General features: G+C 35.1%; 2 protein-coding genes, 2 long non-coding RNA genes and 1 pseudogene across 6 annotated transcripts; 4 read left to right on the top strand and 1 right to left on the bottom strand.

The window, feature by feature from the left end:
* Positions 1-2,560: 2,560 nt before the first annotated feature.
* LOC148781914 (ABC transporter C family member 8 pseudogene) lies at positions 2,561-3,558 on the top strand (annotated as a pseudogene).
* Positions 3,559-3,602: 44 nt separating this feature from the next.
* Positions 3,603-7,968, top strand: LOC18443567 (uncharacterized). 3 transcript variants are annotated; one of them, XR_016055827.1, is made up of 5 exons: positions 3,603-4,136; positions 4,280-5,158; positions 5,830-5,893; positions 6,129-6,225; positions 7,602-7,968. It is a non-coding gene; the product is annotated as an uncharacterized LOC18443567 (long non-coding RNA). The 3 variants fall into 3 exon arrangements; XR_016055828.1 differs by lacking the exon at positions 7,602-7,968 and having other exon boundaries at positions 3,606-4,136; positions 4,280-4,617; positions 4,851-5,158; positions 6,129-6,591; XR_016055829.1 differs by lacking the exon at positions 7,602-7,968 and having other exon boundaries at positions 3,618-4,136; positions 4,851-5,158; positions 6,129-6,591.
* A 12,755-nt stretch (positions 7,969-20,723) lies between these two features.
* On the top strand, positions 20,724-22,610 carry LOC105421359 (pentatricopeptide repeat-containing protein At2g15690, mitochondrial-like). Its single transcript, XM_011628487.3, has one exon. It carries the CDS (start codon positions 20,754-20,756, stop codon positions 22,200-22,202), a length of 1,449 nt encoding a protein of 482 aa, XP_011626789.2. The 5' UTR covers positions 20,724-20,753; the 3' UTR covers positions 22,203-22,610.
* A 5,591-nt stretch (positions 22,611-28,201) lies between these two features.
* On the top strand, positions 28,202-31,604 carry LOC148781913 (uncharacterized). The gene is made up of 2 exons (XR_016055826.1): positions 28,202-29,043; positions 29,168-31,604. It is a non-coding gene; the product is annotated as an uncharacterized LOC148781913 (long non-coding RNA).
* Positions 31,605-46,289: 14,685 nt separating this feature from the next.
* On the bottom strand, positions 46,290-47,110 carry PYL2 (PYR1-like 2). Its single transcript, XM_006853752.4, has one exon. It carries the CDS (start codon positions 47,102-47,104, stop codon positions 46,421-46,423), a length of 684 nt encoding a protein of 227 aa, XP_006853814.3. The 5' UTR covers positions 47,105-47,110; the 3' UTR covers positions 46,290-46,420.
* Positions 47,111-62,408: the final 15,298 nt, after the last annotated feature.

Here is a 62,408-nt window from a genome sequence, read left to right as displayed (position 1 = left end):
ATTTTTAGATTGAAGTCAAAGCGTTAGAAAGCTCAAATTTGAAATGAGAATGATCATCTAGTGATTGTTAGGTGATTTCCAAAGTTTCAAAAGGAAAAAAATCTCCAAGGCAAGTCTTTAGACCGAGGGAGTAAATGTAGACTTTGCTTCTGAGGCAGCATAGTGTATGTGCCCAAAACCATGCATATGGTAGTGCTTCTCGTGCTGTTCTATCTGTGTATGTGATAAAGTAAAAATTGTATATCTGTGTTTAAGAGAGGGAAAATTATACGTACCCTCTAAATTGAATTTTCCAGGCATACTTGTTCTCTTCAAAAATAAATATTTTTTATATCACACTATTAATCCAACACTAAATATTTTAACATCTACCCCCAAGAAAATTGGCTTTATGGACAAAAATACCTTCATTTTAGCTCACATTTCTCACCTTCTAAATACAGAATCCAGTTCGACATAAAAGTGTCGGACTGACACAATTTCAATATAAGCCGAATGCATTTTGCACTGGACCGGTAGAATTTAAAAATCCAGAGCCGGTTTAGGCATATTTTATATCAGAATGATATTTCATGTCAGAATTCGTTCCAAAATATTTTGTGTCAGACTAGTAGATATTGGGCGTCACATTTTAGAAACATAGGTTGAAACAAAGGGTAAGGGTAAGGGTAAGGGTAAGGCTGGGGGTGGGGGTGGGGGTGGGGGTGGGGGTACAAAAATTAAATAGTATTGCGGTTAGTTGGTTAGGGGTGGGAGTACGAAAATTAAATAGAATTGCGGTTAGTTGGGTAGTATCAAAAGTATTTGAGGGTATGTACAATTTTTCCTTATCTCTTCTCGTTTGGCTCTAAACCTGATGCTCTTGGCGAAAAGACGTACAATTGCAGTCTTGGAACTGGTTTCATGGCCTATAAACTTGTTGCTTCTGATTTGTGCTTCAAAGCTCGTCACACACTTTCTTTCTAATAAAACAGGAGACCAGAGCTTATCACTATCTCTACGGAGCAAAACGGGCCAAAAAGAAACAAACCCAAGTGGTGGAATTGGCTTCTCAAGCCGGCTAACATTTTCTTGGGTCGATCCTCTATTACGTGTAGGCTACTCGAAACCTTTAGCTCTTGAAGATGTTCCCTCTCTAGAATCAGAAGATGAAGCGACCAACATCGAGAGTCTGTGCACCATAGGAGGGACTGACCTTGTAAACACACCCACCCAAAAACCAATAAAAAGAAAAACCCATTTTATTATTTTATTATTTTTTTGTTTTCTAATAATTTTCGGGATAGCTGATTCGGACCTATCTAGATTGGCAATCTGGCAGTCCGACACGGATCTTTGGGGTGGATGATTCACCCCACTCATTCGGGTTTCAAACAATAATGGTTTCATTATCTTGAATTAGCTTATTAGTAAAAATAATGAGCTCCAATAGATATTAAATTCACCATTTGGCTGTTTCCCTCTACAGAATTGAATTACTGACTTTGTTTTTTGTGTAAAATTGTAGGTTGAGGTTATGGATCTGTTGTTTATGTTGCTCAAACAGCTTGGATACAAAGTGGGACTATTCGCGATAATATACTCTATGGGAAGCCAATGAATAAGACCAGTTATGAGAATGCCATAAGAGTCTGTGCTTTGGATAAGGATCTTGAAAATTTTGATCATAGTGACCTCCCAGAGATTGGAGAGAGAGGACTCAACTTGAGTGGGGGTCAGAAACAAAGGATTCAGCTTGCCAGAGCAGTGTATAACGATGCTGATATCTACCTTCTTGATGATCCTTTCAGTGCAGTCGATGCCCACACAGCGGCCATCCTTTTCAACGTAAGAAAACCAGTTCCCTCAGCGACAAGTATTCCTTTATTTTTTATTTGGTGGAGTCATTGGGTTTATAATGATCCATACATGTGCTTCTTTTCATTAAAAAACTTTTGCAATCAGGTACAAATAATGATCATATCATATCAAACTGGTGAAATATAACATAATTGATGAACTATATGCTCATAGACGTAGTCCATTAGGCTGATAACCATCAAGTGAATTGATAAATGCTTATAGAGAGAATGAGACCGAACAAAACAGGACATGATACCAATTGTGATTCCAACTCTCTCTCTATAGCTGTATCATTTCATTGGATGGTGATTACCCCCAATGGATTAGGGCCTTCTGTAGTTATTGCATTATAGAGTACAATCTTCTTCACTTTTATATATTACATGTGATAGAATTCTTATGTCACATAAGCTACTGCAGGATTGTGTCAAAAAGGCCTTGGAAAAGAAAACTGTGATTCTCGTGACACACCAAGTCGAGCTCCTGGCAGAAGATGATGAAATTATGGTAATCTTTCTTCTCTTATCACTCTAATTTTACTAGTAAATGTTTTCAAGATTTTGCTTACTGTAATTCAATAAAATGCAATACTAAGTATCATCAAGATTCTGCCAAATGCACTTTCATGAATTACACTTATTAGCAAGTCTCTCCCATAATCTATGATTAGAATTTCATCAGTTAACATTTACTATTGCATTCGAGACTTTCCTAAGTTATGATATCATTGCTTAAGTTTACTATTAAGTTTGTTCTAGGCGTTGTCAACTTTGAATATCAAAAACTGCATTTACTAGTAATTCTATTCCAAGCTCTGCAAGTATACTTTATATTGATTTTCAAACTGCCGTAAGGTTTTGGAAGGTGGAAAAATTACACAGTCAGGAAGCTACAATGATCTCCTGAGGACAGGGATGGAATTCGGACGGCTTGTAAATGCTCATCAAGAAGCCATGACAGCCTTGGAAAATCCAAATAAACAAGGTTTGCTTGAAACACATAAGCAAGGATTAGACTCACCCAATAGCTTCCCATTTCCAAGAGGAAAAAGTGAAGTGGAAATTGAAACAAATGCTTGCTCACCTATCCAACTAACCAATGAAGAAGAGAAGGAGATTGGAGATGTGGGGTGGAAGCCTTATATGGATTATATAATATTGCTGAGGGTTCTCTTCTTATTTTTCTTGCTAAAGTGGTTTTCTTCTATTCAGTGTCCATAGCAACTTACTGGCTGGCAGTAGCTGTTATTCTTCCCCAGATTACAAATGTAATTTTAACTGGAGTATACACTGGGCTGTCCATTTTGAGCATAGTCTTTGTTTACTTCAGAGCTTTGTTCATAACTCATCTAGGACTGCGGGCCTCAAAGGCCTTTTTCACTGGTTTCATGGACTCAGTGTTTCAAGCTCCCATGCTATTCTTTGACTCCACAGCTATCGGGAGGATTTTAACACGGGTAAGGAGTCTTGTCAGTTGTTGTTTTGTGTGTGTGCGCCTTTTGATTTTGTGATTTAATGGAATCTCTTTGACTTTGAAGGCATCGTCTGACATGGGCTTGTTAGACTTTGACATACCATATGCCATTAATTTCTGTATGTGCCCTTTGCTTGATCTGATATTGATACTTATCATAATGTGTATTGTGACATGGAAAGTTCTGGTAGTGGTTATTCCTGTCATGTTACTTACATAGTGTCTTCAAGTAATCTCTCTCTCTCTCTCTCACCTTGCTTTCCTCTTTTCTTTTTGTGAGCAGGTATCTTGGATTTTTAATGTTTTTCTTATTTTTTTATTTTTCAAGGGCTTTTGGCCCTGTACAGTACTCGGGTCTGCTTGGACTCACAGGAATAACTCGCCTCGGGCCAAGGCCGAGTACCTGGCCTTAGGCGAGTTTCGAAACACTGCTCGTCAGTTTATGAATTGCAAAATTTGACTCGTACATCGCTAAGTTTTTTATTTTGCAAAATCTATAGTAAGCATTTTATTTTTGCTTATGAAGAGATACCACCTGTCATCTGCAAGAGAACTAGTAAGGCTTAATGGTTCAACAAAGGCACCTGTTGTGAACTATGCAGCAGAGACGTCTTTGGGTGTGGTTACAATAAGGGCTTTTTCAGTCATGGAAAGGTTCATCCACCAAAATCTGAAGCTTATAGATACTGATGCAAGAGTCTTTTTTTATACAAATGCTGCCATGGAGTGGTTGCTTTTAAGAGTGGAACTACTATAAAATGTCATTGTATTCCCTGCCACAATTCTCCTTGTTTCACTCCCGAAGGGTTCCATAACTCCTGGTATGCTCTCTAATATGTGATATATTTCTACATTTTCATGCTTCTTGTGGTGAATTAGGAGGTGGCTTGCATTTTACTTTTGTATAGATGATATTTTGGCTTTCATTTAGGACCATGAACTGTTGGTAGGCTTGTTTGTACAGGAGTTGCAGGCCTTTATCTCTAAAGCAACTACATCATCTCAGTTGAGCGTCTAAAGCAATTCATGAACCTTCCTTTGGAACCAGCAGCAATTGTAGATGATCACAGGCCACCACATTCGTGGCCTGTCAAAGGGAGAATAGACTTGCAGGACCTCAACGTGATGAAAACCTTTGCAAAGTCCTGTATTAACCGCATTCCTAATCAAAATCGTTTTTTTTGCTCAAATTCTTGTGATGTGCATTGGCTGTTGCTTACTCTCATATCCTGGCTCGCTTTGCCAAAGATAAACTCGTTTCACTAAAAATCTTTTCAATGATCAATATTTCTTGTAAACATTGTAAGTATTTTTCTTTTTTTTTTTTAATTCCTTTTATGGCCGCTCATTAGTACATGACTAGTATTCTCTGCCATCTTCTAGCTTCCTTTGTTAAGGTAGCAATATTTCTGATTTAAACTTGTAAACAGCATAAACATGGGAAATTTTGATACAGGGAACCACCATTATGTTTCTCTGTTGCTATCCATGTTCTGATAATTATGTTATGTATTCATTTATCTACTTTCTCACAGATAAAGTATCGACTTGATTCTCCACTAGTTCTTAAAGGGATTACATGCACATTTGAGGCTGGAAAAAGAGTGGAAGTGGTCGGAAGAACAGGTAGCGGAAAAACAACACTGCTAAGCGCCCTATTTCGTCTGGTTGAGCAGGCAAGTGGGAAGATCCTTATAGATGGACTGGACATATTCTCCATTGGTCTTAGGGATCTAAGAAATAAGCTTAGCATTATACCCCAAGAGCAAACTCTTTTCAAGGGTACTATAAGGAGTAACTTGGACCCTCTAGGCGTATACAGCGACCATGAGATATGGAGAAGGTGAGTTTAAAGATCTCTAAAACCAGCTGATCTTAGATACCAATCCCGTTCTGGGAAAAGATATCAATATCGTATTCAAGGTGTTCCATAAAATAGAAGAGCATAATTTTTTAGTATAATATTTATGCAATTGTGTTGCGTATTAATAAAATGAATAGAAATCCCAGACCTTCGGTGGTTCAATGTACAGAACCATGATCAGACTCAAGCTTGCAAACTTACACTCGCATTTACATATCAATCTCCGAACTAAAATTTTAAAATCTTAGGCATTGCCAAAGTAATGTACCTTGTATACGTCTCCAAGCTGCTCTTTCACTCTACACACATATCTAACGTGACACACACAAACACACTGAGGCTGAAAACACATGCCCGCACACACACATACACATGGGTTACTAGTATCCCAGTCAACAATCACTGGAGATCCTCAGAGGTCATTTCGGAAAGGATTATCTCGACTCAGAGGATGTATTTCTATACAGTATTAACTGATGAATTTGAATTCATACTATTGTAGGAGTGAGTACAATCCGCACCAAAATATGGCTGATTTCCTCTTTTTCAGGATATATTTATCTGTGTGCCAACATGAAGTGTTCGTTTAGTAGTTAATTGTAGATGGTTGAACTTATCATGTGTAACTCTACTGCTATGATTTGTTTCAGGCCATCGAGAAGTGCCAACTGAAGACCACCATCCAGGGCCTCCCAAACTTACTCGATTCAACTGGTACACTAATTCTTCTTATGGGATCATGTGGTCTTTTTTTTTAGCTAGAGAAATGCTAAGACCTTGGATTTTAGATTTACCCTTTAGGTCCTTTGCTTTTGATATTGATAGTGAGCGATGAAGGAGGGAGTGCTGGTCAGAGGCAGCTCCTCTCCTTCTAAAAAAGAATAAGATATTAGTTCTTGATGAGGCAACTGCATCCACTGATTCTGCCACTGATTTTGTTCTCCAAAAGGTCATAAGAAAGGAATTCTCAAACTGTACGGTGATAACAGTGGCGCATAGGGTCCCTACAGTCACTGATAGTGATCTCGCCATGGTTCTTTCTTATGGTATGCTCTCAGGATTCTTTTCTGTATATTCACACATCTTCACACACATAGACAGATAGATACATATCAATATTGGTTTAACATGCTTTTAATTGAGTGAAGTATTCTGACCTCTACTAAAGATTTAGATGGCAACTACCATTCCCCGTTCATGCCAATCAAATTTTGTTAATCTACATTGGAAAGTCTAAAACAACACATAAAGCTTGATGAGTAAGCCCTTGGCCTACGTGGTAAGGGTGGCAGAGCCACATTTTGGCATCAAGGTTCCATTCCTAACCTGTTAACATGTCACAAAAAAAAAAGAAAAAAAAAAAGAAGGAAAGCCCGTTAACATGTCACCAACAAAAAAAAATGAAAGAAAAATCATAAAGCCTGGATATTAAGCTGATCCACATTTATTGTGTGTACACCAGGCCTAAGCAGACACTTCAACACAAAAATTATTTGTCAATCAGATGAGTTATTGGAAGTTACAAGATATAAACTTATGAGAATCAGCTTATTTAATGTGCTAGCAATCAGATATAAGTTGCAAGTAATCAGCTATAACATGTTGATCTCCATGTATTATATTACTTTTGAGAGTGGGCACCACAAATTATGAAACAGCGCTATGTCCTATAGGTCACCCCAAAGTGGTTCATTCATGAAAACTGTATGGTCATGGTTCAGTTGGCTTGGCCTGTTCCCCAATTCGCACCTGTTTTCTAGTTAGTTTCTGGGAAGAAACTGTTTTTTACTTGAGCATTCAATTTGATCCATACTATGTTGAATTGCCCAGCCTCATCCAGTTTTTATAACATTAATTTGTTATCATAGTAATGTTATTAGAAAAATATAGGCCACTCCCCATTTTATTCAAGGGACACATTTTATTGATTTCTTTGTTACTCTTTTTGAGGTGAATTTCTTGCAAGAAAATGAGTCAAATTATGACAGCAACATAAAGTTCTAATCTATAATTCATTTGCAACATACCCAAAAAAGTGTCTAAATTTGGCTGGACATAGAGAGTTGGTCAAATTTAATGGAAATTCATTTAAATTTTGGGCCTCAAATATCTCTACCGAACTTGGAGGCCAAATGATTGGTAGGGGCTTTCCCCCTTCCCACAATACAACCTACAACTATTTTCCAAAATTTGAAATCTTGAACTTTCTTTCAAAGTTATGATTATGTTTAATGTAAGTAGATTGATTAGCTCAAACAAGATAGGGCAGTTTTATTATTTTCATTTTTCTTTTATTTTTATCCTTTTTCTTTTATTTTTAATTTTTGGTGTTGCTATTTGCATAAAACTGTTATGCTTGGTTAATAAGGACGACATAAACCCAGGTTTTTATAACTGAGTTTTGCATGACTTGCGTTGACAGGTAAGCTCTTGGAATATGATAACCCGTCTGGACTCATGGAAACCAACTCTTCCTTTGCCAAGCTTGTGGATGAATACTGGGCCAACTGTAATACAACCACCCATTAGAGAGAGAGAGAGAGAATGGGTTTGTTTAGCATTTACACTGATAGTATAATGTAGAGAGCACTTAGCATGGCTCACTTACCTCAAATCGTCACCTTTATTAATTGTAATTCAAATACAGATCAATAGGACGTTCTCTCTCCAAATTTTGATATATTTTCAGTTGCTCATGGACGATATATATGTTTTGCAATCTAAGTGCCAGTTTGGATGTACCCAAAATTACAATATTTTCAAATGACAAGAAAAAAAAGATTAAAGTAGAAGGTAAGAACCGTTTGGATAACCTCATAAAAATGTCTAGCTCTTTAAAAAAGAGCTCACTTTACCCCAAAACAACGAGCCGAAAATATTCTAGTAAGACTCAAATATTTTTTTCTTGAGTCGTGTTTCTCTTAAAACTTTACCCGCTCGCGCCTCTCTGTCTAACCCTCACGCTCTTCCCTCTCCTCCCTACTTTTCTCTCGTATCCTTCTTGCTTTACCCTTTTTCTCCTCCCTTATTCATGTCTCTCTCTTTCTATTCACGCTTAGTAGGATTTTTCTCTCTAGAAACAGTGGCTCAGGCCCTCCCTTCATCTCTCAAAGACAGCCAAACTCCGTCTTTCTTCCTCATCTCAGAAGATTGCATATGGGACTTATTTTACAAAATATTATTTTGTAATCTTTCTCCTCCTTGATTTATGTCTCTCTCTAACCTGTTTCTATTCATAGGATTTTTCTCTCTAGAAACAGTGGCTCAGACCCTCCCATCATCTCTCAAAGACAGCCAAACTCCGCCTTTCTTCCTCAAAAATCTCAGAAGACTGCATATGGGACTTATTTTACAAAATATTATTTTTACAAAATAATGCATGCGCCTCTGGTTTTTATCTTCTTTGAATAGCAGGCTAGGCCCTCAACCCTAGCTTTGGCCACTTCCTCTCTCTATGAAAAGACAGCAGCTGAGTTTTCCCTTTCACTCTCCTAAAACCTCAGCAAATAGAGGCCAATAAATACTTAGTTTGATTTTTATTAAGTTTATTTATTTTAAACAATTTTCGTATTGTTGCGGATTTTTTTACCTGTACAATAAATACTTAAGCAAGTCAATTCGGACTTGCCTAAGTTACTCGGCTCGGAAAGGAGCCAAGTTCATGAATATTGGAGTATGTATACTCCAAAATATTAGTACTATAAGGAGTTAAAGAGAGACTTATCCTATGCACATGGAAAAGGTCTATATAAGGAGTTAAAGAGAGACTTATTCTATGCACATGGAAAAGGTCAAACACCTCAAAAATTCATTAGAAGAGGTTGTTTCGATGCTGAAAAACTTCAATTAAATAATCTCGACCTCTACATTTATAAATGTGAGAAATATTAGACTTTAAGTCTTAAAAATAATATATATTGTAAGCTATTATGTAGACCGTCATTTTTTCAAGATTTTTGGAAAAGAGCCGAGGTTTAATTGGTTAGCAGTTGACTATTTGCAATGCTACGTCCGGGGCTCAATTCCTACTACCGACTCACTTAAATTTTTTTCCCCACTGACTCACCCAATTTCTTTTTTCAAGATTTTCAAGTGTTTATAGATTTGTTGGATCTACATTATTTTTTAACCTTTAAAATTTATAATAAGATATAAAAATAGATTTTCAAGCTATCATAAAAAAATTTGCTGTTGAAACAACATGTTTTGACACCCTAAGAAAGTACTTATCACATGTCAAAGAAGATTAAGAAATCCTACAATTTGGCCTTTGTTATGTCGTACTCATCGTGGGTTATAGATCATAGTCAACAATCATTATCACTCACAACTGCGGTACATGGTTTATAATCACTTATTTGAAGACAATTTTAAATTATATTTTTTAAAATTTTTATTTGAGTATTTTTTTAATATACTTAATATTTTACTCAATATTTTTTAATAGTTGAAACCATTATTTCATAGTATAGTGGTTTTTTATCTAGGGGTATTTTTAAGTTATTAATCATAGATAAAGTAAAAATTATTGAGAGTAATAAATTATTTATTAAATTGAAGAATGACGTTATTTATGTGAAGTTTGACATCATCTATATAGAGCATTAATTATTTTTAACAATTAAAGTGCTCACACTATAGACCACTTTATAATTATACTCAACAAATTTTGGACACTTATATACCCTTATTTTGTACTTGGAACATTTTTTTAATAATGTAGTTTTGGTTATTAAGAGGGATGTGACATCATCAACAAGAAATATGACATGACCCACATAAAGCATTAAATAGCACTAATGTCTTTTTTAAACATGAGTAGGGCAGCCTAGCCCTAAGGTCTCAACTAGATAACCCACTTTGGTCAGGGGGAGAGTTCCTTTGCTGAGGTGAGTCTTAGCACACTGTGCATTATAATCTTTTTGGCCAATTGATAGAACCTTTACTGGCTTTGTTTGGGACAGGAAGCTTGGTTTTCGTTGAACTTACAAGCTACTTTAACATTTTGTTTTACTTGGAATAAAAAAAAAACACATGAAATTATTTTACTCGAAACGATCAACAATGGCCTAAACCCTGCAATGTCTTCAAGTATGTTGGCCTCTAGAAATGCAAAATACTGGAGTAGGTGGTGGCACATGCATTGCACCAAGAAGCCTATAAAAAAATACAAATAATTTAATAAATTTTACCAAAGGAGTTTAATATCCCTTGAAAGTCTATCTTTGCTCCTTTGTTTTCTACTTGCCTTGTCAAAAGTCAAGTCGAATTCATGCACCTCATTGATGACTTCTGCATTTGATGGTTTAATTCTTTGTTTTTTGTTTTGTTCTTCATGGTTTGTCTCCCCCTGATTCACCAAAACCATAATGAAAATGCTTTTCTTCTTTTGTGGTGCGAAGAAATTCTAGTTTTTCATTTTACCAAACGTTTTTGTCCAAAAGTGAATAATGGTTGATGGCTTGGAGGAAAAGTTTGGGCATTGTCTTAAATCTTAATTGTTTTTTAACCACGCCATTGAGTTCAAATATTAAATATTTTCTTTGTGGGTAGAATGCGGACTCCAAATTGGGAATTAAAGTTGGAAAAGTATATAATGATACCATTTATATTTCATACAAGGTGGTCACAATTAATCTTGACCCTTAGATGTGAAATTAGGTGGATCTATTTATTCTATTGACCAAGCTCAAACTTTAAAAGAAATTTTCTTGAACTTTGTGACACACTTAAGCTATCAGATTTCATATCAAATGGTTGTAAGTAATTGTGACCACCTTGTATAATATTTCACATAAGATAGTTGTAAGTAACTGTGGCCACCTTGTATAAAAAATTAATGGTCTCCTTGTAAACAATCCCATTAAATTTTTTAAATTAAAAGTGTATATAGGAAATAAAGCTGTAAATATATACAATAAGACTATTTATCTTTTGCACAAGAAGGTCACAATCATTTATGATTATTAGATTTGAAATCGGAAGGCTGTACAAAGAGGTCACATTTCATGGAATATTTTTTTCAAATTTTGTGACATAGTTTAAGTTGTCCAATTTGACATTTGATAACTAGCATTAGTTGTGGCCACCACGATGATGGTTTTATATTACTGGGTGGTTTGTATAAGGCCGAGGCCCTAATGGATAGTTTGGGAACCTAGGATATGCAAATCCTTCATTTGCATATCTAAGTTTTGATGGACTAAGGTCATTTGGGTGTGTTTTGGAGATCATATCCAGGATATTTAAATCCTCAAAATCTCTCATATTTAGCATTTGCTCATTCAAAAAAATAATTAAAAAAAACTTGGAATAAGAAAAAGCTATCTTTTGGATTGGGGTATGTTTCTTCTCTATTACTTAGATAATATATAATATTATAAATAATAATATAAATATAAATATATAATATATAATACAAATTACATTAGTAAAATAAATATAAATATATAATATAATACAATATAATATATAATATTACTAGTATTATTAATATAATATAATATAATTTATAATTTTACTATTATATAATAATATAATATGAGAAATAATCTTATAGGACCTTCCGCCACCCATGTGTATCGGACCTCAAAGGATCACTATTAAATTTGACACATATCTATAGAAAAGTCAAGTCCTACACCCATGTGATAACTTTTTTAAAGATCTGTGCCAACTTTAATGGTGATCATTTGGGGTCGTACACACATGGGTGGGGGAGGGTCCTATAGGATCATTACTCATATAATATTATATAAAATTATATTATTAATATAATTATTGAAATATAATTTATATATTAAATTTATTATTTAATATATAATTAAAGGATCATATAAATATAATAAGTTATAAATAGTTAATAGTATATAGTGATCACTAGGAACAATAATCGACAAAAACATTCGGAGAGTTTGGGTTCTTAGGCCCCCAAGAACTTAAACTTTATATTTTAGTAGATTTTTTTTTGCGTCTTTTTTATTTTTTTAAACACTTTTATGACCGCCCCAGACTTGTCCGGATAGAGTAGTTAAATCAGTCGATTAACCGGTTAGGCCAGTTAAACCACTTTCGGGCCCATGTCCAGTTAATCGTTCCGGTTCAATTTTGAGAACGCTAGGGTGTGCAATCCACCTTGGGAGTGTCAAAAATAAAAAAGCAAAAGAAAAATTCAAGTGTCAAACTTTGACGCCTACCCTCCACCTTCAGAGCGTCAAAAATAAAAAGCAAAAAGAGAAGGGTACTGTTTGTATAGAGCCTATCTTTAAATAGTATCAAGAAATGTGGTTTCAACACTGGAAATCTTTGTGATAGCCTTAAAATATATTTTTATCTTTATTTATAAACTTTAAAGCGTAAAAAATGGTGTAGATTGATAGATCTATGAAAATCTTGAAAATTGACGGTTAAAAAATACATACAAAATACACTATTTTCAAAACTTGAAATTAATTTTTTTTCTTATATACATGAATCTAGATGTCAAGATGATCAATTTGAGGATTTTTGGGCATCAAAATAATCTCATCCAGTAAAATTTTTGAAGTAGGCTTGAATGTGATTGTTTAGAGTCTCGGCTCTATAGAAATATGCCATGTGTCATTGACGCTTACCGCAACTGCACGCCTCTTGTTGGAATTTGTAGCAAATGATCTGGATCTGGAACTAGATCCAGATCTTATATATAATTTTGGATTTGGATCTTGATCCAAATATTAAGGATCCGCTCGGATCGGGATAAGGATTCAGATCTGATGTATATTATTTCGATCCAGATCTGAATCTAGGTGGATTCGGACTCGATCCGAAAAAGTCTCACCCCTACGAATAGTATTATTATATAAATAATACTTAATATATAATATTTAATTAATATTTAAATAAATATAACTACTTATAATTATAATATTAAATACATGTATATATAAAATAACATTTATATTTATATTTATATTTATATATATATATATATATATATCGTTTTTGATTGAGTCCAATCGGGTCTTCCTTATTGTTTTTTCGGTTTTGGGTCCGGTCCAACTGGACTCCACCCGTATTGAGTTTTATGACTAAGCCAAACAACTTCCTTCTTTTTTCTTCTCGAAAGAATTATCCTACTCAAGATTTGTTTCGTAGCCATTAATTTAGAAACAAGAATTTACAGAAAAAAAAAACAATTTTCTGTTTCTTTAATAATTAGTGCTCCTTCAACACAAGGGGGAATTACCTCCTGTTCCTATTACATGGTCGTAGAAATGACATGGTGAGGGGTGCCGCATGATAAATGTTGATAATATTGAGATACTGATGCCTTCACGTGGTCCCCTCATGCTTTTTTTTACACAAACAAATTTCAAATTTTTTATTTTATATTAAAGATGGTTCTTCGACAAAAGGGACAGCACAATATGATTGTATTATATGACCATAGAAAAGCTATAGTCATAAGGAAGGGATTGGGTCAAGGTGCACCGCCAAAGAAAAGTATATATTGTAATATGTATATTCATATCTTACTAATATAGAAGGTATATACTGTAATCTGTGTATTCATGAATGGTACATACAATATGAAAGGAAAATATATATTGTGTATCTGATTAATAAAGAATGTATATATTGTAATTTGTATACTTAAGAATGGTAGGTACCTGTATATTCATACGATTGATGGACACTAAGTCTCTTCAGAGAAACCTGAGACTCTTTACCGTTACCATGCTGTGGTTTCTAATTCTGCTGATACCACCCAGCGACACCTTCAAAAAAGCTAACTCCCTAGGCTATATGAAAAAATGGGTAGGGGTATGTCTTCCCCATTGAATCACCCAAAAAAAGGAATAAAAAAGCTATGGACCATGATAACGCATAACTATTGGGACATGTTATCTGGTTCTTCGCTTGCTTTTTGTGGTCCACTCTTTCCATCACCATTATTAATATAGAAGGTATATATTGTAATTTGTATATTCAAGAAGGATAGATACCATATGAAAGGAAAATATATATTGTGTATCTGGTTAATATATAAGGTATATATTGTAATTTGTATATTTATAAACGGTAGATACAATATCTTGTATTATGGTAAATCTGAGTATAGTATAGAAAAATTGTGATTTATTTCTATATTTTATCATCTGTAATTGGTTTATAAAAGACAAATCCGTATATCTATACGATTAATAGACACTAAGTCACTTCAAAGAAACATGAGACTCTTCACAGTTACCACGTTGTGGTTTCCAATCTTGCTGATACTATCCATCGACACTCATCATCATGGGATGGACTGTGATAATGTGTAACTATTGGGACATGTTATCAGGTTCATCGCTTGCTTTCTATGGTCCACTCTTTCCATCACCACGGTGCAAAATGACAAGGTCCAAAAAACATGGCTAAATTCAAACCTTGCAGTTGCTGTTTTGGCACATTAAGTCGTGCAATTTTATTATCTTGACCTCAACAATTATAGATCTAAAAAATATATATATTTCAAATCATAAGATATTATAATAGAAAAAACAACAACTTCAAACCTTATAAATATTTTATCTTGTAGAACGTTGATATTTTTACTAACTCGTCGAATTTTCAATAGTTTTGGAGCCTTAAATTTCAAAATATTAGGTGGAATTAACTATTTACGCCATGGTTTTCGCACCAAAAGTGCTTTTTCTTTTGTAGTTTGGATGTGGGAGAGAATTTTTTAAGATTTTCTAGGCTTTGGGTTTTCTAGGCTACTGCTACTCATGGGTTATTCTTCTAACCTACTCAACATTTTCTACGTACTCGTGACGTTTGTTTCTAATACAAAGAATGATCTTTTGAGTATTAGGCTTTTTGCCATTAAAGGGGGTAAAATTTACTTCTTATAAGAGGGCAATATCATTTATTAGTGGTTAAAAAGGAACAATGCTCTATATAATTGTCATATCCCAAGTGATAATTTCACATTCATACCAATTATATAAGTTATGTCACTTCCCACCATACTTACTAAATATTTTTATTTCTCCAATTTTTTTTTTATACTTTGCCCCTGTATTAACAATAAGGGCTGCAATAGGCCCGCTTGTTCACCCTGGCCCTTAAAAACTAAAGCGTGGGCCTCAAAATGTGGCCAGAAGGCCAGGCTAGGCTTGTGCCAGGGGCACGACTAACCCGACCCAACCCTATGTTTTCGATATATGTTGTATTGTTTTTTTCCTTTGAGTCGATTAGTCAAGGTCCTAGGCAGGATCATGCATGGGCTAAGGCCTCTTCTGTTAAAAAATGTATTCATGAATATTTAAGCCTTAGACTCTCATAGAAGATTTTTTCAAAATACGGCACATAACTCTCTTTTTATTGATTGAGTAAGAATATATCTTCAGCCTTGTTTGGACAAGGGCAGTCTCGGATTAGCCCTACAGGGACCCAAGCTGGGTTTGAGCTAAAGCAGGCTCAGCCCAAACTTGGCCCATGGCCAGCTCTCATTAAGGAAGGGAAAAGTATTTTATTAGTCTAAGCTATTTGGTAGCATCTCTTACACGTGAAACATCAGATGAATTGTAATAAAATATCTGTTTACCAAAAACTAAGAGAACATTAAAGATACCATGTCTAAATTTTTAAGTTTTTCTTGTGTGTTCATGACCACGATCGTTCATATTATCAACTGAAACTTTGGGTTAAAAGCAGAGAAAACTTGTGAATGAATGAATCGGTTGACTCATACCATAATATCCTTGATTAAAAAAGTTGTCTAAGTTTTAAAAATATTGAGCAGGTTAAATAAATATTGCACTAAAAATGGAGTTTCCTAACAAAACTCTTGCGTAATTTGACATTATTTATTGTGATTCTGGTGATTAATATTAGGCGAGGGTCAAAGTTCAAAATCTCAAAGTATAGAAAGCATGTGTTGAACTTATGTGTCCAGTTATAGAGAGAGAGAGAGAGTGCGTGCCTGGTGTTAAGATTTGGGGTGGCGGAGATATCGTGGCCGTGTCAGCCACGCGCCGTGTCAGCCACACCGCGTGGCTGACCACGTGGCCCGAGGGCGCTTTATCGGCCGCGGCCATCCACTAAGCTCTCTTTCTCTCTCTCCTCGTTACTTCGCTATAATTTTGGTGAGGAAATTACGTACGAGACTTTTGACCATATATGTATGGGAACATATTTGGCTAAAATTACGACGATCTCCTCCTCCTTAATACCCTTTTTTTTTTTTTTTTTCATAATTATAAACTATCTGACAAACACTGGACGGGAGGAAGAGGAGCTTAAAAAAAATTGTAGTAGTATCCTTTCTATTTATTTGTTGGGTAAAATTCATGTTAGAGATACTTTTTAGATCTCAAATTTGAGGGATATAATTTTAGAAAAAGTTTATATAAGATTGCAATTTTAAAATGTAGAATTAAATATGCACCTCATAAATTTATCGAAAAAGGTTGTTTTAATGCTGAAAAACTCTTTAATTGATCATCTCGATATCGAGATGTATGAATATGAAAAAAAAAAAAAAAGATTTTGAGTCTAAATAAATAGTATATCTTGCAATACACTATCTAGACCGTTTATTTTCAAGATTTTCTTACGTTTATAGATCTCCTTGATTTTAACTACTTTTAGAGTTTAAAATTTTATAATTAGATGTGAAAATAGATTTTTTCAGATAATCTTAAGAATTGTTTACACCAAAATTACATATTATGGTAAAATTTGGTGGTGGGCGTTAATTGGATTGTTTAAAGTTGCAGCTTTCTAGAAACCATCTCAACAACAAAATTTCTGAAATAAAATTTTTAAAAAATACTGGCCTCAAGATTGAATAGAGACCATCCAACTTAGGGCTAGATCTAAGTGTTGCAAAATTCAAATTTTAAATTTTTATTTTATAACCATCTAGTAATTGCTATATGGTTCCCAAAATTTTAGACTAAAAAAGCCGATGTAGCTAGGTGTTTTAATCTAGGGAGTAGATGCACACGGAGCACAGAGTAAGTATTCTATAAGAAAAAATGAAAAAAGATGTGATTTTTCTTATATCCGGTGTTATGATTTTTCTTATATCTGGTGTTATCATTGCCGCTCAGGCCATCGAGGGGACCGAAAAAGGAAGTGCTCGTTGTAATTTAAATAAAATATATTCTTATACGGTATTATAGGAGTAGAAACACTGCCCCTACATCATTGTTTGCTAATTTTCTCTCTTTTGATGTCCCTTACGTTGATCATATAGCGTCTTTCTCGTCTCCAACCTACATGTATAGACTAAACCATGCATATTGACCATCAACGCATTTTTTGTTTTGTTTTTTTTTTTAATCAGTCGACATACTTATTAAAGTTGGGTGTCGTTTGTATGGAAAAGTACACATAGATCATTTACTTTTGGTACAAAGTGGTCACAATTAATCTTGACCATTGGATGTAAAATTGGATAGTTGCATTTATTTCATTGACCAAACTCAAACTTCAAAAGAAGTTTTTTTGAAAAGTTATCAGATTTCGTATGATTGTAACTAATTGTGACCTCATTGTATCAAAGATAAATAGTCTCATTGTACACAATCCCGGTTTGTATCAGGCCAAGGACCTAAACAATCAAAGTAAGCCGTACCTTCAAATAGTATCGAAAGATGTTATTTCAATACTTGAAATCTATGTGATGGGCTAAAAATTTGTTTTCGTCTCTAATTATAAAATTTAAAGCTTAAAAAATAGTGTAGATCAAGCAGGTTTACGAACACTTGAAGATCATAAAAATTGATGGTCCATAAAATGCATTACAAAATGTACTATTTCAAAGACTTGAATCTACTTTTTCTTATTCTCATACATCTTGAGGTTGAGATGATCGATTTGACAGTTTTTTGCATCTAAACAGTCTCATATAGTGAACTTCTGAGGTGCACCTTGAATTTGCTTGTTTAGGGTTTTTAAATTTTGTCAAAAAATACAATATTATTGTCAACAATCTCTATGATATTCTTTTGACTCTTAATTATGTTGATCAATCCGTTAACATTTTAAAAAAAAATTATGTTGATCGAGCACACCTATGAACACAAAAAAATCTTAAAAATAGACGTTCTAGATGATGTATTAAAAAACATATGTGCATACAAGGTCAAGATAATGAATTACTAATTAGTATCATAACAATTTTCTCGACAGATGTTAGAGGTTTTATAATAAAAGATATAACATTTTATTCTTAAGGCACGTTTGGCACACGTGAAAATATTTTCATATGATTAGGTGTGGGGCACTTCGGAGAGTTGTTTGAAAATAACAATATTTACCAAATTTATAAGAATTTTTTTTTCCACGTATAGAATAAGGAGAGACTTCTTTGAAAACAACAACATATATCAAACTTGTAAGATTTCTTTTTCCACGCATGGATAACTCTTTATTCCCGGTGATTTCATCTCTTTGCCTTAGTTTCCCTATAGTGTGATTCTCTAGTGAGGAAAATTCTGTCTAATCACACTAACTTTTTGGACAATTGTTTCACATGAGGTTGATCGCATTTGTACGAGGTCGAGAGGTTTAAAGCATCCATTTTAAAGATGAGATTTTAAAGATGAGATGGATGCAAATAGGTGGTCTATTTAAAAACAATTGTAACTATCGGTCCAAATAGTTTTTTTAATTTATTTATTATTTTTAATTTTTAAAATTTATTTATTTTTTTATCTTTATGTTAAAGATTAAATATTTTTTAAAAATTTAAATAAAATTATATTTAAAAAATATATTTAGTGCCAAGCGTCCTTTTGTTTTTCTTTTTTCTATGGGAAAGTCAAATCACAATTTGTACTCTGTCTGCCTTTACTTATTAGAAGATTATTCTATGCTCCCATAGGAACGTACTGTATCATATATTCTTTTAGTTCTAAACACTTATTTAGCATAATTCTTTTAAACTAAAAAATTGAAAACCACATAAAATTACAAGATAATTTTTTTTAAAAACATTTATTTTTTTAGTCTTGTGACACTTGGATCTAGCCCTTAAAAACTCAAACAAAAACTTTCTTGAGATGTAAATTGTTTTCAGTACATGCACAGTTTTTTTCAAAATTTGTTTCTCTAATTTATTCTACAGGTAGTCAAGATTATGCGCAAATACTTTGATATCCAAAAAATATTTCTAACATGTGTTTTTTGTGAGAAAGTAAATGAATAGTACAGTCCCACGGGAGAGCAAAATCTTTTGGCGTTGGAGATGTGGAAGGTAATTGAGGCATGTGGTTGGGTTTGATGAATTCGTCCCCCTCTTGTCTAAGAAATTAAGGCACGGGGTTTGAAAAAAAGAGAATACTTTATATAGAGCCTAGGCTCTAAACAATCAAATTGGAGCCTACTTCAAAACTTTCACTAGAACAGGTTGTTTTGATTCTCAAATATCCTCAAATTAATCATCTCGACATCAAGACAGATGGACATGAGAAAAAAATGGATTTCAAGTTTTAGAAATAGTGCATCATGTGAAACATTTTTCGACCATCGATTTTTAAGATTTTGCTTGATTTGCACTATTTTTTATACTTTAAATTATAGAATAAGGATCCTATAGGACTCTCCTCCACCCATTTGCGTAGGACCTCAAAGGATCACTATTAAAGTTGGCACGGATCTCTAAAAAAGTTATCACATGAGTGTGGGACTTGACTTTTCTATAGATCGATGCCAAATTTAATAGTGATCATTTGGAGTCCTACACACATGTGTGGCGGAGAATCCTATAAGATCATTTCTCTAAATTTTATAACTAAAGATGAAAATATAATTTAAATCTATCACAAAACTTTACAGTATTGAAATTAGAGTAATGATCCTATGAGACCCTCCCACACCTATGTGCGTAGGATCCAAAATGATCATCTTTAAATTTGACACAGATATCTAAAAAAAGTCAAATTTCGTGATAACTTTTTTGAAGATCTGTGTCAAATTTAATGGTGGTCCTTTAATCCTACACATAAGTGTGTACCACATTTAATGGTAATCATTTGGTTTTTACACACATGATGTGGGAGGACCTTATAATGATTTGAGAAGGAGTTTCAACTCTCAAATGATATTTTTCCTAATATTCATTTATTTTGAGTGATATCACTTGATTGTCAAAGTAAGTGATAAAAGTCATTTAGGGAGCCATAAGAACCTACCTTATGAAAAAATGCTTTATGCAGGGCAAAGACCGCATTTGTGCAAATATACGAAGCATAAATCATCCATTTTAAAGATGGATGCAAATTGGGGTCGATCTAAAAATAATTATAACTAATGGTTTAAATATTTTCTTATTATTTTTAATTTTTAAAATTTATTTATTTTACATATTCATTATCTTCGTGTTAAAAATTATATATTCTCTAAAAACTAGAATCAAATTATATTTCAAAATTATATATATTACCAAACCCATATTTCAAAATTATATTTATTACCAAACCCATATTTCTACATGAGAGGGCTTGGCCCATGCTAAAACGTCATTTTTTTCGGAACTTTTTTCTTAACGGTTCTGATATTTTCTGTCGACAGGGTTTATGCACTCTGCGCAAAAATGGCAGCTTCAGTGGCTATCGAGAGAGGCAGCACCATTCTTCCCTCCCTCTTCAAAACAAAACCCCTCAAGTCTTCGCATTTTGTGTTCACTTTCTCTCTCTACTCTCTAAAAAAATTCATTCACTCCAAGCCATTAGTTTTTACAAGCCAGACTTTTATGGCGAGGTGCTTGAGTACTCAAGCAATGCCAAATAGTTGTCAGAGGCTACCGAGCCATATTGACCCTAGGGTTTTTCAAAGTTCCAGTCAGGGACCTGTAGATAATATGGCTCCATTCCAAGAAGCTAGGGTTTATACTACTGAGGATTTCGTCAAATTTTGCAGAGAGGGAAAGGCAAAGGAGGCTATTGAAGCTCTAGGAGCTATTGAAAAACAAGGTATTCAACTCGACCCAAATGTGATCTTTGCTATTTTGGAGGTATGTGGAGATTTAAAGGCTTTAGAGGAAGGTAAGAGGGTTCATGACTATATAATGAGATGTCCTTTTAGGAATTTGCACATGCATAATAAACTTATGGAAATGTACTGTAAATGTGGTAGCATGAAAGAAGCACGCCATGTGTTTGATCGAATTCCTGAAAGAAATTTGGATTCATGGAACCTTATGATCAAGGGGTATGCATCAAATGATCAAGGAGATGAAGCCCTTCAATTGTTTGGGCACATGAGAGGAGCAGGGGTGAGCCCAACTAGGGAGACTTTTGTTTCAGTTTTGTTGGCATGCCGAGTTTTGGAATCAGTAGAAGAAGGGTTCATCCATTTTGAATCGATGGAAAAGGATTATGGAGTTTCTCCTCAAGTTGAGCATTATGCACGAATGGTGGAGGTTCTTGGAAGGTCGGGCCATTTAGCAGAAGCAGAGGAATTTGTTGACGGAATGGCGATTCCACCGCCAATTCCAGTATTAGAAACATTGAAAAATTATGCTAGTATTCATGGTGATACCGATCTTGTTCATAGGGTAGAAGAGCAATTGATTGCTTTTGACCCATCTCGAGAAGCCCAAAAATCTAATGCTCCAAAGGTTCTTCCTCCAAGGAAGAGGCTTGGATTGAACATGCTTGAGGGGAAGAATAAGGTGAATGAATATAGAGCTGGAACCAATCCTCAAAAAGGAGAGACTTATGAGAGACTCAAAGGTTTAAGTGGTCAGATGAAAGAGGCTGGTTATGTGCCTGATACTAGATATGTGCTTCATGATATTGATCAAGAGGCAAAAGAACAAGCTTTGCTTTATCATAGTGAGAGGTTGGCCATTGCTTATGGACTTATTAGCACTCCTGCTAATACCCCATTAAGGATTATCAAGAACCTCCGTGTTTGCGGGGACTGCCATAATGCTATCAAGATCATGTCGAAGATTGTTGGGAGAGAGCTAATTGTAAGAGATAACAAAAGGTTTCATCATTTCAAGGATGGGAAGTGTTCATGTGGTGACTATTGGTAAAAAGAATGAATTCGGTTTTTCTTTAACAACTTCAATTCTTTCTTGCTAGAAAGAAGTAAATGTACCTTTAGATAGAGCTGATGCTAGAAATAAGTAAATATACCTTCAGGGACAGCTGTTATGGACTCTTTTTAATGAAGACATTAAAAGTTTGGATTTGGTAATATGGTTGGCTGTTATGGTCTATGACGCTTGAGATGGATTCCTTCAGCAAGCTAAGTCACAGTGAAATGTTGTTGTTATAGTGGAGGAAGGAATGAGCTGTTGAGCTTTGTAGATGTTGTATTTATGTTTTTAGTTTTAGGTTGTGCTAGTTGGAATTCTCTTTTGTTGATGAAACAGTTTGAACTTTAGATTATTCTAATCCTGCTCTTCGTAATAATATGGGGTATACTTTCTTATGGTTTATTGTGAGATGCTCTTCCTCTCTTGTCTACTCTCTTTCTCATAGAATAGAACACACTATTGTGATGGATGCCCAAGAACATAAGCCTAGATAGAGAAGGAGGGAGCAACAATGATGCAAAAAGATATGTTTGCCTAGTAAAATTATACAAACTTCATATGATAGATTTCTACCATTATAATTCCTTTTGAGAGCAGCTTTGGTGGAGAGTCGGGATTTAATGCAACGTGATGAATTGCTTCTTACTAAATTCGTTATGGGTAAAGAGTGCTTGAAGTAGTCGTAACCATTAGTGTAGAAGCCTATTGTAGTGAGAAGGGATTCTATATTTATGTTTTGTATAGTAATAAGCATATTATATACTATATGTTAGGCATTTCTTTGTCCCATATTGTACCCAAGATTTGTGTAGTATATTCTATGAATTTTGGAGTAATTGTTAGTTTTTTTATTAATATTTGATATTTCATAAGTAAATATTGACCACATATTTGGAAGTAGAATCAAATAATGGGATATTATCAAGTTTATAAAATTGGCGTTTCCTTAGCTTAATATTTGGTGGTATCTGAATTTGTCTTTAAATTACTTTCTTAATTTGTCTTGCATCATCATCATGGTTGAGTCTTTTTCTTAACTTGTCTTGCATGATAAACGTAAATCTAGGATCTGCATGTTTAGCGCAAATAACAAAAATTATCTTCTTTCCATGAAGAACATGCAATATATTTAGTAATAATAGTCTTATTACTTGGATATCATCCTTTGCATCCAAACATAGTAAAATGTTCTGTAAAGATCATAACAGAAATGTTAAAAATATCTTTCTTGTTATATAGCATTTAGCTGATTTAAACATTTTGAATGACTTTTCCAATCTTGTTAGTCCCTTTTGTCTGCATGCACTGCATCCTTCTTTTTGTAATGCAGCTGATAGCACAATATGCATGGAGGGGAATCTTTATAGGTGGAGTTATTAATTGGAGATTTGAAGTCATATCGTATGGAATTAATATCCCATTAATCATAGCTATCACCTACACTGAGTATACATTCAATAACCAAACCTGTTGAAATAATATTAATTTTATGCAACATGCTATATATGAGTTTATCTTTTTTTTTTTAAGTACGGAATCCTCTTGTGGTTCTAGCTTTGTCACTTGTTCTCTGGTAAGAGGGAATTCATGACCAGATCTTATGACTTGCAAACTTTCATGGTTCGACTAGAAAAATTTTCTGCCATCATTGATTGGTAGGATTATTTGCTGCTTGTGCAACAAACTTGTGTGAGAATAAAAATTGATGGCTTACATTTAACGCCCTTCTGCATTCTTAATAACTAAACGCTAAAGTTACACGACCCTTTTTCCTCTTGGATTTGGTGAGAACTTTATGGAACTTGTATATATCATTATATGAATGATGTTTGAAACATCTTTTTGCACTTCCCATGCTATTTGAGCAATTTTCTCAATACATCAGCTAACCAAGTAATATTTGATTGTTACTTATGTTCCTTGAAGGAGTAAACTAATATGTGGGCTTCATGCTAACCAAAATGGAAAGGACTATTTTGCTTTCTATCCACTATCAAAAAATAAGGTGCAGTGCAATCTGGTTTACCATGTCTCCCCGGAAAGACGTAAGAGTTTTTCTTCAGACACCATGTAAGCTCGCCAGCGGTGGCCTCTAACATGCACTCTGTATCCCCTAGATGGACCTTCTGGCTATGAACAACTAGCTTAGCAACATCAGCCTATTCCAGAAATATGTAGGGTGACCTTACATTCGGAAGACATATGGTGGATGATGGTGTTCCTTTGCCACTCTTTTCCCCTTTTTCCATCAGATAAGTAACAAAATTTATTAAATAAATCAGAAAAGGTGCAACCATCATATACAGTCTGGAGGTAACTAGATATCCTCCCTGTGTAATAATTCTATTTCTATCTACACTTAGTCTTATGACTTGCACCATCGTTAGCGAAAGAATTGGCCTCTGAACTGGTAACCCTTAAATTGTGTGGCCTGTGAGATCACAAATTAAAAATCTCCTTAAAAATCACTGATAATCCCCGTTTGTGTCCATTTTATCACTTAAGCTTTCCTGTTAAACTGCCACTGAGCAAGGCGGGAGGTCTTGCACTAGCAAGAAGCACTTTGACTTGTCCCATAAGGGAGTCACCACGTTCAAGTGGGCCTGGAACTGATGGAGATGTGCCTTCCTCTGCATCTTAAAGGATGACCCCCATCCCACCTCATGCCGATTATCACTGGTGCTCCATAAATTAAACTTGAGAGTACCAGGGTCTGGATTGGACTCCTCTGCATCTTAAAGGATGCCTCTCATGCCACTTAATGTCGGTTATCACTGGGGCTCCATATAGTAAACCTGAGAGAAGAGGAGACGGTGAGTGAGTTGATCACCAACGAGAGAATGCTGCCTCATTTCAGTCCGCAACAAATCCTTAGTTCTGTACGCTCATTTCACCCCATGTATAGCTCGGTCAAAAATGTGTTTCTGCCAGTCTTCATCCCTTTAATATGCGGTTATTTCACTTCATATGAAGGCCCCAAAGGATGGAGCATGCAAGTTTCCATAGTAAATAACTCTCTCATTAATAAACCTAGTGGCAATGTTACCCCCTAGACTCCTGCTTTGTGTTGGTGTTGACACATGTCGAAACCCCGTTACACGTGTGTATTAAAAAAAATTGATATAATGCTTACATCTGAGTTTGAAGCTGTGACCGGTTATTAGCAAGTTGCATGGTCTACCACTCAGTGAAGCACACCTATGTGTTAAAGGTTGAACATTCTATTATGTTATTATTTTAACTTGAAATAAGAATTGTATGGACATGTGATGCCATGTCACCTTTTTATGCTGAAGTACTAGACACCTTTGTCTCGGTGTTCGTGTCATTGACTATAGGGCCTTCTGGTAAACTAATGAACTACATGACTTAGGGCCCAAAGACAGAGAGTTCTAACATGAAAACCCAAACCTGGCTTGTGAAGCCAAAATGTGAAAGAAAATGCTCAATGATCCCATAACTTTATCTGCTTTCATTTTGCACACCTTCGAAATCGCTTGTCAATGCCCCTTTGTAGGAAGTCCTGCTCTTGTTTCTCCAATTGCACCATTTGGCATCAATGTTTTAAATAAGGAAAATAAAGTGTATATGGTTCTCTTTTATCAAAAAAAACGAAAAAAAAAATTGTAGGGTTGTTGCGTGAGGTTGTCTAAGTTTGCCTGGTGTAATGAACACGCTCAAAGAGAAGGGTTGTCCTTTGTGTGTGGCCAATGTCCTCTAAAATTTCTCCACTGACTGTGTCTCTTAACGCAGTGGGCTATGTTTGTAGTAACCTAGATGGTTTCATGGGGTATCACAATGATTGCTACCTTATATTAACCAACTCAAGTAAAATTGTTCTGGAGAGCTGATACCACTCCTCTAATTCACATCACTCTTCTCAGGACCTTCCTTTGCCCCACTGTTTTCCCTGGTTCTCAACTTAATAGCACTAACTTAAGGCTCTCTGCCTAGGTGACCAGCACATGGCCACAAAAAAAATCCAAGTATTCTCTACAAATTGAACACGAGTTAATCCAATCAAATATTTTAAAACTCGCTGAGTTGACTCGGGAATTGACAGATTGCGCTTGGCTCGGGCATGTCCCAATTTTTATTCTTGTAAAACTCAGGGAATCCTGAGTCTGTAGAGAGGCTGTAGGGACTCGCCGAGTCCATGCCACCTTTTTTAAGTAAAACCTGTTGTCCTTAAATCAAAAGATAAGTTTCTATTATGGGTGATTTCTTTCTTGTTTAGAGGGTGAGGGTGGATGTTTTGGCCTATTTTCATCCCATTTCCTGTTATGACACTTTTGGAAGCCAGAATAATCACAATATGTTACTGATTTTGAGATTTTTGGGTTGGGGTCATTCCCCTAATTCCCCAAACAAGATTTGTGAGTCCCCAAATCTAATGCACATCCTAACAAGATTTGTGAGTCCCCAAATCTCTTGCTCTGGCCTGTGCGGTGCTGGGCAATCATTTTCAAAATTCGAGACCAGCATTGAGGAGCATGTTAGGCTTATGTGTGATTGAAGAAAGAAATTTCAAGATCAAACACCTTTTGTGTTCCCAAATGTCCGGTATGTAATTTTTTTCCTTTTTTAGCTTTGAATATTTTTCCACAAAATACCTTTGGAACTAGAGAGATCGAGGGTTTATTTTGTAGGTAATGTATTTTTTGCGCTGCCTCAATGAGCTTTTGAGAATAGGTCTTAAATCATTTGAAAATTATTGAAATATAGTGATTTCTTTGATATTTTCTACTTTTTATAGTAAAATTTATTTGTCACTCTCTCTAAATCTAGGGTTTTGGATACAATGGGAAGGATTTTTTTTCATCCACTTTTTCATCATCTATAAATCATATCTATCCAAGGGAAATTAAATCACAAAGCATAGCTGACAAGCTTCAGATCTTCAAGGTGTTAGCATAAAAAAGAATTCATATGTCTAAATGTGCTCCCTTTTTTTATTTTTTTTAATATTTCTTCAATTTTCAGAAATATTCCATGTATTTCCTACCAAATTTCCAGGCAGTTCAGAGACTCGCGACAGGAATTGTTTTGGTGACTAGGGATTCTGCGATTTGAGGAGCTAGTTTGTATTTTACCTCAGACCCTAAATCAACCTCACTCCCCTTTCTGCAGCAAATCTGATCATATGATTAATGCCTCGTACACTAGGGAAATGGGAGAGAGTTCTCTTGGTAGCCTCTCAAACTGCATTAAGAACCTTTCAGGGAGCTATTCATCAAAAAGAGAAGTTGGCCAAACACAGGCAGCATCCCCTAATTCAATCTACACTAAGGCCCCGTCCTCATTATTTAAATTGTTTGCACCCTTGTTCTTGGAATAAAGGTGACCCTTGCCCTAGCATTTGACTCGTCAAATGCCTTCATAATTTCCCTTTCCATCATCATGCTGATAAAAAACACAAATGGAATCATCATGGCCTGATTGAATGATAAATATTTATTTATTAGTCCTTGCAATTCATCATAATTAGAACCTTTTACCAACTACTTGGAGTCGGCTGTACGAATCCTGGACCGCCATTCAGTTAGGCCATAAGTCCCTATATATTTATTCAACTATTTATTTATTAGTCATTGCAATTATTAGTAGAAATTCTCTCTTTTTCTCTTACCTTTAATTATTGCAAAGACTTAGAAGGGTAGAATTTGCCTTCTAAAAATCGACGCTAGTTCCATTTTGCAAGTTATATGTTGCCACAAGAGAAGGAAAAATCGGGCGGTCTAACTGACAACCGCCTGGTTAGATCAGAACCAGCCAGTAATTTTTTTTAAAATTAATTATATAAAAAAATTTAATTAATTTTTTTAAATTTTTTTTTAAAGAACATTATATAAAATCCCAAAAAATGAGGGATTTTGTTTTTAATGTATTTTTTTAATGTTTTTTATCATTTTGGCAAAGATTGGAATTGTTTTGGCCATTAATATTTATTTTTACATTTTCCCATCTTTTTGAAAAATTTCAAAATACCCCTAGGCACAAATCTATTCTTTAAAATTCATTTTTTTTCATTAATTTTCAACTTGATTTGGATGTGCTTGGTTTAGTCATTCTTTGAATATATTTTTCATATTTTATTAGATTTTTTTGTATTTTTTATTTTTTAACACTTTTTTGACCGCCAAGGATTTGCTCGGTTAGAATGGTTGAACCGGCCAGTTTACCGGTTAGAATGGTTGAACCGGCCAGTTTACCGGTTAGGCTGGTTGAACTGCTTCCGGGCCAATGTCCGGCTAACTATTCCGGTTCGATTTTTCCTACACTAGTTGCCGCTGCTCCTAGATCACCCCATCTCTGTTCTCACATATTCTTACCTTGATGATCATAGGTACCATTGATATTTCCTCTTGAAATTTGTGTAGTTTTTCATATTTTCTGCAATTGGTTGGAGTTCTACACCATTCCAATGGTTTATATGTCTGTAGTGGCCTTCAATGTTATCTTCTCTTGCGGGTGTCTTTCAAGCCCCCCTGAACCTTGTTTGTATCTTGGAATATGCTTGAAAATTTCTTAGAGGATTCCACTCAAGAAACGTTAAAAGTGTTGATTGTCATGTGGAACAACTGAATGTTCAATTACCCAAAAAAAAACAACTGAATGTTCTAGCCGCCTAGTGATGGGGTTATTTTCTCGAAGTAATTGGGTGGGCGAGGTTTGAGTTGAATTATCCAATACTATGGAAGAAGGGTTGGATATCTGCTGAAGAAGATTCTTTTTGACATGTGCCTCCGGTAGCTGAGTTTGACAGCTGAATCTCTTGAAAAGGGATGGCATGAGAAGATTCCCCCAGGCAATTGGAGTTTCCCCTTGCCTTGAGGTAATGTAGTCTGTATATCGAGTGGTATCCTTATTGTGTTGTTTGTTGTTTTCCATTTCTGTTCTGTCTTTATTTACACTTTGAAAGCTTCTGGACTTTGTTCGTTTTGACATGCAAAATACAGGTCATCAGCCCTTTATTTATTGCGTCCTGGAGGAAATTCTTGACAACCTGCATTTGTTGCATCCTAGTGCAGTTCATCTACCCTCAAAACCCTTGAGCTCCTCCTAGACAGGCCTTTAGAACTTTCAAATCGTATCGATGCTCGTACTAGATACAGAGTGTTGAGGCAGTGAAGCAAGATGGCACCCAATTGATCTGACGTCGTCCAAGGAGCATTCTCTCATATAACATAAAAAACATATTTACACAGTTACAGACCTTCCATGGTACAACTAATGCTCGATTTACCAATAGTATCAGTTCATGAATGTCACGGGCCCATCTAAGCTGTCTCTTGTACATAGAACCCGTTTAGATGTGATAATGAGGGTCAGACCTTCTTCAAACTTTGATTATCAGTTGGTATCGATCTTGTAATGCTTCTATAAATTAACGCTGTAAGGTTTCTCACTAAGCTAGTGCTTCGATTACATATAAAGTCCCTTATATCATCACTTGCATCTTTCTTTGTTTCTGGATGGGTGAGATGCAGTTATACTCATAGAACATAATGATATAACCCTTCTGCCCAACCACTAAAGCATGAGGTCAATCCCAATACCCCCTCCTTTTAAGAAGCAAGGAAGTGAAAATTGCATTTGCGTTATTCACAGTTCTTGCCCCTTCAATAAAATTTATCCATGGTAGCCATTAACCCACGCATATGCATAGTTCTCAAAATAAAGTTGTTAGAGATCAATTTGGTCTTACTACTTTGTCTCCCAATAAAGTGGAAACTGCCTCCCTGATTTCATTTTTTTTTAAATTGGGTTTCCTTCAAGAGCAACTTTTCCAGTGACATAAACACTATTGCTAGGCTGCCTAATGAAGTCAAAGTTATCCTTCTTAGGCTATAATATCTCTCTTCCCCAATATTGTCTTCTTGAAAAAGTTACGGATGAGACCAGTAATGTTTAAGCCTTCTCAATCGACCAGGAATGTTCAAGCCTTCTCAATCATAATAATTTGCCACCTTTTAAGATCTCTCTTCCTAGCATTAGCTGTCCTATATAAGAGTAGCTGTCCTTTTTTCTGGGTAAATCAGTGGGGATGATGAGCCCCTATCCGTTTTGTTTTATTAATAATCAAAGAGGAAGGTTACATCGCGGAGGAGAACATGTACAAGAAATTAAACAGCCCTTTCAAGGAGGACAATGGTATTGACCCAAGAAATGAAGGGAGTGACAAAATCAAGGGGATGGGCCTGCCAAACAATGGTTTGAGCTAGGCAATCGGCAGTCAAGTTTGTCTCTCGGAATACATGTGATATTTGCCGCTAGTGATCTGCTGAGTACGAGACTTATGAGAGCTTTTCCCTACAGTTGGACAAGAGGATGCGAAGCCTCGATGGGAGAGAGCTATGGTGTGAGTGAGTCAACTAGCAACTTGGAGTCACTCTCAATGATAAGAGGGCGGCAATCCATCTCATGCGCTAAGGAGATGCCTCAATCTAAGGTGTGGCGCTCAGCGGCATTATTGGAGCTGGTGTCGAGAGGGATGGCAAAGTCCACTGCGAAGCCACCTATGTCATTTTTGCTGATCCCCCAACATCCCACTGTGCATGGGGTGCATGGTTTGCAAAAGGACGAGCCATCGATGTTGAGATTAAAATACCCCGTGGGAAGGAGAGACAATGCAATCTTGATTGGGAAGGGGGTTTGATATGACACTTAAGCTTAAGGTTTGTTGAAATATGAAGCTCTGAGGGGTGGAAAGCCCAACCCTTCCCTTTTGCTAACTTGCTTACAAAGTGAATGATGTGCCCAAGGAGGTGCTCCATAGAGGTCCTTCTCCCCTCGTGAATACATGCATTACGCTCGGCCCACAAGTGTAAGACATTGGTGGAGAAGGTGGGGATCCTGATGTTCTGCATTCCATTGGATCAGAACTGAAACTTTAGCCACTTTGCCATCGTCATGATTATGGATTGCTCGAGTGGTATGCATTTGCCAAACCTCCAGATTATGGATCTCCAAAGCACCTGTAAAAACATATAAATTGCATAATGATATGGTTAGTTGACTGCTCCTGTTGGAGGTAGAAGGGGCATCTAGTGACCAAAGGGAGGCCCCTAGACTGGGGAAGGCTCATAGTGGGCAGTTGGGAATGCAAGGCAAGCCAAATAAACCACTTTTCTCTAGGATGGGATGGGGTTTTCCAGGGCTCTGAAAGCTGGTTGTATTGGCGCATTTTGTCGGATGTGGTCCCAAGTGCCGCTCACGAAGAATTTGCCATTGGCTGAATGAATCCATACCAGCTGGTCCAGAGGGGTTATAGGGAGTATATGTAAATAAATCTCCTCCCTAGCACAAATGAGTGGGGTAGAGGTACGTGTCGGACGGGTCCATCTTTGTGGTCAACCCTCTATGTAATCTGAGACTTTGGATTTTGCCAGGTTCTCAAATGTCTCATGAGCATCAGCACCATAGAGATCCCATAAGGAGTAGCTGTCCTATTTAAAAAATATGTGATTGTTTCTTCCTCCAACATGCTCTCTTCAAAAAAAATTTACACTGGTCAATTCTGCCTTTTAATTCATCAATCCTCCTAATTCCTTGAAGTAAACAATCAATTCTTACTATAATGTAACAAAGGGATTTTTTGTGCAGAGGACCATAAATAAAGTGAAACAATTTTGCATAGTTGTCCAAAGTCCCCAACCCAAACTGTCTGCTCTTGCTTTTTTATTGGACAACTTGTGTTAAGTTCGACCTTGTGACCCCTTGCAGGTTTGAGAAACAATGATGTCATTATTTATGCCATATATGCAAAATTTAACTATCAAAGTAAAAGGAAAAAGAATCAATCTTGAGACACCAAAGGAGTTTCAGGCTGCTGACAAAAGTTAGCTCTTCTCACAATCCTTATTTTCCTCAATCCTATAGTATGCAGGACTTGGTTATCCTAAGGTCAAACTCGAATCAGCAAAGCTTGCTCTGAAGGCCGTTATTTACTGTATGGACCAATATTAGCTCCACAGCCATTACATTTATATGACATCAAGAGGAGGGGTCTGTAAAATTATAATGGCCTTCAAATTTTGATTTCAACATTTGTGTTTTAAACCATGACTAAGAGTTCCTCTTTGAATCCATTCTCTCCTTTGTCCCACAAAACCCATGAATTGCAATTGGAAATTGGAGTAAGTCACACCCTTCCCTTCTTACTTTATATACACTCAGAAGTTATTTACGGACATTTGTCATCATTATCCTTGTTAAGACTTCTAAGATCCTACAATACCTGAATACCACTTAATATACGGCAGCCTCTTAACCAAGAAGTTGGAATCTCTCCAAACATATTTAATCATTATGCAGCCTTGACAATCCTGATGTTAAAATTAATTCTGATTTTGTTGGGCTCTTATGCTACGCTGGTGATTTTTTGAAAATGATGGGTCTAGTTGTGAAACTTGTACAGCTTCATTTTTCAATAGAAGACACCAAGGTCCAGAACTTACCACTGAAATGCGAAACCATCCGAGGAAAGATGAAACAGTTTCTGAATGAACTCTGTCAGTCTTCATTCAATGTTTACTTCCACCCTGTTACGTGTGGCTATCCAAAAATCCTACTCTTGAATCTGTAGATTAAATGAAAAACTATTAAACCACTGATCAAGAACTTAAGTGGTTCATTGATTCTTGAACAATGCTGTAATGATGGTTCTCAAACTTCAGGTTGTGTTTGGGAATGCCACATATTGTGGATTCCATAACATTAGCTCCAAATATTGCACATGCTTTGATCATAGCTACTCATGTGGAACTTAAAAGAAACTTGAAAGATCCACCCCACTAGACGATTATATAGAAATAGGAATTATGGTTGCTTGGGTTACTTCCAAATTACTTATTAGAATGACATCCAATTTGTGCCAAACTGACTGTCTATGAGATCAAAGGACCTCATCTCTTTTGTTGATTCGGAAAAAAAATAATATAGAAAATTAAATTTCATATCTATGTTAATTAGGTCACAGATGCCATATGCATACTAATGGATCCTCATAATATGAGGCTCATTGTCACTCGTTGTTCCAATTTTCACATTGTGGCTTCAGGCACTATAGACCTGAGAATTTATTGGGCTTCAAACCTTTGAAACCCTAAAAATCGTAGGTTAGAGTTCCTGATTTATGGTTTCCATTTGGGTCAATTGGCTTTGATTCCTTTTTAACTCAAGTGTTACTAGAAGAGTAAAATCATTGGCCTCAATCTAAGCCATTCATGTCCTAGAAAGTTTGACAGAAAAAGGAAACCTTCAGTACATATCTATGCACTAATATGTCTTGTCCTAGTGCACACACTTCCCTCCACAAAAGTACACTACTCATTCATCCCAAGCTCATCATCTGGTCTCTCTTATGCACACTCTCAGGTCTCAATGCTTTACCACTCTGGTATAGTTTCCAACATATGGAATTCTTTGGCACTCTTCCCTGCAATAATTTCTATAGTAGAAAAGATTGTATGCTCTCGTGGGTGTACACTCCCTCCGGAAAAAAACCTTAAGTGTATTTGGAACCTCAAATTTTAGGGATTTAACTTCCTCAACCTAGCAACCAACCTCCAGAAAGAAAAGAAAAAGAAAAAAGGTACGGAAGCATATATAGACCTTGGTAGCAAATCTATTCCTTTGACTTCTATACATATCATGAATACTTTGGTATTAAATTTATCATTAAGACTCAAGAAGAAGAAAAAAAAAAAAAAAAACTTAAAAAAAAAAGTATTATGCTAAAAAGATTAATGTCATTGAGAATGAATGGAGGTTGTCCAAATTTTGGATTTAGAAACTCAAAATCTTATTTTTGTTTTAGGTAAAGACATATAGTGATTCTAAAGTAGATCCCAAAATTCTGGATCAAAAAAACACTCCTCATTGGATCTTTTATCCTATGTGGTTAGTCCACAACATATGCTTCTGTTGGAGCACACTATATGTGCTCATCTCCATGTAATCCCCTTCCTATGAACCTGCAGGGTATGCAGAAGCGCCTCAACTGCTAGATCATTCTAGCATGGGTAAGTATTCCATCAGAAATCTGTGACAATGTTCTCGTGTCTTCACCCAAGATTTTGTGGGAAGAAGAAGCATATCGAGAATTTAAGCCCTTAAGTCATAGCTCTTTATTCTTAGGAATTGTATATAATATGATTAATTACATTAGACAAAAGTAAGGTCACAATCATCTCAGGCCATCAGATATGGGGTAGCTAGGGGTGTATTTGTTCTTTGGACAGAGCTTGAGAAAATTTCTTTTGGCCTTTAAACATAGTAGATTGTACATCCCCAGCTACCTGATTTCGTATCTTCGGGCATGAGTGATTCTAGCCTTCTTGTACTAGATATAAAGAGTTGTTTTTCTCTTTTCCCTTGCAGCCTGACATGTTGGGTCTCAGTTTTTATTCATTAATTAATCCTTGAAAACATGAAGGATAATACAGTTTTTTTTTTCACAAAACAGAAATAAAGGATATAGTTTGAAAAAAAAATGCCGTTTTAGAAAAGATAATAATTTTAAATAGTTCTGATTTTGCTCTCTTTTCTTGTCCCACCATTTCTCTTCTTCTTTTTTTTGTATTGTTTTCCCTTTATTTCTTATTTTTAATTCATTTTCTGCCCTTTTTGTTTCACTAATGTACACAATATAACATAACGGAAACAAACCAGTCCCTATCAGTTCGGTATGGCCAAATGATGCTATACTCCGGCGGGAGTATATTGTCCATTTGCCACCTCGAACAAAATCTAATCTAAGAGGAGTTATAGGTCCTCAAAATTTGGGGATGAAACCTTTTCATCCCATAATTGCTCTGTCTATGCCTACAAGACAATAATTTTTCAAGGTTGAATAGTGGCCGTTCAAATCATTGCAGGTGAGATAAAAGTGCTAAAAAACGAAAAATTCAAAAATTTCTTCTTAGGTGGTTATCAAGATTTTAGGTCGAAAGAAATCCTCCCAAATAGGTCATCTACACGAGGGAGTAAGTGCATAGTATTGCTCCCGTGGGAGCATAGTACACACGCCCCTATCAATGTTTTTTAGTGGAATACGTATGTCCCGTAAAAATTTTATCACTGACTTGAACATAAATGGGGTGTTAGTATTTGTTAATTATTTCAAACTTATTTTTTATTAAATTTTTCTATTTTTATATTTTGTAATTTCATTTGAGAATTTAATTATTTTTGTTTTACATTGTCTAGAAATTTTTGATTTATGAAAAACAACATACAAAAACTATGGGAAATTATGAAAAGCAAATAAACAATCCTCTTGATCAATAAGCCAAAGAGACCTTGAAATAAATAAAAAGGGGAGAAAAGCTATTTCAATATAATAAACAATTCTTAATTTGAAATAATATAATGCAAACTCGAACTTAATTTTTATTAATATAAAAATATTAAAACTGAAAATTATTTTTATTGCAATAAAAAAATGGAAAAAATGGAACTTGATAAATTATTCTTAATTAAATAAAAAGTTTGAGATAAACATGACAATAACACCCTTATCATTTCAGTGATAGAAATGGAAGCATGTGATACAGGGAGTGTAACCAGGTATAGGTGGGGATGTGCATAGAAAATTGAAAGTTAAGGTCCGTTATTTCATATGTTCACTAGAGCATGCATAACACAGAAGAAATCTGTATACTCACTCTCGTTGGTGAAAAAAAAAAAGAAAAATGTAAAACCCTGCATTGAAGATTGGGAATTGCCTATCTAGATCCCGAATCATTCGGGGACCTCTTCAAACCCCCTTTTAATATTTTCTCTTTTTTAATTTAGTTTTCTATTGTTATTTATTATTTTTTATCTAAAACCCCCCTCTTTCATTTTTCATTTATTTTTTTCTTTTGGATTTTGTTGGTCTGGATTCGTGATTTGGCTAATCTAGAGTGAGCATAGTGCGTGGGAAATCTTCCCACAGATTATGCATTTTGGGAAAAAAAAAGGTAGTTTAGAAGATTTTTGAATTGAAGTTTTGGAGATGCATTTTAAATTATTTTTGAATTGAAGTTTTGGGGATGCACTTTTTTTGGGTAATTTAAAGTGATAAGTCAGTGGGGATTTGAGTCCCTACCTTTTAGTAAGAATAGATGCACTATAGAATTATTATATGAGTTTCTATGGATATTATTCGGCAGGAGCGTATAGTCATTTTGGCTTAGGATTATATATAATTATTCATAAGGTGCACATACACATCATTTGTCCTAGGGCTGGCAATAGGTCAGGCCAGCTAGGGTCCCTATACGGTGCTAAGCCCAGCCAAGCCGAGAGAGTTTGGCTGGGCCAAATAAAATTAAAAAAAAAAATAAAACATAATAAGGAAAAAAAGGCTGGGCACGGCCAAACTGGGTCGGCTATTTGGTGGCCCAAGCCCAGGCCATCCCTCAACCTGGCCCTTAGGCCACATTGCCTTAGTTTTTCAGGACCACGCCACCTAGCCATTGCGTTCATCTGTACATTGGACCGTACTATATGGTTCCTTATTACGACTCTATTGAATCAACGCATGTTTCCCCGTAAGAACTGTTATCCATTTGCACCACGGAAAGGGGTTGATGCCCTAGCCCTGGGCATTCTGATACTCCCACCATGTTTTGGTTGGGAGAATAGCCTAAGTAGGGGTGGCAATAGGTCCAGTCCGAGCCGACCAGAAAAATATTATGGGACTAGACTCAAGCCTAGACCTGACCGTCAATTTTTAGGAGTTTCAAGTGTTTATAGATCTGTTTAATCGTCACCATTTTTGGAACTTTAAATTTGATAATTGTGGGGAACAATAGATTTTCATATTATCGCAAGGATTTACAGCACCGAAACTGTATTTTCGGCATAGTTTTGACCTACACTACACCTAAATCGTGTAAGGTTGATACCTTATACAAACCTCACCCTAAGGAAACAATTTATATAAAGTGCCAACCTTATACTGTACAAGTAAGGTGCACCTAAAAACCCTACTAGAGAAGATTGTGCTTATGCCGGAAAACTCTCAAACCGGTCATCTCGACCTCGAGATTCATAGAAAAGAAAAAAAAAAAAGAATTTCTAGTCCTAAAAATAGTTCATCTTCTAACACATTATTTGGACCGTCCATTTTTTAGAGTTTCAAGTGCTGATTGTCAATCATTTCTAGAGCTTTAAATTTCATAATTGTGGGCAACAATAGATTTCCATATCATCGCCAGGGTTTACAGCACCAAAATTGTATTTTCGAAATAGTTTTGACTTACACCATACTTCAATACTATAAGGTTGACACCTTATACAATCCTCACCCATTTGCTAAACATATACGTGCATTATTTAAATATTATGACTAAATATATATAATTATATTTATATAACTATTATTTAAATATCATATATTAAATATTATTTAAATATCAATATTCTGTTAGGATTCGAGTTGGGTCTATATCGACCCGAGCCTGGAACCAACTAATATTTGGGTCCAAAATTTGAACCAAAGCCCAACTTGTAGGATCCAATTTTTGGACCCAAACCGGGCCGAGTTCAGGTTTTACCTATCGGGAGCCCGGTCCAATTTTCTTGCCTGTTTTGCATTGGAATTGGAAAGGCAAAATGTACCCACAAAACATTTGGTGCACAATCGCTCAAATAAGCACATGTTACTTGGGATCTAAACAAAACATGATTGATGGAGAGAGACATGCGCAAGAGAGAGATTCTAGCATACTCCCGATGGAGCACGCCGTATCATTTCTTGGGGCAAAAGACCTACTTCCAGTGGGTTCTTAAAATTCAATATTTGGCATTCACTTCAGAGTTAAAGGTTGGGTATTTTGAAAATTTAAGCACCAAATATTGAGTTTCTCAACAATAGGATTCGATCTCTGAAGAGATAGTTTTGGAATTTTTAAGGCACAGTTTTGGAAACTGCATCTCCAAGGACTTGGATACCGTGGGTTCCATGACAAGAATGGAACCCCGACATCCACTTTTCCACGTTAAAAATAACATTAATAGATGTCGTAATATATATATTTTGCATAACACTTCCTATTATCAAATTGAGAAGTGCTACCATGTTTGGCAGACACAATTTTCAAAACCATGTCTTCCAAAGTCCAAACGGACCATAAATCTAACATTCCATAGAATATGTGGCCTATGTTCAATCTTTAGACATCATTTTTTTCAAGCATGTAAGAAACATTGTGTAATGCAAGTTTAGTAATAATAGGAGTAGAAACGAAGAATTAGTTGAGATTAATGGCCAATAAGTACCTAAAAGATATTATTTTTTATATTATGGGCAATAATCCATGAGATTGGAGAGATTAAGGAAGATGTCGTTGTTGGGTGTATTTTTAGTCACATACAAGACTAAATACATAATGACAAACACTCGATAAGAATGAAGGGATTGTAAGACAAGGTTTCTGACGAACGCCAGATGAATGTTCAAACGATGGATGAGATATGTAAGCTTGATAAGCTTAAAAAGACCTTCAATATACTCTTTAGCCACCATATGAGGCTAAGTACATTTTAATAGATGCCCGATATGCTGAAGATGTTAATATGAGAGAAAAGGTGTTTTGACGAACGCTCGATAAATTGAAGATGTCAATATAAAATAGAGTTTCTGACGTACGCTTGATAATTGTCTTAATAGAAGGTTGATAAGATGTGATCGTGATTTCTTGATAATACCTGCTAAGATATGCCCCTTGATATGATGTAATATGATATGATGTGATATGAAGATATGATATGTTCAGGATTCATGATATGATGGCCCAAATATACCTTAGGAACCCTGATTCGATAGTCAGCCCTATATTTTCTGACTTACGATCGATAATGATGCCAATGACTCGTCAGTCAAGCATGTTCATTTCTTACTTATGGTTGATGATAGAAGATATTAAAACCATCTCACTATGAGACAGGTTCTAGGATGCATATACTCCTAAGACCCCAATATGCCTCTATGTAAAGGAACTAGATGTGGTTTGATAATATATTTTCTTGATTCATCATCAGTCATATATGTACATCATGATTTGCGGTCAATGATAAGAGACAAAGAAGATGTTTCAATTTGAGACGAAACTCTGAGATACATATACTCCCATAGCTCCTATATACCTCTCCACTGGATATTGAGGAGTTTTGATGAGATGCGATATGTCTCTTTTAATCTGTCATCAGTTAAGGATATAAGAATTGACAGACGGACAATAACGAAACCTCACCATATGATGTTATAATGGGGTAAATCCTTAAAAGATATAGGCCATGAGCCTCTTAAGCAAGTATTTGGAGTTGGCTTAACCCCAACATCCATATCCATCGTGAGTCAAGATATGCCTTCACTGACACCCCGAAACTTCATGTTTTGGGACTGAGCGGGAACTCTCAAATAATAATATTTGACGCATGTTATTCCTCTCCCTGATATTTCATAATACTTGGAGGTGACTTAACCCATCATCCGCATAAACCTGCAATTAAAGCCTTAAAAACTTTATACTCTGTATGTTACAGCTATGTAGGCACTTGGTCACCAAAATAGGGATTTTTCTCTTGACATGAGGAATTTGGTCATGGGACTGGGACTATTGGATTCTTGACTTGATGCCCTATCACCCTTAAAATATGCGGCATTAGTTGATTTGAGTGTTGGAAGCGATTGCATCCGTTGTACACAGTGTCCAACAGAAACACAGTAACTTTGACATGAACATGCTTGTGTTCATCTTTGAGTTTCCTCTCTCATCTCTCTAAATTTTATGGTCAAAAGGGTTCACCATCAGAGAGCGGTTGAAGAACTACGAAGATGTATTAGAGTTGCACTGCAGAAGCATGACTGACATGTGATAAGAGACGACAGATTCCATATTTTTCTCACGCGATATCTTGGCTAAAACCGAAGTTCACGAGTTCAAATTTTGAAATACTATAAAGATGAGCATTGACCAGGATATGGGTTCATTCAAGTTCATTTTAAATTATGTGGTTATCCAATTGAACTAGCATCGTGAAGATCAACGCATGAAGAAGTAGGATATAGATTTGTGGATGGATAGACGTTGAAGATTGTCATTCTTAGCAATTGAAGATTGATGATTATATACTGATGAAGACTCTATAAATATGTCTTTTGATCAAAGGGGTTTTCACATCAGTTGGATTCTTAGTGGTTAGATTTTGTTCTAGTTCGATTCTATTGGACTCCGATAAGGTTGAATCATTGTGTTTAGAGAGAGATAGAGAGTGATTGTTTACATGGTGTTTGAAGAAACAATCTATTATATGACTGTCTTATGAAACATATCTGTGATGGAGAGAGAGAAGTCTATCTAGTTTTCATTTAAGTCCACTTGAAGCCTGATTTCGAAGGAGCATACTGTACAAATAGTACCCTTGCTTTTCAGTTCAGGTATATGAGTAAATATACCCTTGGTATTGTGTTCTATTTAAGTGACTCTGTATGTTTTATTTCCTAAAATCATATGTATTGATTTCAAGGCCCGAATCAAGGGTATCTGGTCTGGATTTAGACTGATTTAAATTGTAACATAGGATTAAACCTCTAGAACTGTTATGTTCCCAATATATGATATAAAAACTTGTATTTCTATAATATGGAATGCACGAGAGAATTTGGCCCTAAGTGTGATGTCTTCTGGTCATTTGTTTGGAGTCTAATATTTATTCAAACATTTTAATGAATATAAACATCGCATTTTTTGGAGTGTCCAGTAGCGCATAGAATAGGGTTGGTGGACGAAGTGGAGATGTGCCTTTAGTGGACAAAGTGGAGATAGTCACGTACTAATAAAACTGAATGGAAAGTACTATAAGATAGTTGTAAGACAAGCCATATTTTATGGGACAGAAATGATGGACTGTTAAGAAAATAACATATTCATCGAGTGAATGTAGCTGAGATGAGGATGTTAAGATGGATGACTGATAAAACAAGAAAGCATAGAATACAAAATGAATACATTAGAGGGAACTCAAGGGTATCTCTAGCATGTGATAAATTGAGGGAAAATAGACTTTAGAAGTCTAGCTATGTGTAACATTGACCTAGAACAACACCAGTTAGGCAGGATGATTTGGTTTAGGTGGAAGGCTCTAAAAGAGCAAAGGGAAGGCCCAAAAAGATATACATGAAAGTAATTAGAAGAGATATGATGACTTTGGTATGACTAAAGATATGACCCTTGATAGGGTGAATTATCATAACCGAATTGGTGCATCCGACCTAACTACTTGCGATAAAACTCGAATGATGATGATGGTAATGATGATATATGAAAGAAAATACATTTGTTTTTCTTTTTTGTCGAGATTGGTTCCCCAATGGAGGAGATTAGATCCCCAAAATTTGGAGTCATAAAAAACTTTCCACATGCTTTTTCTCAAGGAGGTGGATACAAGATATGCCCCTGTGGAAGCATTAATTGCTCACATAGAGAACAAAGTATTCATACATTGGTGTATGTCATATGGTACACCATAGTACTATCTTCCGTTCACCATTGGTGACAAATAGTTGAGATTAACAATATGTCATGATTGAAATTGAGGGTATGCCGGGATTCTAGAATTTCTTATATGCGAAGTAGTTAACTGGCTAGCAACAAAATTACCGAGAATATAAACCATACTACGAGGAATAAAACATAACACAAGAGCACAAAGATTTATGCGTTTACCCAAAAAGGACTACATCCTCAGGCATGACAAACTAAAATCTACTGTAGAAAGTTAACATTGCAGATTTTGGGACATAGAGTTACCTTTTTAACCCTAAGCAAAACCTAGTCAAGCAAACCTTTTACACCAGCCCTACCGACCAACATCACCTACTAATTTCCCATCTCTATCTCATACTCCTATCTAAGAAGAAAACTTTGAGAGCAACCAAGACTTTTTCCTACTAAAAAGTGAAACCACCCAAAATCTCTATGGGATCTACTTCTCCGCTAGAAACCAATCTCGCACTCTTCATAAGGTACCATTACATCATGCCTCTCTATAGGAAGCTCACTTTTTTCTATATGAGGGCCTTGCCTCTTATGCCCTTACCTCTCTCTTTAGAGGAAGCTATATTTTCCATATGGTGACCAAAACAAAGAATGCATATTCTTTTTTCTCTCATTACATATGTACATATAAGATTATGAATCCCATACTAGATAGAAATCATATAGATGCTACATATATAAGGTTAATCTTATAGATGTCAAACTTAAGATGCAATCAACTGTCCTAATTTAGTTGGATTTTAATGGGTATTTTAACTAATTTAGAAAACTTATCAGTATTAAATGTCAATATCAACCCCACATAATATAAGATTTCCTTATATGGGTGATTTTGGATATCACCACATCAAACGTGATGGCTTCCCCAATGGTACACAGTATATATACTATCCTCATGGCATGTTATTTAAAATGTTGTTGAAACGAGTATATGCTATTCAAAAGAGGGTTGCCTTCGCTTTTTACTTGAAAAAACATTGTTATTTGCAAATGTTTTGTTAATAGTGTAACGTAAGTTCATTGTGTTTTTTATGTAGTTCGTTACACCTTACCATGATGTTATCAGATGGAATTTGGGGTATGTTCCCTCTGCTCAAAGCCCACATAAATTTCGTGGGACTTCGAGCAATGGAATGACACATTTAGTTGTCAAATTTTACATAAAATGGCCTATGAAGGTAAATATATATATATTTCTTTTGAAAATGTAGTATAGTCGATATATGATCGCTGGTGTGCACTAATTGTATACGAACGATCAATACGGTATACATACTTTACCCTCATGTCTTATGATATTTTTTTATCTTATTAAAAGAGGATTGTTTTCTTATAATTGAGAAATATTGTTACTTGTTACTGCATTTTAATATTCGGCCAGTATATAATGAGCATATTGCATCATTCAAACAATCTCAGTCTTTCACACCATTTGAAGGAGATAGCAAAATTGATGGCTGGGGTGTATCCCCTCAAGTCTACCAAGTTTTTGATGAACTTTGACCAGAGAAACAACACAATGCAGCTATCAAATTCCACATCTAATGGCTTGGGATGGTGTAAAAAGACTATTATAAAAATTTAGTGTGCTCATTTGACACGATGCCTTTCTAAAAGAAGGTATATATATATATATATATATCAAAGGATTGTATACAATAAGACCATTTATCTTTGATAAAATCTAATAGCACGGGTGTATCACAAAGTTTGTGGTAATTTCTTTTGAAGTTTGAGCTTGGTCAATGGAATAAATGTAGACAAATAATTTCACATCCAATGGTGAAGATTAATTGTGACCACTTTATACGAAAGATAAATGGTTTCATTGTATACTTTTCCATAAATATATATTATATATAAATCTTATGGTGCACAGTAATCTTTACCTTGTTAACCGTGATTCTTTTCAATGTATTCTTGAAAAATGTTTGCTACTTGCCAATGTAGTTCAATACTGAAACTGTAAAATGAATGCATTAAATTTTTAAGTTAGACTTTCTAAGGTTCCCAAGCAGATATGACAATGGAAAGATTGAAGAAGTCATTTCTCTATTTGAAATTCATTGAATTTTGACGCACTTTGAGCAGAGGAACGGCAACCCAAGCTATCAAATTTCACTTATGAAGGTGATGAAATACTGCTCTAAAAATTAGTGCACTCATTGTGTACGTTCCCTGTAATACTTCTGTTAAAAATTTTAAAAAATTTATGCAATATTACTTGCTTTACACAGTCAAAATAACCTGACATGTTCGAGTTTGACGCCTTTGAAGTTTATATCGCCTGTAATATATCCTGTGATAGCTGATACATTGCTATTTTGGTATTTGAAACAAGCAGGAAATTGATATCCTGTTGTATGCATTCTTTAAGAAAATCATCCACTGTATTCATTATGAACTCATTATTTCATGAATGTATAAAATTGCATAAAAAAAAAAATATCAACATTTTCTTTTTCAATGAAGTTCATTATATCTGATGTTTTTCCAAATATCGCCTGTTAAACCGTTATATGTGAAAATTGATAATAATTCTCGTCCCCACTCTATTATCAATCAAAATCCTTCCAAATTCACTGGGTCCAGAGCTTTTTGGGGAAATAATGGATATGCAATGTTACCATGAATCGCTCTCCTATTCGTTCAGGGTAGTAACCAGTGTTTTAACTTAAATACACGCGAATCGGAATCCCTCAGTTCGACCAAGATTGGTGGGTGGGCGATCCGGGTGTACACAGCCCTAGAGTCGTACGATTTCCCACCAACTTCAATTCTTTTATTTTTCTTAATTATATTTTGCCCGATTCTCACTGAATTGTATCTACTGAATTGTATATTCGATCTTGCCAATCATAACTATGACTGCTTTTTTTTTTTTTGGGTAATTTAGTGGGGAAAGACAGGTCATACACATTTTTTTCAAGTTGATTAGGAGTAAGCTGTTTTTATGATATTAGTGGTGTGGTGTTAATGGTGGGAATAGAAACCAAGAAGACTATGCTTTGGGGTATTACCACTACAACCCCAGCCCCTTTTCGAATTGAAATTGCTAGTGGCTTGTTTAACCGGTCGATCCGGGTTGTAAAACATAGAACACTGAATATTCAAAAGAACTTAAAAATTAAAAAAATAATAAAAATAAAAAATAAAACACTGGTAGTAAACTTCTAGAACATAGTTTTCAACTAAGTACGTACCTGTTGATAGATTAGGTCAGGCTAGATCGTGACTTGAAGCTTGAATGTCACAACAAACACACGTGAAAACTAGGTTGGGTCAACCTTGTTTTTCCTTGGGAAAAACTCAACCTCTTAAAGTGAGAAACTCTTAGAGAGAGAGAGAGAGGCTCACAACTTCTGAGAGTGAGATACTGTTAGAGAGAGAGAGAGTATACCTTATTTATCAAACCTAGTAGAGAGAGAAGAGAGAATGTAACTTATTCCTTAAACCTTGGGGAGAGACAAAGAATATAACTTATTCCTTAAACCTAGTACAAATCACATCGGCATTGCTTAAGTGCAAATAGTCAAAAGAAGGTAAAGCCACACGAAAAAGCCCATGGAAAATTTCAGATAGGTTATTCAATGACTAAATAAAATACTCAAGCAACGAAAGATGATATTTTTTTAATGTTATTACAGATTTTAAATTATTCACCCATCCTCAAAAGAAATGTAAGCTTTGTGTATAAATAATAGGCAATTGGAAAGCAAAGGAAGGTGTTAACAATCAAAAAAAGAAAAAAAAAGGAAGGTGATTTGATACACTTCACATGTCTCCTGAGCATCCTAACATGTGAGTCTCCACCATGCATGAAGAAGTGGAGAATCAAAGACGAGGCACAATCAAGGCCATAGACTGGACACCTCTCTCTCTCTCTCTCTCTCTCTCTCTCTCTCTCACTCATATTATGGCCTTAAGTTAAACCTCTCTCTCTGATTAAGGCCTTAGGCTAAAGCTCTCTCTCTCTCTCTCATATTATGGCCTTAAGTTAAACCTCTCTCTCTGATTAATGCCTTAGGCTAAAGCTCTCTCTCTGTACTAGAAGATGGAAGAACCAAACGCAAAAGCAGAGCTACTAATTACACAGAGATTGAGATTCAGCACACGTTGCTCCAAACAAAATAACACGTAGACAATTACCATAATCTTAACAATTAGACAATTACCATAATCTTAGCCAACCATGAGAGATAGAGAGAGGTGGTGCAATTGGTTAGAGAGATATTTATGTTGCCAGTGGAGAGAGAGAGAGAGAGAAGAGAGAGGTGCAAGTAGTTAGAGAGAATTATGTTGCATGTGGAGTAGGAGCTCCGGTGCAAGTGGTTAGAGTGAGAAAATTTTTCCTAAATGGGGAGATAGAGAGTTGTATCCCTAACGGTTAGATCTTTTTGTTTGTTCTTTGAGTCCAGGTATGTGATCTGTTTCTTGCAAATTGATTGTCCCATTTGTGTGTGTGTGAGAGAGTGAGAGAGAGAGAGTGTGTGTGTGAGAGAGAGAGAGAAAGAGAGAGAGAGTCTCCTTTAAACAAGTGATATCTTCCTTATATCTACTTTCGTCTCAAACCCGAAATCGAAGAAACACAACACAATAACATGGAAAAAAAATATCAAACAAAACACGTGATCTGAAATTCATTGATTTCCCTTACCATTAATCTCCGCTCGCTTCCTGCGCCGAATTTTGCGCAACCACCGCAAGCTTCTGCAAGTTTAGCTTCACCACTGTGTCAACAAACATCCTTGTATCCTCTCTTGTGTTCCCCTCTGGTATGTCCACCACATAAGACTCAAGAACAATAGTCCACACCTTATTCTCTCTCCTAAACTCTTTCACAGAGGTCACTGATCTATAATTCTTGAGCCTGTGCTCCCCACCGACCACGCTAAAGCTCATAACATGGTTGTCATCATCAAGAATCTCAAGCCTCTCAGTGCTGGTCGAGGCCGGCAGTCCTGAGATGACAGTAACCTCTCTCACAGTCCCTACCCGAACATCTCCTCTCACTGTACAGCTCTTGATGAAGTGCTTATATTTCTGTGGATTATCAAAGCTCCGCACAACCGGCCAAACCACTCTCAAAGGGGCGTTGATGCGCTGGACGATGAGAGAGGAGCACTTTTCGGGGGCGGTTGGGGAGAGCTGGGAGCCATGGTAGGTTTTGATCGCAGGTTTGAGCTCTTTGTACTCTTCAATGGTGAGGCCAGGTGGTGGATTGGCTTCTTCATCTTCATCATCAATGGCGGTGGCGGAGGAGGAGGGTTTGGTGGCCATGGGAGAGGTTGATGGAGGAGGATGCACAGTGTGTTGATCTTTGGGGTTTTTGGCATCCTCCATTGAGAGGGAATGCTAATGGGGTACAAATTGATAATAAGGCAAGAAAGAGAAGAAGATTACTATTAAAAAAATTTAATGACAGGGGGTTAAGAGAGAGAAAGAGAGGGGGAGGGGGTGGTTAAGATAAAATAAATGAGAAGGGTGTCGTTTTCCTTGAAAGAGAGAGAGAGGGTGAGGCCGTGGATCATGTGAGGAGCCTAACAAACTCCTTTGTTGCGTGATTTGTCGCCCCTCAATTTTGCACTTTCTCAAAGATTCCCCTCACCAAACCCAAACCTAATTTCGGAAAACCCTCGGCCCCCACCTGTTTTTTTTTTCCCTCTCTCTCTCTCTTTTTCTATTTTTTTTTTTTTTTTTCTTTTTTTCTTTTTTTTTCTGAATCCCCAATCGTTTTCTTGCATTTAAGTGTCCAAATACAGGACATCTAATTATTTCTTCTAAATTGAAATTATTCCTTCTGTTTTCTCTACTCTTCCTGCAAATTTCAATTACTTAGTATAATTGGGGTCTTTTATCTCTCTCTCACTAACTTGCAATAGACAAAATAAAAAGTGATTTACGTAAGGGCATTAAATTTTTTGGTAAACTACGAAATGCTCCGTGAAAATTATAACGAAAATAGGTCAATTAATTTTTTATTTTTTCCTAAAATACCTTTCCGTCTACTCAATTTTTAGTTTTAATGTTTTTTAAAGTTTTTTTTAGTTTTTTTCCAATGCACTAGACAAAATAAAACTAAAACCCCATTCCTAGCCAAAAGTTAGCTATTATTTGTTATAATTAAAAATTAGCTATTATTTGCATTTGTTATAATTGAAAGTTAGCTATTATTTGTTATAATTGCTCTCTCTCTCTCTCTCGATAAAATGAACACCACATATAGGCAAAGGTTAGCCACTATTTGTTATAAATGCTGTCTCTCTATCTCTCTCTCTTGAAGCTGAGGAACATATGATGGTCCGAGGAGCTATTTAACATCTCATTTCACAATCAATTTGTTAATGGTATTGTTTGAAGTAAAAGTTCACTTGAGTGCAGTATTTCATATATTTACATTATATAATCACTATTTTTAACTATAAGTGGAGAGAGCGAGAGAGAACGGTTGTATTGATAAAGAATTGTTATTGAGAAAGAGAGGCATATCATGAAACATAGCAGTTATATTAATTAATTAAACAGTTATAGCTGTGTCTGTTGGCTCTGGGCATGTGAGAGAGAAAGTTTGTGTTGTGTGTTTGGAGAAGTGTTTGAAATAATGTGCTAATTGGAAAATTTTGATTGAGATAGGGTGGCTTCTATACACTTAAGACATTGAAATCACGTTTCATAGAAGAGCTTGAGGCATGCATGATGGACTTTTGTGCACTTAAGGGAAGATTATGAGGTAAGGATGAAGAATGAAGAACTCCTAAACACGGGATCGTAGAGAAAAACAAATAAAAAGTAGAGTGATTTCTGTAGGGTTTATAAAATATTAGGTAAAATACATAATGTTTTATTTATATGTGAAAATTACAAAAATAGTCGGTCAACATGCATTTTTATATGTTTTTTTCAAAATTACCCCTTCGTCAACCCGAATCTGGAATTTCTTTTTTTATAACGTTTTTTTGTTCTTTCGTTAGTTGGGTAGCCCCAAGTTTTAAAGCACTCCCATGCTAACAAAAAAACTAAAAAAATATATCAAAATTAGAGTTGATCGAGGGGTATTTTTGAAAAAAATAAAAAAAAATTATATTATTTGTAATTTTCGCATATAAGTGAAACATTTTATATTTTACTTAAAATTTTAAACTTTATATGTAAATCATTCTAAAAAATTAAAAATTGGAGATGAGAGAGAAAATTGGCGATGAAAGAGAGAAAGAGAAACTTGCTTATACTTTTGGGGGGGGGGGAGAGAGAGGACAACTTGGTTATCATGGGATGAGAGGAAGAAGACACATAATTGGAGAGAGGGAGAAGATAAGAGAGAAAAAGTGAGAGAGGACAATGTAATAGCTCATTATGCCAAGAGCCACATGCAGAAGGGGAAAAAGAGAGGGAGAAGGAGGGTATGGCTTATGTCACATCATATCCACGAGTGTCTCCCCACGTCCTTTTCTTCCTTTCCCTTTGCCGCCACTTGAACTATCCCGGGAATCGCTTTACAGCCATTTGGATGTTTCAGCACACACACCTTTGGAAAGAAGCGCACCCTCCTTTTTTTTTCTTCTTTTATTATTATTATTTTATTATTTTATTTTTTTTTAAGCACAGCTTAAAAATTCATAAAAAGAGGTTGTTTCGATCCCAAAAAACCCTTCAATTCAATCATCTCAACCTCAAGATTTATGGACATGAGAAAAAATAGATTTCAAGTATTAGAAATAATGCATCTTATAATGTATTATCTAAACCACGAATTTTCAAGTTTTCAAGTGTTTAAGATCTAAATTTTATAGTTGGAGATGAAAAATAAATTTTCAGGATATCATAAAGCTTTCTAATACTGAAACAACATATTTAGGCACTATTTGAAGGTGTGCATTACTTTGATTGTTTAGGGCCTCGGTCTTATACGAACCACACCCATATTTATAAGGATCCGGTTTCTGTGCAACCAAGCTCGCATATGTAGAAGTGCACGCCTCTTAATAAATCTATTTTTTAGATAGATTTTAGGACTTAATTTTTAAGGACATGTAATCTCTAACATGGAGATCAGGAATATAATAAATAAATAAATTTTAAAAATTAAAACTAATAATTCTAGTGAGAAAACATTTGGACCGTTAATTTCCATCGGTTTTAGATGGAACACCTACTTGCATCCATCTTTAAGATGGATGCTTTACACTTTCTTGACCGCATATGTAGAAATGCGGTCCAGCCCGCATGAAACAAATTTTCTATTTATAATAGCTCTAAAATCAATTTCTAATATTGACTATGAAATTTGAAGTTCAAAAAATATATAGACCTTGTAGATCTATTAACACTTATTTTTAGGGTAAAATGGATGGTCTAGATAATGTGTTATAATATATATTATTTTAGGGCTTGAAATCCTTTGTTTTTTCTCAACCATGATGTTCAAGGCGGCGAAGGTCGATTTGAAGGTTTTTTGACACCAGAACTACAATTTTCTGTGAGTTTTGAGATGAGGTTGTACTTATTTCGATAGAAACATTTTCGTTTCTGTTTTTTCAATAATTGGTAGCACCACCTTCTTTTCCTATAACGACCAAAGCACCTGGAAATTACGTATCTTAAAATTACTATAAACACATGTCTCACCATCTTCAATCACACCAATAAAACAATCCCCTCTTTCCCTCTCCCTACCATAAAAACACATAAAACAGGATTAATACAGTAGCCCAAGTGAGAGAGAAATCAATCACATTTAGCACTTGAGATCACCTGAGTCCAAGGGCCATCCATCCATTTAATCTCCAAATCCGAGTTGTCTATTTCAAGATAGACAGTCGTTTATGCACATCAACATCGATATAACCTTAAAACCCCTTGAAGGGAGAGATTGACATAGAGAATAGGGGTAGTAATGGGCCAGGGGGCTTAATACCGAATAGCCCTAACCTCAGGCATTAAATATCGACTACCGTTTCAAATGTATTAGAAGTTAGGTTTTTTAAGTTTTAGATGTTAGTAGGCAGAGAGCATCAATGGGATTGAAAACCACAACATGGTAATTAAATATGGGGTGCTACCACCGCAACCGAGCCCCTTTTCAATAGTAATACTTCTTTGTGTATGAATCCACAGTGTAACGTTAGGGGTCTGACCACTGGAGTACTTGTTTATGTCCCGCATAGATATAATCTGCTCCCAATACTGTCCAATATCAATGATGGACGGCTGAGATTTCCTTTTCAACTAGAGATCTCTCCAATGTTGTCATATTTTTATGGACTTTTGCTGGAGCAATAAGGCCCCAATGTTCTCTCCCCCTCTCTCCCTCTCTCTCTCTCTCTAATACTATGTTAATGTGTTTTAGGGTTATTTTAGAGTGGACAATCTTAACAGCATCTCTTCTTGTAATGGAAATATTAAGCCTTGTTGGAGCATGTATATTTATAACGTGTGCTCTTTGGACTTTTGCAAGTTTAGATCCTTGGATCCTACTTCTTCATGTGATTGATCAAAAGATGCCAATCACACCTACCTCTCTCTCTCTATCTCATTCTATCTGCCGTTTGTCTCAACAATGGAGGGCGGAGATGAACCCGCTTATCCACATAAAATTGTGGGAACCTTTAGGCGAACACAGTTCGTCCTTGGCATCAATCATACAGATATAGGACCTGTGGATGACCCTACTTTGTTATCTTTTTCTTATCTGACCAACTGTGTGTACCATCCTCGAATTGGATGAAGTGTTCAGGTTGGTGACACCAAAATTACCGCCCCGAAGAGGGATTCTTTCCTAATTGACTTGAATGTAAGAAGGATATATGTGATTTTCTAAGTTCTATTATGTCAAGGGAAAAAAACATTATGTAATTTCTAGTTTTATAGGGATGTGATATGGTTTGGGTTTATAAAATATGAGTTTTAATTGGCAACAAAGAAGAAACTAAATTTTTTTTGATGAGGGTGAAAGGTCAAGCTTGTGAATTTGTTGATATGAGGAAATTGTTGGTTCCGGGATGCCAAAATCACCTCCCCAGATTTACTTGAACTAATGTAGGATGCATGTATTCCTACTTTGTGGGGATATGATATTAAAGGTCACTTAGGTATCTCTTAGTGTTAAACCTCATAAACAAACAATGAATAAATAAGAAAAGAATTGTATGCTCTTGTTGGGTCACCGTATCGGGGAAATGTGGATTTCCTTGATGGAGAGAGAGCCCAGGGCCTCCTATACATAGCGATAAGGCTTCTATAAAGAGAGGAGTGAGATTTTTAGAGGAAATTAGTATGATGGTGTCTCCTGCAAAGAGAGACATTGGTTTTTGTAGGGAAGCAAACATTAAAATTTTGGGTTATATATATTTTTAATAAGAAGAAAGTTTTATTCCTCTCCAAATTCTCTCCCTTAGTGGTTAAACTATAGAAAGGAGATGGTTGATTGATAGAAGGTGCCTTCAGAAGAACTGTTTTAAAAAGATTGCTCAATTAGGTATTGTTGTTAGATAGATTATTCCATGTCTCAAAATCTGTGATATAACTCTAATTGATATAACATGTTTTAATTTTGCAAGCCCATGGACATAGCCTAATTGGTGATATAGTTCATATTGACTTATTTCCTTTCTCATCTCTAGCCAGTCAAAGTACATGACATTGGGAGATTCTGATATTAATATTCTTGTTTCTGTATCTTAGTGGATTGTAGAAACCTAGCACTGAGTTTCGAAAGGACTTTATGATAAAGCACGGTGTATATGCATTTAAACTTTTTTAATATCTCTACACCTGCAATATCATTGACAATGTCCAATTATAATCAAACCACTCTTGAAATAAATAAAATAAAAATAAAATCAGTTCTCAATTGCTACCTCTTCAAATACAATTTTTTATTCAATATATAAAACTAGAATTTATTGCTTTATGGGAAGAGAAGTAAATATTTAAAAAGGTAAACTTGCCAGAGATTACCTCAACCGGGCTTAGTACACCCCACGTCGAGTCTCCTCCTTCCGATGGAGCTCGGGATCCATGATCGGTATGTTGATTTTCCTACCATGGCAAAAATCTACTCAATGGCTTAATTTGATCAACCCTCTTAGCTTGATTTTAGAGAGATAAGAGATGAATATGAAAAGAGAGGGAGAGATCTACTAGCAAGGGGTTCCACCCCTTTGCAACTCATAAAGAACAAAGGTGATGCGTGCCACCAAAACATGGTGAAACTTGGAGAAAGATAAAAATTAGGCATGCCTCCATTTGGTAATCCAAAACACTTTCTAAAGAGAACTAAATTTTTGCGGTAGGGAGAGAGAATTCTTAAAGAGAGAGAAGAGAATATGCATCTCATTATATGAGGGGAGACTTTCTTTTATAAATTTTCTATGCCATAGATTTTGCCTCAATTCGTAGGGTCAAATCTCAACCGTCGATCTAAGGAGACTTGTGGGGTGAGAGATTTGAGCCATCAATCTCTTTGATCTACCATCAAGATTCAAAGAGATAAGCTAAAGCTTTATCCTCCATTTCCTAAATCTATTATCATCAAATAAGGAAAACTTATTTTTTAATATATCCAATCCTTAATTATTAGATCAACCAATATTAATTCAAAGATTTAGTAAATATCTCAAATATTCAACCTTCTCACATTAGTTGGTTATACCTAAAAAGATAAGCCAACAAAGAGGTTAAACATTATTCCCAAGATTATTACGTGAATGGGTGGGGCGTGTCCCCCTTTTGGTGGCGGCGTGTGGGCCCCATCTAATCCACATCTTTTAAAATTTTGGATCCCATATTTTATGGAGGTCCCATATATTTTTAGAAAATATTTTATTTTATATTTACAATTTTTAAATCTTATATTTTATTTAAAACATTGAAAAAATAATTTTTCTTAATTTATAAATCCAAATGACAAAAATAAAATATCATAAGATTCACAAAAATTCAAATAAAGATTCTAAAAATCACATAACATAAAATTAATTAAAATTAAATTGGAATCGGATCCGTAAGTTCTAGGAAATTATCAATACATGTGAGCACTCCACCTTCAACTGCGAATCACGATCTGCCTAGCTTTCTCAAACTGACCCAGTAGTTCCCATGACCCACAGTCCACGGCAGGGGCTCAGGATTAGACCACCAAAGTTAACCAATAGACTAGGGGACGCAATCCCAGTTTATGGATTTCAGGTTAACCCCTAGATACAAAAATCATGGTCCTTCAGACCATGATGCAATTATGACTCTATGGTACATAGGGGTAATCTCTCATACATGTATACGCTTCAACCTCATTGGTGAATCTCAAAATGGCTATCTATGTATATGCCGTGTGATGATATAACGATGAGGTTTAAGTCATGTCTCTAAAGGTTATTCATCACACGCAAGGGCCACACAATCCCTTGGCTCTCATCTGGGCATACCCGACCTCGTCAAGGGATAACCCACCAAATCCTTCTCGGTAGATCCTTATGCCCAGGTATCTTGAGTTTTTTCAAACCTCGGCTAGCCTAGCTCATTGAGCTTAATACGAATATCAACAAATAACATTTACTTAGTATGGTACACAAAAGGATCACACTCCCACTGAGTTTATGTTCCACTATATAAAATGCTCATACAAGCTCTCATATGGCCTTTAAAGACCACATAAACCCAATAAGTTTGACACCTGTAATAGTTTATGTATAAATGAGCTCGACCTTACTGTTTCACTTAGAACAAAGAAAATCATATCTTATGAGCTGTTTACCACAAAATCAAGACTGCAATTTATGCAGGGAGCTATGGACTATATACTCTACATGCATATGTTATGTACAAAAAGATGTGTCCACCAATTTTTGTAAAGATTTGATACTCCCATTCGAGAATATTGTGCATTTGCTCCATTGGGGTAAAACTCATGTTAGAATTATTTTTGGAACCCCAACTTTTGGGGATGTAGCTTCTAGAAATACTCAATGAGAAAAAAAAACTAAATAGGACTTCCTATGTTCCTAAAAAAATCATCATCATCATCATTCAATGCCTTTTTCCAACTATTTGGGGTTGGATACACCTACCTTGGTCTGTCAATTTGCTCTATAAAAAAGGATACTCTTAATAAGGTTATTAGTCCCCATATCTTTTATCACTACTTCCAGCCATGTCCTTTTTGGCTTAACCCTTACCCTTGACCTTCCCCTTGAACCAAGTTGCACCTCCTAATAGGTTGTCATATTGGGTTTGTTCTACGCATGGCCAACCACATAAGTCTTCTTTATCTCATCTTAGTGCCTATTGGAACCACAATTAAGTTCTCTTGAATGTATTCATTTCGAATTTTATCCCTTTTTGTCCATCTCAACATCCTCATCTCAGCTACACTCATCCTATGGGTATATTGTTTCTTGAACGCCCAACCTCTGCCCCATGAAGAAAAATTAATTTCACAATAGTTCTATAGAACTTCCCCTTCAACTTCATTGGTATGCAGTGATCACATAAAACTTCAGTTACACATTTCCACTTTACCCATTCAGCTCTAATTTTATATGCGACATCTTCCTCAACCCTCTCTAATTTCCTGGATTATCTACCAAAGATATCGAAAGTGCGTTCATTTTGGCATTTATTGGCAGTCGATATCAATTATTCCATCGTCTCTACTCTTATTACTACTAAACTCACATTTCATATATTTTGCCTTAGTCCGACTAATTTTAAAATCTTTAGATTCTAGAGCATCTCACTAAAGTTTTAAATTTGTGTTGATACCACTTCAGATCTCATTAATCAAAACTATGTCATCCGCGAACAACATACACTATGATATCTCATCTTATAGGTGTCTACTTAATTTGTCTATCCACTAATGCTTTGCACACTAGTTAGTGCTCCTATATATATATATATATATATATATATATATATATATATATATATATATATATATATATGGAAAAAGTTTATATAAGGTTGCAACCTTAAAATGTAACAACCCATCAGAGAATGTTGTTTAATGTTGAAAACCCTCTAATTGATCATCTCGACATCAAGATATATGAATATGAAAAAAAAAAAGGATTTGAGTCCCAGATATACTTGCGACATATTATCTAGACCATCCATTTTCAAGATTTTGATTTATTTATAGATCTACTTGATTTTGAGCATTTTTAGAGTTTAAAATTTTATAATTTTGTATGAAATAGATTTTCAGATAATCCAAAGAAGTTTTTACACCAAAATTACATGTTACGATAAAATTTGGAGGTGCGCCTTAATTGGATTGTTTAAGGTCGCAACTTTATAGAAACTGCACCCTATATATATATATATATCTATATCTAACTTCTACTTTTATCTTAATATCATTGAAAATACGGTAGTATAGTCTAGTAGAGAACGTAAAAGCGCAGTATAATATAGAAAGCAATACAGAATGATGATAAGAGAAATTACGGAGATGTCTACGATAATCCAAGTAGTATGAATACTATTTTGAATTTTTATGCTAAAAATTAATTTGAACTGCATCTAATAAACAAGCTTTATTTACAAAGTTTAAATCAAAGCACTTACAATTTACAAATGCAGTAACTGGAAAAGAGTGGCCATTCGTCCGAACATAACGAATGTACTTTATGCAAATTACAATCACACATCTGTATACATAATATAAACAAAGAAAATATGAAACGTTCTTACGTACACTCACACATCTTTGTACATCATACAAATAGAAAGAAATATAAACAGAAGTATGAAAAGATCTTACTCAATAAGAGTTTGCCTTAAGGAAGAGAAGTCGGCAGAGCTTTCAGAAAAAGCTGTTGAGTAAGTAGAGAGAAGGGTTTTTAGAGAAGAGGTCGCAGAGAGGGAGATTTCGACCTTGCCTCGAATGAAGGCTCTGAGGGGGTTTTTATAGTCGGAGAAAGTAGCTGAGGTGGAAGAGATGGAAGATTCGATGTGATTCAGAGAGGTGACATAAAGTTGAAGTAGCTGAGGTGGAAGGTTCGATGAGGCTCAGGAAGGCTAAGCAGATGCGAAGTGACTGAGACATAAGATTCGTGGAGATAAAGGAAAAGAGGTGATGTGATGTAAAGTAAGAAGAAAAGACATAAAAAAAGAGCTAGACTTGACATAAAGAAAAAAGGTAAAAAGCAAAAGTATTTTACACAGTGTCTTTTATCGATCGGTGGCATCTTCAATAGTTTTTCTTTTGTCGTTTTTCTGGTGGCATCTTCTATTTTTTTTATGGCGGTATCTTTGGCAGGCGTTTTTTGGAAATGACAGCTGCTTTTGAGGTGGCATCTTTTTCAAAAGTGAGCATCTTTTGAGGTGACAGTATCTTTTGAGGTGGCAGGAGCATCGTTGAACAGTGGGGAGCCTTTTTGTTGAAGCGTCAGCAATGAGTCTTTATGGACAAAAATATGTACAAGACTTCAAAAATATGTACAAGACTATTCGGGCCTTTAGCTGAACTCATCTTCTATTGGTTCGGGCTGAGAGGTAGCATTTGAAGCTTCTTCTTCAATTATTCGTAATAGTTGGGTTTCAAGTTCTTCCTTCGTAGCTTTTGGATTTTGCTTACGCATTTGTATGATATATTTGGCGAATTTATTTGGGTCAAATTCAGAAGTATTATCAGTCTGATATTTAGTAGGAGAAGGAGGGATTCGTTTCAGTCTGATCGAATTCGGGTCCATACTGGATACATCCCACCATTTGACAAATATTTGTTTTTCCAATCGAGGGATATATTCATAATTATTACTGGTATTTTCTGAAATTCCGTATTCCATTTGAGGATCCAAGGCATTTGATGTATTACCATAAAATATAAATGATAATCTATATCAGTATCTACAGTATTATATTCAGCGAATTTCGCCTGAGCATTTTGAAATGCATCAGGTAATATTTGGGTTCCTGAACCCCATATTAAGAACCAATATCTAAACCAACTCGGGAATCTTTCAAGAATAGGCATCTTAAATTGGATATACCATGTATGAAAATTATTCATATTTTGATAGGTGAATATTTTGTGCCAAGCATCCATATATTCTGTATATCTATAAGATTTATATTGATATTCTTGTGCTTGCAGCTTCTTTCCTTGCATTGGGGTACATCCCCAATCGTCATATGATAATATTTTCTTCATCTGTAGCTTAGAGTAAGCTATAACTTTAGTACTAGGATTAAAGAAATGAACAAGCGATATAGAACCTGTTTCCATGAGAACGGTTTCGTACCATTCTCGGGTTTTGTTTTCATTGGAGGGATTAAGATGGTTTTGGAGATATAAAGGAGCCAACTTATTTGGGTCTATATGGAGATGTTTATCATCAGTAGTAGTATCTATTAAAAAGGTTGTTTCTTCAAACACGGCCTTATATGAGGTAGAGCTGGTTGGTTTATTTTGGTTGGATACAGGAGTAAATATTGGACTTGAAATTTGGGTAGATTGTTCAAGGTAATTAAGAGATCTAGCTGGTGATAAAGGTGGGTGTATGGATAAAGGTGAGCCGGGTGTTACGATAGGGACAAGATCCATTAGGGTCTGTAAATTCTTTCCTAGGCGCTGAGTATTTGTATTAATATTCATATTAAAGAGCTGTATTGCTAATGGGGTCTCTTCAAACGCAAATGTTGGTGGTAGATCGGGATCCCCCCTGCAAAAATTCACGGGTGAGGAAGTCAGAAAGAGCGTTAGCAGAGCCGTGAAGATGTTCAATGGAAAAATCAAAGGCAGATAAAATAGCTTGCCAACGAGCAAAAATTTGTTTAGAAACAAGATTTTGAACATCTTTTTGCAAGATATCTTTAGCAGATTTACAGTCTGTGCGAATAAGAAAAGAAGTATTAAGAATATCACTTTGAAATTTATTCACACAATGAACAATAGCTAAAATTTCTTTTTTAATAGTCGAATAATTTTGTTGTGTAGAGTTCCATGCTTTAGATGTGTATCTTACGAGTTGTTCTTTATTGTTAATTCGTTGTTTAAGAATCCCACCTAAACCAAGTTTTGAAGCATCACATTCAATAATCTTAAAGGCAGTAGGATTGGATAGAACTAAACATGGTAGTTCTTTTGATTTACTTTTTAGGAGTCGAATAGCATTAGTATGTTGATCTGTCCATTTTGGAGGATTCTTCTTTAGTCGATCAAATAATGGTTTAGCAATAATGGCAAAGTCTTGAATAAAATCTGCTATATAATTTAAACATCCTAAAAAACGTTGTAATTCGACTTTTGTTACGATTATATCAGGAAATTTAGTAGAAAATTCAATAGCTCTATCAATGGGGGTGATTGTACCTTGAAATATATTATTTCCTAAGAATCAAATTTTCGTTTAACAAAGAGCTAATGTTTTAAGCAGAGACTACAAGTCCCGCAGCTTTTACAGTATTAAGGAATATATTTAAATGTTTAAAATGTTGATGTATGTCAGTAGAAAAAATAAGAATGTCATCAATGTAGACTATCATAAATTTTAAATAAGGATTGAATATATCATTCATGATTTTCTAGAATTCAGATGGGGCATTTTTTAATCCAAATGGCATAACGTTCTATTCATATTGTCCGAATGGAACATTACATACCGTTTTATATCGGTCTTGTTCATTAATTTGTATTTGCCAATATCCTGATTTTAAATCAAATTTTGAAAAGATACAGGCATTGAGAAGTCTATCTAATAAATCCTTTTTATTTGGAATTGGATATCTTATTCATTTTAAAACTTTGTTTAGTGGTTTATAGGTGATGACTAATCTAGGAACTCCTCGTTCCTTTTCGGCATTATTTTCTACATAGAAAGCGGCACAGCTCCATGGTGATAAGCTAGGCCTAATTAGTCATTTAGCTAGGAGAAAATCTATTTCTGTTTTACATATTTCTACCATTTTTGTATTCATTTGAATTGGTCGAGCTTTAGTTGGTATTTTAGATTCAGAAAAGCTTTCTTCATAAGGTAGAGAGACTATATGTTTATGTCTATTCCAAAACGCAATAGGTAAGTCACTACAGATTTCTTTTTCCATTCGTTGTTTAATTTGATTTATCGTTTTTTGAAATTTAGGTAGTAACAGTTGTTCTTCAATTGTTTTTTACTTCAGCTTTTAATTGATATAAGAAATTTTCTTTGTTTTGTAAGTTTTGTTCTACATTATTTATTTTTTTTATTTTTGGTTTATCAATAAATTCAAATTTATCTTTTATTCCTTCTATTGTTAATTCTAATCCAGTATGGTCTAAAATAATTGAATATAACATACTGATAAATGGGGTTCTTAAAATAACAGCTTGGTTTAATCCTTTTACCAAAATAAATGATAGTTCTCAGCAAATACCATTATTACATATAGCTGCAGTAGATAATTTATAATTTATTTTTAATTTACTTTCATCTGCTGTATTTAAGACTTGTTTTTTGGGACCTAATCCTTCGTTTATACAATTTAAATCAGCACCGGAGTCTATTAAAGGTAATGTTTGGAAGGTATATTTGTTCTGGACTATGATTTTAACCCAAGTGTACCTTTTTTGGTTTAGAATTTTGTTGATTAAATTCAATTGAGGTTCGTGTTTAATGTTAGAGGAGGATCCTTCCATATTATGTAATAAATTGGCAAATTCTATGTCTTCTTCATTTTCAAAATTATCATCTGTTAATGCAGTTAATTCCAATATTTTAATTCTGTTTTTTAATTGTGTTAGTTCAGCTTTTATTTTATTAATTTCATGTTTTAGTTCAGTAATAGTAGGTTCTTTTTTACTTTTATTCTTTTGGCCAATTCGTTTAAGAATTTTCGAAAAACTATATTCTTCGGGTGGTTTGATTAGTGGAGTTGGTTTATTCCTAGCTTTTGCTATTTGAATATATTGACTGATTATTGTTCGTTTATCTTCAGGGTCAGGAATTTTGTCTATAATTTCAAGAATTAAAGTATCTACTTTGGTAAGAGTATAATAAGAACATTTATTATCTTGGTCAGAAGCAGATGTTTCATTTAATAGATCTTCATCTTTTATGATTCCAATATCTGATTCATTATCAGAACTTTCTGAGGATGAGGAAGAAGTTGTACTAATATCATTATTTAGCTGAATGATTTCAAATAATTGATTTCTTATATTTTCATCTAATATTAAGGACTCGATCTTTTTCTTAACATTACAGTTATTTTTATAACGTCCTAGTTTTCCACATTTATAACATCTAGGTATTTTTCGTTTATATCCTTTTCTTTCTTTAGGTTTTTTCTTATGTTTTTCATCTTTTTATTTCGGTTTCCTTTTATGATAGAGTTTTTTGTATGATTGTTGTCTTTTTTCTAGCTTTCTATGTTTATGAGGTTTATTCTGGGAAAGATCTAAACTATATCCGAATTGTTCGCAAAAGTCTCTTAGTTCTTTTTTGCCTGTCATTTTTTGTTTAACAAGTTGTCATTTTAATTTTAGGTCGGTGTAGAGAGATAATCCTTCTGCACAGATTTCGACTGACAATTCGTCGAGGGTGAAGAGAGGATAGGGAATAATCCCCCCATGTTTGGTTTTGAGACGATTACGGACTTTTTCAGCAAACAGATAGATAAGACCAGAGATGAATTTTTCTTTCCAATGATTTGCACTACTATCTTCACGGATTAAGAGTCGAGAAAAGAAAAAAACTTTATACCATTTATAGTGGGAAAGAGTTGGACAGCGAAGATTATTTAACAAGTCTTCGGATCGTTCTTCGAGTAAAGCCGTACTTCCAACAAAATAGAGAGTTATTGTATAGATGAGGGTATTAACAGAATTGTTATATGTCTGAAGGATATCTTGATTTAATTCATTTTTAATATAGGATTGTTTAGTGGCCGTTAATATTTGTTGTTTCGATATTTCATTAAGATGGAAGTCCCACCATCCTCTGAGCCAACCAGTAAAGCCACAAATAATAGCTTTAGCTACATCTTGGTCATAGGCTCTAGAGACCTTGCATGCAGTAGCATACATGGTCATATGTTTCATTGTATCAAGAATCTGTAATTCAGACATTCCGTCGATATTCCAGTTAACAATAGTTCGTCCTGAATAGGATACCGTATGAGATAGTAGATCTTCTTCGAATTGTATGTCTACTGGAGTAGGTCAATGATGGTACATTCTAGATTGGGAGGTAAGTCTCATTTTCCTACCATAATCTATTCTGTTGATATTATCTTCTTTGGTAAAGCCATTTTTAATATTAGGAATAGTATTCTGAATTTTTGGTATTTCATGTAGCATCATAGTTGCAGGTTTTGCTATTTTTATTACTGATTCTTTACTTTTAGCTTTCTCTTTTTCTTTTATATCTAAATTTGCTAATTTAGTAATTAATTGTTGCATTAATTCAAATGAAAATTCTTCTTTCATTTGAAATCTATCTTTATTGATTAGAGGAGGAGGTTTAAATAATATTGCCTTTTTCTTTTCCTCTATTTTTTTTTTTGGTATCAGAGCCAATACTACTTTGAAACATCATTACAATTAGCCTACTTTTTGCGGTCGATAGTATTTGAGAATATAAGATTGTAATAAAATTAGCTATTTATTCGGTAGTCTGAGAGTTAAGACTCATTGTCGCCCAGTCCTCAAGACCATTTAGGCCAAGAA

Source organism: Amborella trichopoda, chromosome 5 (genome assembly GCF_054954075.1).
Source record: "Amborella trichopoda isolate Santa Cruz 75 chromosome 5, AtrichopodaSantaCruz75HAP2 v2.0, whole genome shotgun sequence".
Classification (NCBI taxonomy): Eukaryota; Viridiplantae; Streptophyta; class Magnoliopsida; order Amborellales; family Amborellaceae; genus Amborella; species Amborella trichopoda.
The sequence above is the reverse complement of the archived record's forward strand: the minus strand, read 5'-3'. Positions and strand labels throughout refer to the sequence as shown.

Coding starts and splice junctions, on each gene's coding strand:
- LOC105421359 (XM_011628487.3), top strand. CDS start 20,754: ATGGCAGCTTCAGTGGCTATCGAGAGAGGCAGCACCATTCTTCCCTCC.
- PYL2 (XM_006853752.4), bottom strand. CDS start 47,104: ATGGAGGATGCCAAAAACCCCAAAGATCAACACACTGTGCATCCTCCT.